Source organism: Anopheles moucheti, chromosome X (genome assembly GCF_943734755.1).
Source record: "Anopheles moucheti chromosome X, idAnoMoucSN_F20_07, whole genome shotgun sequence".
NCBI classification, from domain to species: domain Eukaryota; kingdom Metazoa; phylum Arthropoda; class Insecta; order Diptera; family Culicidae; genus Anopheles; species Anopheles moucheti.
Genome location: NC_069142.1, coordinates 13976680 through 14048768, shown reverse-complemented (window position 1 = coordinate 14048768; position 72089 = coordinate 13976680). Strand labels below are relative to the sequence as shown.

Genomic DNA, 72089 nt, shown 5'->3' with positions numbered 1-72089 from the left:
CGCTGACAACTGAGTACCTCCACTGGTTTCTTTTTCAGTAAAACTCGGAATCGTAACATACGCGCTTCAAAATAGATGTTCGATCTGTCGCACACTCTCATTCGTGCTGTGTGAATCCGTACTTCGCGCTCCTTCTTTGGCATTTGTCTTTCGGCTTTCTTCGTCTTATCCGCGATGGTGCCCTAAAGCTCGAAGACAATGTATGACCTCGTCACCGTCAGGGCGAGGTTAGACTTTTTGTCTTTCGTAACCATAATCAACCACCAAGAATACCTCCAGCGGGTTTTCAGAGATGTACGGTGATGTAGGCGAACACAAGGGAACGGGGAAGAGGGATGTAAGAAGGGCACACGATACCACGACATGGGGGCCAGGCAAGGAACCTCCCGAGCAAGGGCGAAACCCACGTCACCACACCCACACGCGGTACACAATCAGCTACACACATCGAAACTTCATCTCGCGGGTCCGATGTTGCACCGCCCGCTGGGTTGTATCAAACTCACCCTACCCTCCATCCGTTTCCATCCATAACTCTCCTGCTCTTCCGCTAGTTGACCCCACCAGAAACGAGGGCCCTGAAGCGTTGCTGGCTTTTCGGAGCAAAAGCGCGCGGTACGGATTGTTTACACGATGTTTCCGCGTGGTCCTAGAGCTTTTCCCAAACTCGGCATCGGATCTCTTTCACTCCACGGTTTGCAATCCGGCAATAAGCCCCCTTGTTTTTGTTGCAACTCTAACGCGATGCGACCTACCTGGATGTCGAGTGGCGGGAAGCAACACATCGGTACAGAGCGATCCAGTTCATCTATACCTTTGGCACACCGTCTCCCGCCCCAGCTGCTCGGGGGTCTCCTATTTCGGAGATCGGCCCCACCCTTCGATTGGAGCGCGGTCTTGCGTCCGGGCCTGGGAATTCAACAATCAAAATCAAATAATAATTTATAGTACATTGTTACGTACACACGGGCACACGTACCGCCACCATCGTCACCTTCTCCTCGCCGGGCGACAGGCGGCAAGCAACACATAAACACACCGGCCCACACTTCCCGCGCTCCGGGGCGGCCCCGGGTCATCGCGCTTACCGGATACAATGAGCCGTGGACGACATACCTCTCGGTTGTGACGGCGAAGGAGTCCGGATAGTGGGTAACCACCCGCGGGAAAGCTGAGCGCACTTTTCCGCGTACTGTCAGCGTGAGGTCGGCCCATTTGGGTGAACGAATTATGTCCGTACCGGGATTGGGCAGACACCAAGAAAACCGGAGTAAAAGAAGCATGGGTGCAAAGAAACAACAAACAGCAGCAAGAGAGAAAAAAAACGAACGGAACAGACTATAAGAAGGGATACGAGAAAATGCTCATTGAATTGTGTTGGGCTGGAACCGTCACATATTGGGTGAGTGTGTGTGTTTATATGTCTACTTATTCGCAAGTCGTCTAATAGGCTCCAAACTAAGGGGACAGTCAGAAGATTCGCACAAAAATCGCGCCTCGAATGGGTGGAGAAGGATTAGGGGTAGCTTGAGAACGAGAACCGCAATTGTGTTCCAGGTGGAGTTCACTGTCCCAATGATCGGACGAGTCCGCCGCCGTTTCAAATCGCACAAGAACCCGTAACCGACCTCATCAGGACTGGGATGAGTTCTTAGTTGCCTACGCTCCACACACATCCAGAGAATGTCGAATTCAACATTTCACTCTACAACCGTGCCACAGCTTTACTTCTTTGACGCCTTCGACCTCACGTATTCAGTAGTTTGACTACACAACGTTAAGGTTTCACTGCATCTGATTTAATACATTCCGCCGGGATGCTCAGAGAATTATGGGTTATCCAAGGACGGAACCCTGAATTTCGTACAATCCAGAGTTTAGCAGTTCTTCCTCAAACGGTTTGGGACATTTGCGGGATTTCTGGAAGATCAAATGGTCTATATTTCTGCATTCAACTTCTTGTTCCTTCACCATGAGTATGGCGTTATCTGGTTGAATGTCTGCTGGTGTATTGAGTTTAAGTAGAATACCTCTTCCCGTATGTCCAAACTTCTCGAACGCCAAACATTTCTTGATTCTAACAGGTTGGCTGATAAGTCCCCGGTCTGACACATAGAAGGCGTCGCTAGTATTAAATGCATATTATTTTTATATAGCACCAACCTTCAAATGATTCGTGTCAAAATTTGACGTCTGTGTGTCAATTAGTTTGTGAGACAGAGCGTCTTTTGTCAAGCAACTTTTGTTATTGTGAAAAAAATGAAAAAAAAGGAATTTCGTGCTTTGATAAAATACTGTTTTCTGAAGGGAAAAAATACAGTGGAAGCAAAAACTAGGCTTGATAATGAGTTTCCGGACTCTGCCCCAGGGAAATCAACAATAATTTATTGGTATGCAAAATTCAAGCGTGGTGAAATGAGCACGGAGGACGGTGAAGGTAGTGGACGCCCGAAAGAGGTGGTTACCGACGAAAACATCAAAAAAATCCACAAAATGATTATGAATGACCGTAAAATGAAGTTGATCGAGATAGCAGAGGCCTTAAAGATATCAAAGGAACGTGTTGGTCATATCATTCATCAATATTTGGATATGCGGAAGCTCTGTGCAAAATGGGTGCCGCGCGAGCTCACATTTGACCAAAAACACCAACGTGCTGATGATTCTGAGCGGTGTTTGCAGCTGTTAACTCGTAATACACCTGAGTTTTTGCGTCGATATGTGACAATGGATGAAACATGGCTCCATCACTACACTCCTGAGTCCAATCGACAGTCGGCTCAGTGGACAGCGACCGGTGAACCGGCTCCGAAGCGTGGAAAGACTCAAAAGTGCCGCTGGCAAAGTAATGGCCTCTGTTTTTTGGGATGCGCATGGAATAATTTTTATCGATTATCTTGAGAAGGGAAAAACCATCAACAGTGACTATTATATGGCGTTATTGGAGCATTTGAAGGTCGAAATCGCGGCAAAACGGCCCCATATGAAGAAGAAAAAAGTGTTGTTCCACCAAGACAACGCACCGTGCCACAAGTCATTGAGAACGATGGCAAAAATTCATGAATTGGGCTTCGAATTGCTTCCCCACCCACCGTATTCTCCAGATCTGGCCCCCGGCGACTTTTTCTTGTTCTCAGACCTCAAAAGGATGCTCGCAGGGAAAAAAATTGGCTGCAATGAAGAGGTGGTCGCCGAAACTGAGGCCTATTTTGTGGCAAAACCGAAGGAGTACTACCAAAATGGTATCAAAAAATTGGAAGGTCGTTATAATCGTTGTATCGCTCTTGAAGGGAACTATGTTGAATAATAAAAACGAATTTTGACAAAAAAATGTGTTTTTCTTTGTTAGACCGGGGACTTATCAGCCAACCTGTTATTTTCAGTCCCTTGTATTTCCACTGTGAGTCTTGGCGTTATGCCAAATATGTTAAACTTTCCTATAAGGGGGCAAATTTAAATTCCCGCTTGCAGTCTTCTAATAAAAGGAGAAACCACAAAAATACAGCTATAAGAATCATTCGTCATGCGCTGCTAAGCTGGCTTATTGACAGGAAGCGTTAGCCAGGAACTGATTGACTTGCCTCGTGCATCCGCTCTTATCATGCGCTCATATTCCTACACCAGAGCAAAAAAAATCATCTCACACCAACACGGTTACCAACGATGATCATTGTAATTGCTTTTCCCGCCATTAAAGCGTAAACCTTCCCCCTACGAGGACGGTCTGGTCGTGGGCGGTTAGAGTCAATCGAAACCGTACCGTTCGTTTTGGCTGGCGCGCCGCTCGCTTCTAACCGGCCAAGATGCATCCCAATTATTGCATGAAAGGGCTCATAGTTTCATCTCGAGAAAGCAAAAAACAAAAACCTTCGGAATGCCGCATTTTGTCGTCTTGCAGGGCTTGTGTCACGTTTTTTCGCGCTGCGCTTGTTGTTGCTTCTCATCAGCGGTGTCCCGCTCGTGACCCTTCGCCAATGGGTCCATTTCACGACAATTAACACCTCGCGCTTTATAGTGGCCCAAGCAACCGAGAAGGCAGCGATCTTCCCGCTGAATGCTGGTAATGGGATAAAATTAAAGAGCTAGTTCACCTTCAGCTTCCACCATCCGTGCATTACATCAGCGGCACAAACTCCTCTTTGGTGCATAGCGACAATCTGAGACAAAACCACAGCAAACCGAACAACCGAGAGGATTCCCTTTCGCAATAGCCGCACTAACCGGGGCTTTTTCCCATAATGTTGTTTTATTTTAATGCTTTTCGCCGTTGTTGTTGTTGCCATCCCTATCGCGCTTGTACGCTCCCGGCAATGGCGTTCAAACGCACCCATTTTGCATTAACGCTGGCAACAGGCTGCAAACCCCTTTTTCCACACCCCCACACCCACCCCGCAAGGTGAACGAATCTTTAGCAGCACAATTAAATTAACACTCAAACGATTTGTAGCGCGCACTGCCGGGGGAAAACGTGTGCAGGAGTGCAGGAGACCGCACGGAGTGCAGGGGAGGCATTGCATGCGATCGGGATGCATTGATGCATCAATTCTTGGGCGGGGGATGTTTTCCGTTTGCCGGCCTCTCGTGCATCGTGCCAAAACACTATCCCGGCCCGGGCCCGGCTCGTCCAAAAGCGTGGAGTCGAGTCCACGAATTAGCTTGGTGCAATGCAAAAAAAAAAAAACCATAGCACAGAAAAGCACAACACCACCCATGACCATGGAAGGTAATTTGGTGTTTTTAATTGAAACTCCTGCAAAGCGTTTCCAGGGGATTTTTTTTTCCTGTTCGGGAGCTTTCGAAACATAAAACAGGCACCGAAGGGTGGAAGAAAGGCAAGTAAAAAGGGAAATCGGGTACAAACATCATAAAAAAGGCAGAGTGGAATGGTTGGTGGAGTGAAGTGGGAGGGGGGGCGGGGTTGCGGGAGGAAGTTGAGGGTGAAAGATTTTAATGCACTCGTGTCCATGCACTCGTGCAACATGCATATGCACACTCTCACCCAAACCAAAAGGCAATGCAAGCGATAATGAGGAGTTGAGTGGGCGTTGGATGAGGTATCCCGGAGGAGGGGGAGGGGAGGGGGGGAGGGGCTGGGCGAGCTGGAAAAACGAGGTAAGCAAGTGTTGAGAAAAATTTAAATCTCGATAAGTACGGTGCAATTCATTTGCAACAACGCGCGACGCCCGCATACGGCCAGCAGCCAGCGTACGGGTACAATGGCCGCCGATATTGCTCGCCGTTTGTGATGTGAAACGGTTCTGCGTTCTTTCACATTTCTATGCTCGTTATGCAATTGTGATTTTTGCTGGTTTGGTTATTAAAACAATATACCTGTATATTTCAAAATTTAAAATATAATGTTAAAAAAATTTTACAAAAAAACAAAACAAAATGGCAATTGGTTCGGACTCCTAACCCGGCGGTCGGCTCCGACGCTGCTCGCACACGGCATGTACTTTTTCGCACCAAAAAATTGAAACAAAAAAACCCCACACTCACGAATCACACAACAGCAACGAATGCACATTTCGCGAACGTGCGGGTGAAGATCAAGATCGGCGGACACGATCGCGTACACCCCATCCAGCGGGGGAAGATTTCTTCGCGCAAACAAAATGCACTCAAATTTGTACATAATTAAAGCGAACCCGGGCGGACGGTAGGGACAGTGAGAAAGATTTAAATACGGCACATGGGAAACAGAGTGGTAGAAAAACACCCGCAAACGCTGCACATCGATAACCTTAAGCACCCGCACAAATCGGCAACCGTGCGTCTCCATTTGCTGCCCGAAACTGCGTTCGGTTCGCAGGCGGCGCATGGAAGCAGGAGGGTAAGAGCAAAGCAAATGGATGGCTATTAATCCAACAAAAGAAGAAATACAAAAGAGTAAACGCTACTCGTTTTGTAACTTCTCGCCCAAACCGTGAAGCTGGACCGGCAAGGTTAAGGTATTCCGCGGACGACACGCGACACTGTGCTGGGCACAAGCAAATCGATTGGCAACAGGTCGAGGGGGTGTGGCGCGGCAAGGTGAATTGTTCTGTGGCACTTAACGCCCTTTGCTGCCACCCTTTCGGTTTTGTTACTTAAAACCGCATTCAAATAAATATGGTCTACTAGGTGGATGTCTTGCCCCTTCTTTTTCGTATATTTTCGCGTGAATGGTACGCTTGCATGCGCTACCAACATTAATGACTGCGGATGGACGGCATGAGCGCACACGTTGTACACCGGCATCGAAAATCGCCACAAAAGCTGCCAACATACACACATACCCATATATTAGTTCGTTCCTGTTTGCGGGCGATGTTCTATCCCAAAACCATCATCAATCGTGGGTTCGTCGCTTATGTGCCCATTTCTTTGCTTGAGCTCTTCCTCGTTCCTCGAGCTCGTTGGGGATGTTGGAGGAGGGCATGGTGATCAGTTTGTTTGGGTATGTAAATTAATTCCGGGAAAGTGGTAAACTTTAGCACGATCAGTTAGCTCTTGTACACCAGCTAAAGGTGGCTTCCGTTGCATTTGAAGGTAAATGCTTTTATATAACTTACTACATTATTCTATTTTCCTAAGCAAATGAAGAATGAACTTTATTTTTTTTATATTCATAACAAATACAAATGAAATGTCTATTAGTAACACATCAGGAATCGATTTGATTTTGAAGTCTTTCAAGCTTTGTTAAAAAGAAATTTGAAGGGAAATTTGGACAGGGAGGGAAAAGAAGAAAGTTTGTGAATAATTTGAATAACAACATCTTGGGTAGATTTTTTCTTATGGAAGCATCAGATGGAACGATGAGATTCAATGCATCTTTGCAGAAGAGCCTTGAAGGCTTCAGTTTCTTAATGCCGGGAAAGTGTTGTTCTCATAGACCTCTGGAACTCTGGAAGATTGTGAGCCATTCGTCTATAAAAAATCTTATTTATTTATTTATTTTAATAGTTTGGAAGATATTCCTTCAATTGCCATACAGAAAGACATTTTATTTACAGTATGCTCGGGAACTTAAGATACGAGATAGTGAAGCTTTCTCCTTTTTTATTTATCAGTCTTCTTATAACTTTCCTTTGCGACGTTAATACTTGTATAAGACTATCTCTCCATACATTCAATGCACCGAGTATCTCTGGAATTTCGCATCTTCCATCTTGGGAGCTCCAACTTCACAGCATATTTGACGCTGGCTATCCACCAACCTTTACCATTACGTCGGAAAAAAAATCAGTTTGTAGACTCCCGGAAAGGGTTTTATTCTTTTAAAATTGCTGAATATTTTAACCGCTTCTTTAACCCAATCCCCAAGGTGAAAAGAAAACAGCAACACTTGCTAAATCATTTCGTTTCCCACGACCCTTCTGCGAACGAGTTAACACAGCAGCACAGACAAAAAAAACAAATCTGCATAGCAAATCACTTCAAGTGCCCAAAAGAATCGCACAAAAACCCATCGTCACTGTCAGCAACGGGAGACAGTGGCCCGCACCAAGTCCCGACCTAATTAAGCGGAAGTTTGCTTCCTTTGCCACATTAGAACGCCCTTCCGGGCTTTCGATTACTTCGGTTGGAGCATGGTCCATGTCCAAGTCCTGGCGGAATGGTTCGACATCCCTCTTGGTGCATTAAGTTGAAATTGAAGGAGGACAACAGCAACAACATTAAAAAACCCTTATCATAAACTAGTGCGGAGCTGACCGGTCCTCAAGCGACCGGCGAGCGAAGGTCAAGCTGTTTTTTTTTATTTGTGCTTTGTGGGTTTTATGCGATCCGAGGATTTTGGAGCAACTCATTTTTTTGTACACCTTTACCCAGGTCAGATTGCACATTCTTCCTATCAAGGACAATTCGCAAGAAGCGCAAAAACGTACAACTCTCCCAAATAGGATGAAATTCGCGACACCGAGCATAGTAGATTCCGGGAAGGAGTGGTGCCCGAATTCATGAAAAACAAGACTACAAACCAGACAAAGGAAGGATTAGAATGATTTACAAAAAAAAAGCTCAATCGCAATCCGAACCAATGATGAAGGACATTCAGCAGGCAGCGTTGGCGATGCGATGCGTTGCCAAGTCAACCTGCCGCCACAAGAAAAGGAAGCAAGCACGAAACGGTTTCTTTAAATAAATAATCCGTAAGGACAAAGTTGAGCATTACGGGTAAAAATAAACTGATGCTCTTCCTCGGTTTCGGTACTATTGGCTGACCCGCCGAGATTTCGTTCGTGACCTCGAGTCGCAGCTAATGATGGCCAACACTCAACACCCGACGCCATCCATCCATCATCCGTTTTTGCTCGGATCGGTCGTCCGCCAATGGGCCGGTCACGGAACATCGCTTACCGCGAAAATGGCTCGCGGTCACCATCGGCGGGCAACTATTCGACCACTAGGAAGCGAAACAATCGCCCCATCCATCGCTAATGAATCACGACCGAAGGCACGCAAATTGATCGAGGGTGGAAGCTTGGCGTGCGGTGAGCGTGCAGCGTGTAGCGGAGTCCACGAAGATACATTAGAAATTCAATGATTTTGTTTTTTTTTTTAAATGCAGCATATTTTGGGAGTATCGATCATTTGTCTTTTCGGCGCCGGATGGAAGAGCGGTGATGGATTGGGACAACGGTGCAGACGCCCAATCTATATTGTGACTCCATGTGTCTAGAATGCGTTACATATACAGCAAGAAGGGGAATGCTCATCAAAACTTACACAGACAAATTGATTCTGTTTTCTGGGTTGCGCTGTTTATAGTTGTGAAGTACAATACAGTTCTTCAAGATATACCTAGTGGACAACTTTATCTCTTGATTGTTACAACAATTCAATCAGTCATTAAAATCTGAGAAATTGTAATCTATAAAATCTGGGAAATTTTGAGAATATCTGGGCGAATTATCAGTAACACCTTCGTGTGTTTGATAAGTCTCCAATTTAAAATTCTTCTGAAATCACTGAAATTCTGCGTTTCCTTTCCGAAACCTTTCCGACAAGTGTGGTTCTCCAAAGTTCAAAGAAATTATAGCTCAATAAATTGATGGCATTTTTGCATAACATCAAGTAAACTACATCAACCTCAGTAAGAAATCTGTTAATTCTTGCGTATTCCAGCTATCCAGTTGCAATACGAAACGGTTTAATCGTACCCATGCTAAAGTCCTTCTCAATGAGACCACTATTCCAGAAGTGCTCAGTATCTCGTTCACTTCTCCGTCCGCTGTCAAAGCGATACCGTGCCGCGAGTTCACCGTAAAACCCGCACATCGATGCGGCTCCGCCTGTCTGCTGCCGAAAGGTGAACTCAACCCAAACCGGGCTGAGTACAAAAATGGGTAATCCCATGCCCGCTGCACGTCACTGGCAAAACCGTATCACCAGTAGCGAACACCCGGTCCGGCATTAGCTATGCTAATGTGCGGCACAGACCGAAATGGGATAAAGTTTCCCGGACGTCGGATATCCTGGCACTCCTGAACCCTTGGGGTGCCTTGGTGGTGTGCAACAAGATTAGGTTAGGTGTGATGAAAGAGAATATTTGATCACAAACGAAATCCCCGGAAAATGGCCCCGGATGTGTGCAGTTGAGACAGTACGGATGACTGTGCGTCAGCTACAGCATACACCGGCACGGTCGGTCAGGTTGTCTTTCGCTGTATTTCGAATTGCTGACCGACGGGGTGCATTAGCACATGTACGCCAGACCTTTGCGGGGCTGAACCATGTGGCATGGATACTGAACTGCAACTTGAAGCAAGTTGCCGCACGCTAGTTATGAGGTAGATGAGATTGCAATCAGCTAACTGGACCTATGTCTAGGCGAATGTGTACGAAATCTTGATATTCTAAGGCAACTCCTCACTTCTGTTTGTACATGCAAGATGCATTGGCAATAGCTTCAAACGCACTTTGAAAAAAAAAAGGGAAAAATAAGTGCACCATCCTTGCATGCGTCCAGCAGTGCATTTTAATGGTGAACTCTATCGAATTTACTCACCGTATGATGATGGTGTACAGATAGTTTCATCTTCCCCACCTCGGCCCGCGATGATGACGATGGTACTCGAATTTTGATAGCTACACCGAATTCGTGCCGATACCGAACGATAAGTTCGCTTATCCTCTAACAAAACACTGGTCGTACGGGTGGCCTCAAACTGGGTGTCTTTCGGTAAACCGTCTGCTATGCAACAAGCTCCACATTCCTACCATGGCTACATGTACGCCGATGCGCTTCGACCATTAATGGCCACCAGCAGGAAGCGACAATTCCACCCCAAAACCGCTAGCATCCCAACACCGTTTGCCATAGGTGAGCGTGAACATCCGCGAACGACCACACCACTTACCGGGCAACACACAGCAAAACCCACCCAACAACAAACAGCTTCCGAAGAATGTCTTCGCGTGGCTCCGAATCAGGGTGCGGTAGGGGTGAAGGGGAGGAATGGGAAACATGATTTCCGTCGCCATCTCAATTCCGTTCGGTGCATACCGTCGGGTTGCGCGAAGGTGCTCGAAACCCATGGAACGCAATCCACCGAAATGTTGAGAACACACACATACACACACACATATATAAACAGACAGTGAGCAAATGAGAAATTCCAGAATAAAATCTTTCTAATGCAAAACAACCGGTACCGATGAAGGTTCTGCGGAGACTTTTGTTTCTTCTACGCTCCGTGTACTGAGCTGTGGCAGTGGAAGGAAGCAGAATGAAGACTCGGTGCTAAGCGCGAGTTATAACAATGAAAGCTACTTATTGTTAATTAATTTCTTCTGTTCTTTACTCAGTCGTTTCCTTTGCCAATGGTAGCAACATCTTGCTGCTCTTTTATGTAGCCAATGGAATGTCTTCTAAGGAAGCTCAACACTTCAGTTGAATATATTTTAAAGGTGCATCATGTCTTGTTTCATATTTCTCCTACATTCATTGTGAAATATTTTAACAATTTGCTATTGGTACTGAATGTACATTTATCCAAATTTCACCAAAAATAGAAAAAAACTTTCAGTTTAAAATAAAAATGTATTCTATAAACATGTACCAAGAGACTCGAAGTTCTTTGTTAAATCATTTCATTTAACTATTTGTCCTCAATTTTGCATCAACTTTGCAACATGCAATGTAGCAATTTATTATTATGGCGCTGTTTTACAATGTACAAAGAAATTCGCTTAAAATAAATTCTTTCAGTCATTTTTCGAAAAACTACTAGCCAGTGTACAAAATATATTGGTTTATAGACGACATTTCTAATAAAACTTAGCAAGTCGCATAGAAATAGAAACATACGGATAATCCATTGCCCAGAACTTTAGAAACACATTCAATTAGTTCTAAGGATGTTGGTGGTAATTGGGATAAAATCTTTGCAGGAAAGCACAGAGTTTTTTTTTCATAAATAAGTTAATATATCACAACTTCTTGAAGTTAAGACAGGTCTTCTTGGAGCACCAAAGTAAGAAATGGACGAAAGACGTGAATTTGTGCTAATAAAACGCTTGTAATCATGTTGAAAGTCTCCAATGTATTCAGCATCTTCTTGCCATAATGCTCAAATTAATCTACAATCTGCAATCGAGCAGTTACTGCTCGAATGAGTTCCATACATTTCTTTCACCGCACTCCCTCTCTTTCTATGTTTCTCACTTTTGCAATTTTGTTCTCTTTCTCGCTAATCCGTTTTCGTTTAAAGAAATCGGAATAAAAGCGGAAAAGAAAATGAGACCCAACGAGCGCACGGAACGGGAGAGTGAGTGACGCCTATGAGAGTGAGTGGCGAAGCACGTGCGAGCGAAGCTCCGTATAGCATCGCGATCACTCGCTCTCCGTGCGCCGTGTGCAGCTGTAATCGGAGTCTGCATCCTTTTGCGGCCAGCAAAAATACACGGCAGAGCAAAAAACCCCATGGCCACCTCGAACCGAGCAAGCAAGAGCATTAAAAGCGCCCCTGCAGCATCCAACCCCGTTTCGCGCAGCAAACCAGATATTTGCATGCCTGTGTGGGAGCGTCATGCGTCGTCCAGAGCCGGAGCAATCCGATCTCGGCTGGTGAGTGTGTGCCCTGTTTGTTTTCTGTGCCGATGCTGTTCGACCACCTTCTTTGCTCCCTCCGTTTCGGTGGCGGGTCCTTCCGCTTTTCTTTTTCGGCATACTTGGAACATGCTCCACATAGAACGAGAGGAATAGGGGGGTAGGGGGATGGCGAGAGATTCGCACGGGGGTCAGAAGAGGAAACGGTGGGTGGCCGAAAAACAGAGCGAATAAAAAAAAACAGGTCGGGAGCAAAATCGCTCGCCGCACACACATCGAACGCCGGAAGGTGCGCTCAGTTCCGACCGAAAGGTTTGTTGCTCCGGACGCGTTTTCGTGAAACTCGTAAAAGGCCGCGTTGTTCCGGGCGAAAGGGGTGTGTGTATTTTTTTTAACTCCTCCGTCCGTGATCGTGAGGGTGAACGCGAGTGTTTTGCATGTATGGTGCTGTTCTGCTTCTTGTGCATCTATCGTTTAAGCTAAACAGTGTGAAATAAGTTTACAACTGTTTGTGAATTGTAAATTCAAGGTAAATTCCTTTTACGTCCACACTATTTTCCCCCAGAACCACAACAATGTACCTAGCAACCTACAACATTACAAACACGTACACACACACCCAAGCAAAAGCCTTCGAAAGGAGCATTGAGCTAAAGCTGTCGAATGTGTTTGTGAGTTTCACGTTTTGTTTGGCTTATTTTGGAGGATGTTTTGGGGGTTTAGGTTTTTGTTTTGGCCTCTACCATCTCACGGCTTCCATCAGACGAGATTAAGCTGTAGCACCAAAAGGAAGAGAGCGATAGAGAACGTACTCGATAGAGATAGACAGAACCACTACACAAGCGTTAGAAGGAGAATGGAAGCATGCTGCTTTAATTTTCTCTTCGCTTACTTTCCCATCTTCAAACACAAACGCACACAATCGGAAACTCTCACAAACTCTCTCTCTCTCTCTCGCTGTTGAATTCGTCACAATATGGGGTGGCTTTTGTTTTCGGGTTCAAAAAAAAAAAAGGAAAACTCACACACACTTACAAAATGCCAGAGATCCTTAAAAAGCTAAACCCATACGGGTGCGGTTAAGGATTTTTCGTGCGAGGATAACTTATCTAGAATTTCTAAAGTGAAGAAACCAGCATCAAAAATGTGTTTTCATATAGAAATCAAAAGCAAAATGTAAAAATGTAAACAAAACTAAAAGTAAACTAAAGTAAGATAATGCAAACAAAAATAACATGTAAAACATAGCATGTATTACATGTACCTAACAACAGCAAAAACGAATGAATAATTCACCTCATCAGTGGTTCTTCATTGCGATGTTTATCTCACTCTCTCATACAGCCACGCGCTTTTTTGTTTTTGCTAGTTGGGAAGGCAGTGAATCTGCACAGGCAAACCCAGACGCACACAGGGTTTTCCCGATAGCTGCGTTTTTACCTTCCCCGCATACCGGTGCAGCCCCGTTTGCGAGTTTCGATGAAAAATGATGCAATTAAATAATTAAGCAGCCTTTCAAAATATGTCTGCGCCTTCTTCGCTACGTTCATGTGTATTTTTTCCCAACTCCTTTGTGTGTTTCTGTGTGTTGCCGGTGGCAATTGTGTTTGCTGTTACCATGTGTTTGTGGTTTGTTTTTGTCGCATTACGGACATTCCAATCTGGAAGCTATCCGTTCGCTGTACGCTTGATCAGCAGAATTTTGGATGGTTTTTAAAGGTTTGTTTGTTTTCGTATTTGGCCATTGAGCTATGACAATTCAGGATAGTTAAAAAGTAGGGCAAATACCTTTTTCCATTTAATTCTATTTAAATCACATGAAATTATTCAATATTGGGTAACTTTATATTCTATCTTTATATCTCTCCATAGAACATTTTTCCAACATTTTTTCAAGGAGTTTGTGAAAGGCAAACCTATTGACAACTTACCAAGATTGGGAATGTTCTTCCATTCTTCCAGTGTAGTTCAAAACACTAAATATAAGGTAACGAAGACGTAGAGCCTAGAATTCAAGTGCTCTAGTCTATAAGTTCAGGACTTCTAGTCTGGAAGTCCCGCTACAGGAAGGCAACGGAAAAGAAATGGCGCCAGTACGTGACACGCGGTGGTTAGGGTTCGGGGTGACATTACTAACCCTGGCGGTACTGGTGGGTCTGGGGGTGGAAGCGACAGAGCCAACTGACAGCTACCGATTGACGGGGAGCGGTGGCAGCAGCAGCAGCAGCAGCGCATCGACAGCGTCCGCAATGGAGACGGTGTCAACATCAACTTCATCAACCTCAACCGCCGCTACTATCAACCGCTGTCGCGAAGCCTGCCTGACAAAGGTAATTATAATCTCATTAAATTATAGCCGAACTAGGCATTCGCGCCCTCCGAACGTTTTGCGGCCGTACCGCGCAGCCATGGGTGGGGGGTGGGGCCTGTTGCGCTGTCAACTCAGCGCAGCTCGATCGTACGTGATCTGTACCAGAGCGTACCGATACTTCCGTGGGACATCGGCCAGATCTCGGTAGCTATCATTAGATGCCGGCGAGGCATCCATCAAACCGGGGCAGTGATGTCGAGAATTGATGTCCCCGAAGTTTCCGCCACGTTAAAAGAAAGAAGAAACAAAAACTCCAACAAGAACCGCAATCGATTGGAAGCGAGATGCTGTTTAAGGATCTGTTGAGCTTGTTTTTTTTTTCCTTCGTTCGATCAGCTTGCTGCTTCCATCATTTCAACATCTTCCAGGGCTCTATGCATGGGTATGTGTGTTTGTTTGCTCAATTCCCAGCTGGGAGGGAGACCGTTTTGGAGTGGCCTTGCTGGAGACCAGAACTTGCCGGACATGATTCACCGTGATTAACTAGTTTTCTGATTCAATCAAGATGCTGTCTATCATTTCGATTGTTGTTTTATCTCGTGTGCCTTCTCCAGTGCCTTTTTTGTGGTTGTTGTTGGGTGTGTGCTCTTCATCTGCTGCCTCCCTACCCAAACTACTGGACAAAATCGTTGGCTGTCGACTTTCGTTCTTTCAACCACAGCGCGAAGGAGGGCTCTCGACTCGGGGACCGACTCACAGCGGTACGCCTCAAGCATTGTTTTGATGAGTTTTCTCCGTTTTGTTGTGCAGCGGAAAGAAAACAACAACAACAATCACAACAAAAAACCACCACTTCATTCCGGCCAGCAACTTCCGAAGTCGCGTCAGAACTGCCCGGAGTATTGGAGCTGGAGTGCCCTCGACTGCGCCATACACTTAGCAAACGACACGAAAAACGAGAGAGGGTCGGAGAGAAGAAAAAAGAAAACCAAACAAGAACCGCGCGACCGGTTCGGCCGGGCTAGGAGCGGCCCCCGAAACCGGCGAACGCCGAAGCGCAGAATAAAAGCGAAAAAGGCATCCCCGCTTGATCCCATTATTAAATTTTTCGTTTCAACCGGTACATCATTACGATCAGATAATCAATTAAATCGCGACACTAGAAGCAATTAAGAACGCGAAGAAGATTGACAAAGCGACCGTTGCCGCCCGGTCAGGGTTTAGGTGGAGGAGGAGGAGGGGGGGGGGGGGGGGGAGGGGAGATGGAGGAGCGCGGGAATTCTGGAGAGTTTCCACTTCTTGGCCTTCTGTTGTTTTGTTTGGTTTTTCTGGCCTTCCCGTGCAGAATGAACTACAAGAAGAAAACAGTCGCGCCTTAGCGGGGTTCAGACGGTGGTTCAGACATCGATGATGCTCCCTACCATTGCCTCAATGTCTAAATGCTAAGACGGGCCGTGGAAATGGCTGTACTTCCGTTTCTGCCGTTTTTTTTTTTTTCGGTGGCAACTGGGACATTTCCTTCGATTTTTTTGTATTCCCTGTTGATTGTTTGTTATTGTTGTTTGCGATAATTCTACCTTGGTGTGGTATTTTGTGCTACTTCTGGGGATTGCTACTTGACAGGTATTTTGCGGAAGAAAGAAAAATGGAGCGAGCAATTATAGTAGTTACATGGTCTAAAATGAAGGGAACGAGAAATCCCAAATACTCTGAAAGTTGTTCGATTGTTAACGGAGTAGCGGAATAGACAGAAGAAGTCATCAATAACTGCAATAATCTGAATAGGTGTTTCTAGCACATCAAACAAGTACATCCGATGAACTCTGTCGAATTCTGGGGAATTCTTGGAAAAAATAAAATTGCCCCGTTTGAGTTGCAATGATCGACTTTTGTTTGCAAATGTGAGATAATATAGCACACAAAATTACTCACATCTGATGTCATTTTCTATTTCGAGATATGAGCGTACACATGTAATCTGCTCTGGACACACACATCTGTACATCTTGTCATATGTTTGCATTGATTGTGCTGCAAAGCGGAAGCTAATTATACTTGAAAGACTCACTCTACACGCTGCGCATTTTATCGCTTCACAGTATGGCTTCCAAAACAATCGGCGTCTAATCGCTTTGTCGCGCCGGATCCACGACAGGACCATATTTTATCGCTTCAGCTGGCCTACCAGAGCTATCTGCACGGTTTTCCGCTGATGACTCAGTGGTCTGCCGAATCGATACCCGCGCAGCATTGGCGACTGATGAGGCGATGTGTTATTTTTTTTTTGCTTTGCCACGCACGTCTAGCCATACGCTCGTTAAGCTGACCCTTTCTGTGCCACGAAACAATGGCATCCACTGTGTGTGCATATGTTTCGTGGTACCGGTCGCGACACGTCCAGTGTCCGCGCCGGCTGCGCGCTGCTACGCACGATGAGTTGTGTCTCGTCGCGTTGTGACGCGCCCATTCAAAGGGTGATGCATTCATAGGTTCATCGGCCCCGATGTACTGGGGGCCGTTTTCCGACCGCTCCGGTTCGGAGATCGAGTAGATCATCAGCGCAGAAGCAACAGCAACAAAAACTGTAAAGAAATACTGATCCTCCATTTGGGAAATAGCTTATCAACCACCAGAGCCATACCCGGGGTTAATGCTGGGAAGATCGGTATGCACGAACGGAGAGGAAAGGGAAGGTAATTACAGGCTAGCGGCTAGTGGCGTCCGTGCATGTTTGTTGGTCGTCGCCCATCGACACGCGGCGGAAGGTGCGAATTAGATATTGTTGCAGTAATTACAATGATTAGCCCATGAGACGTGCCGGAATGTGGTCGGACTGGTGGACGAGCGTACGAATGACGTCACGGAATGGGCAAGAAATGGAGCAGCTGGACGCACATTTCGGTGGCTGCGACGGTATCACATGCGCACAGTTGGTCCAAAGTAGGTTGGTGCCCTGCATTACAACTATTTGTAAATTATAATATTTTAAAGTAAAAAAAAACAACTCAATTCAAGAATAATTTGTGACGAACTTTTGGATTGATTTTTATTTTATGAACCACATAAATAATTGTTTTATTCTTTATATGAGTAATGATGTTATTCATGCAAGTTATGTAAAATACCATGACAACTTATTCCAGCCGCTAGAACACCTTAAGGAATAGTTTCTGCAAGAGTTAAAATAAAATAACCGCATGCAATGAAGCCAATGTCCAGTATTTATCCCACCGTTTGATGTTACCCGGTCCGGTAGCTGTACAAAAGCGTCCTCCTTTTGAGCCTAATGGCAGACGACACTGCGATGCGCATCCTTGAGTATAGCCCCGGCTGCACTCGATGCGCGTCCAGCCAGAATCACTAGCACTGGATTAATGTTACCTCTTGCCTGATGGATGGATGGTTGGATGGATGGATGGATGCCGCACTAATGTTTCCACTCGGAATGTGGACCTGGACAATCGAACGCGCTCCACTGTAGTCTATAATTCTCCTTCCCCCTTTTCTTTTGTATACTCCTCGCCTCCCTCCTCTTCCTTGTTCCCTTCACCTCGCGACAGTGTTCAAGATCAGCTGAAGGCTCACGTTTCGCACTTCAAGTTTACCGCATGTAAGTAACTTGACATCTTCCGGACGCGCGTCGTTAACGTTTGCGGTGCCAGGTTGTGGCACCCGGGGAAAATTCTTCTCCCAACACTACCACTGGTATTGGGTTTGTTTGGACTGCAAAAAAAAATCACCTCCTAACACACACATACCTTTCAAAACCATTTGCCAAAGAAACCTCCAGGCGGGCGAAGGGCCGTCGAAGGGACAGAAACAAAACACAAAAACGCTATATATTAATAACGCGCTCCGGCACTGGCTCATAAATCACTGTGGCCAGTGTGGCGTTGCCTCTCTGTGCGGCTTGGTTGCAGATCCAAGCAGAACTTATGGCACGGTGCACTTGCGCGAAACGGTAGTAATCCGACCGGACACGCCTAAGTCCGTGCGCAGTGGCTCGACAGGCTGAGAGCGGGGAAAAACGATTAGGAAAAGAGTTTTCAACAGCAAGCTGAACGTTACGATAGAATAACTGCGTGACACTCTCTGCTTGCGGCACGGTTAAGATGTGTGTGATGTTTATTTTGTTTCAATTTGCAATTATCTTCCTGATATGAAGTACTTTTCTTACTAATAAATTTAAAAAAGCTATTATTTAAATCTCATTTCATACTCCACAGTGTTGATCTTCGGCGATATTTGAAACTAAATGTCAAATAAATTACTCTAAAGCTATGTTATGAAGATGCACAAACCATTCATTATTATGCATTGGGGATCAATTTCTCCAAGGATTTGTTCAAACATAAAACAATTCAAACATCACAAATCGATTAACAATTCCAGCTCTCGTATTCTTCGGGATGTCTTGAATGTTTTGTTTAACTCGACTCTTAGAAAATCTCGACGAATCTCAAAAAATAAATCGTGTCTTCAAAAAATAAAGTAAAAGATTTATGAATCTTCCAAGAGTTGATTCATGATTGGAATAACTCTGCACTGAAGCTGAACGCGAATGATTCTTCTGAAATGAATACTAACACAACCTTCCACAACAAAGTGTTTGATGAGTGGCGCGTGCAGCCGTTCGACCGTAACTAAGTCGGATCGTTTGTCGGTGCTTTGCAAGATGCATTTTCCGGTGCATCCGATGCGTCTTGGTGTTGCACGCGCAAGCCACACGCAGCCGAAAGCGATTAAGTTGCCGCCTCGCTGTGACCGGAGGCGTATCGGGTCACCATTCGCATGGCTGTCGTTCCAACCGGGCAGATCCAACGCCGGCCTAAACCGCCATCCGAATCCGATCTGATTAAAACCTAGGGCAATAGACATTACAAAGACACACGCGTACCGAGAAGTTTAAAAAAAAACATCAATAAAAGCAACTACTAAAACGAACCAACAAGACGCAGACAAAGTGACATTGCGTTGGGTTGCCTCAGTTTAGCGTGCCTACGGTAAAGTACGACGACCCGTTTGACGGTGGTTGATGATGAAGTGTCTCCACCCACTGGGCCCTAACATCCTTCGCTCCGCGTCTGGAACCCGCGTGGAAAATCAGGAAAAGATGTCTCCGCACAAAAGCCGCCATTGCCTACGATTGCCGCATTGTGGGTGCGCGATGACACTGATTAGATTATGCGAGGAAAATATTGCACAAACGATCCGGATGGTCTTCGCAAAAGTAAAAAGAAAACGAAGCAAACCTCCCGCCCTTATGTCGCTACATGAAAGCGCAGAAGTCATTCGGTCGGAAGTTCGGTCGCGTTCCCGAGCGCCCCGGGGCCCGTTGCGCTGTGGTGCGGCCATCTTTCCTTGGCGCGGTACACACAATTTCATGCCTCGGTACGGTTCAATGGTGCGGCTTAAGTCAAAGAAACGGTTCCAGCCTCACCCAGCTCCGATACGGACTGGGAGGTGATGAGAAAAATCAAAGAAAAGCAACGAAATCGAACAAAGCCCGCCGGAAGAGGTGATTGAAATTGGGTTTTTTTTTTCGTTTCGTAGCGCATCGTAGTAAGCTTCTAGGAAGAGGCAGCTCGTAAAAGGGTTTGAGAACCCGGGTGATGTTTGAAGTGGGTTTCGCCATTCGCCACTGTTACACCCCCCCCCCCCCCCCCCCCCCCCCCCTCCTGCTTTGTCCCGTAAGCGAGCGTGAAGCAATAAAATTATGATTTCAAATGAAATTAATTTTGAACTCGTTCCGCTTCCGGTTTCTTCTGTGATCTGGTTCATATTTTTATCGAAAATATTACCTACAAAAAGCAGCAAAAAGTGCACGGAAGGGAGAGAAAGCACCACCATCTGGAAAAGTGCGGCAAAATTCCGATACACGCTTGTGCGGTCCTAGTGAAAAAAAAAACACATCATGGCTTCATTTTCCACGAAAAGTGTACGTCAGAAGGTGGTTTGTTTCATGGGATGGGTGGTCGATGTTTGTTTCCGTGCATTTATTTGTTTGTTTGGTTAGGGCCGTTTCCGTCTTACTTCCTCTTTCTCTCTCTCCCTCTCTCTCTCTCTCTCTCTCTTTCTCTCTCTCTCTCTCTCTCTCTCTCTCTCTCTTCAACACACATCACACGCACAATCGCTCCTACTCGCCCAAGTACCGATTTATTTCCCACAAATTTTCCCGCTACCAACACGGCCGACCACTGTTTTTGGGAAAATGGTGTGTGGAAAACTGTTTTCTACCGGCAGCCAGACACTGAGTTGCTATCGCTGAAATTGATGAATGAAATTTAGTCGGGGTTTTTGTTTGTTCGATTCTCTTTCATCTCCTTCTGGAAGAGGGAAACATCACAATGTGTTAAGGATGGATAATGTTTATATTTTCTACTATTTATGACCTAGTCGCGGAAGCTGCAAGACCTCCTGTGTAAACCACTCGCTAAACGAAAAGTCACAGTTTTCCGCACAAGACTGTCATCGGATGTTGATATATGGTGCGCTAAAGATTAAAGAACAAGAAAAGTCACGTGCATTTTTCAACAACAAAAAATAGCGCAAAAGTAGAAAATTGAAAAAAATGTACCGAAAATGAGGGCAGCCTGGTTTTCTGACTAGCTGGTTCGCTTCAAAACACGGTAAAAAATAAATTATCGAATGAGGTCATCTATTGGTGGGAATTGCATTAAGTTATGGACTGGTAATAGCTGTGAAAATCTCCATTTTGTTTTTCATTCAGATGCATGAATAGTTAAGTAAAAGATTGGGTTAAAATACTTAACTGAACTTAACAGCAGTTAGTAAAAAATGAACAAAACTGTTCATTCTTGCAAATGTACATTCGAAATGAAACAAAAAATAAAGTAATCAATAGCTTCCAGGCATTAAGCAAATATAGCAACGAATTGCTTTTTAGTTGACATGATGCGTACATCGCAACTCGATTCCATCACTCGTAAATAAATGATGCTGTCCAATAAACATGCATCAATTTATTGATCGATTTCAGGGACGTTTCTTTTGAAAGGCAATCGCCAGTTTGTTACATTATTGTTTCTCTGTAATGCTGCTGTTTTAATTGCGTGCTCGGTTTCAAACGCCATTACACGGAAGCGTCGGATGCAATTGCAATCAAATCATTTCCCCTACTTTCATGCGGTGCATTATCATGTTGCTTGCCATTTACTTTATTGTGGCATATTTTTTTCGAATTATTATAAAATTGACGTTCAATAAAATTGACGCCGGGTGCAGTTAAACGCTTAACGGTTAAAGTATGAAAGTTGACTTAAAAAACCTACCAAAGCTACCATGTGACGTGTTTAAAGTAACATAAATACATTTAAAATCTTTAACACTCACCGAACGCTAGCGGAACAAATCGCGGTGTAAGGATGTGTTGGCGGGTTAGGAAGCACAAGCGCGTCCAAAACCACACAGCAGGAGGTCGACCGGCATTAAGATCTCAACCCCCGTTTTGGACCGTGGCATGGTTCTCCATTTCCTGCGCTCGTCATGCATGCCGATTTCTCACGCGATTAGCCCGAGCGCGATACATTCATTAACACTCCGCTCCAAAAAAAAAAAAAAAACCCCGATGACTGAAGCGGTACGTCATGTATTTTTGTCTGTGGCTCCGCTGTCTTCTTTTTTTGTGTGCCCTTTTTGACGACAAAACAAAGCAAAGCATTTTACTGGTCGCGAACATGTGCCACCCGAGACGGCGCTTTGCGGGTTCAAACATAATTGGAACATGTTGGGCAACTAGGCGAAAAAGGCGCCAAGGGGCAAAAACGAAACGAACGTGTCACATAGAGATGGTGTAGGAGAAAGACGAGAAAACCCGGGAGCATAGGGTCGCCTCACAAGCGACTAACAGACAGGCACGGTTGGAGCATTTCGAGCCGCTCCAGAAAGTATTCTCGTACAGCCCGGGACTGGGGGCACACCGATCCCGCTACCGATCGGTTACGCTCGCTCGAGAATCGCGCGCGCAGAAGGCGAGTTTTATGATCAATTATAATTATCTGATTAAACCTACTTACTCTGGGCGTGATCTACGTGGCTCCGTGCTCCGCGGGATGTACATCCAGGGGTTGGCAACCGAATGAAAAGGGATTTAGTTAATTTATTTATTTATTTTTATTTTATTTTAGGGATTTATTTTTTAAAGAATCCTCTTTTGTGAACAAGCTTAACGTGTATTGTAGCTTATTAACATTAAAAACATAAAAAAATCATGCTAAGAAAAAAAAACAGACTGTTTGATTTAATTGTAAAAAAGTGTCAGCAATTAAGGCAAACGAAGCAGATGATGATACAAAACTATATTTTTGGTTAACAGTTTGTTGCGAAGGGGACAAGTCACGGTCTTAAAAAAAATATTACAACGTGTACCAACAGGGTAAATATCTTTTCTTTCTCTCTCTCTCTCTCTGTGTTATCTTATCATCTGGCACAATTCTCTTATCATATGCCGCACTAGCTCTGGCAACTTCAAGCGTAAATATTGTAGAAAATTTTATAGCACAAAGGGCAATGCTTGGTCCAACGAAAAAGTACAGCTACCCATCCCTGACGCTAGCACGATCCATCCAGACACAACATGACGATGACAATGGGCATTCGAATTTGTTACGCTATCGCGGGCACGACCGCCAAACGCTCGTTGCGCTTTCTCCTATGCGCACGATAATCCGGCTACCGGCACGGCCGACTTCTTCATTACTCAAACAGCGTGAAGTTGTTAAGCTTCCCTCCCGCACCACCCGCTCTTATCGCTCTGTACTCCACTCTACTTTCATCGGGGAAATTCTGGTGCGGCTGGACTGCTAACAGCAGCTGGAGAAGGTTTAGAACGAATGCCGTACCGGGGGATTTTTGCTCTTCTTTGTGTGTGTTTATTTTACATGTTCCCGATTAAGTGTGAAAGCATGCTCACGACTATCTATTCGACCCTTCCGAGGCAAGTTGCGGTTGTTGAAATAAAAACCCTTAATAGTGAGAAAACGTTATGTTGATTCATTTCCGGTACTTCTTTAGAAACCTTTCAATTAGTTATACTGATGTATTCTCACAACTTTATAGGCATGCTTACACACAAAATATAAGCTATCCTCAACGTGTTAAAAATGACTTTGCGCTTAGAAAGCGAACAAAATAAAAACGCCTGATGCAAAACTGCTCCACATGCAATGGAAAAGTGTAACTCCGATTTCCATCTCCCAAGCAATGTGAAGAGCTTCCAGCGCGAACAAAACCATCACTCCATCAGCAAGGCGAACATTCTCAATTCCCTCCATCGCCTACGGTCCCTCCGCTATCTACGGAAGCAGTCGGAAGTTTTGCGCCAACTGTCAGGTTAGCTGTCTGTCGGTGCCGTTTAGAAACGTGGACGTGTTTGGAAATTGATTTCGAAAACGCTTGTCCAAATGTTCTTCCGGTGCCAAACGGCTGGAGCTTGCACTCCGTGTGGGCACACCTTGAGGTGAGAATGATGAGCGCCTAAAACATGACTAGAAATGTTTGTTATCTTTGTGACTGCCCATGTTTGCACGAATGAACGCTCCATACGGAATTTGTTCCCAAAAGCCTACCAACAATATGTCTAGGATGGAACGCTGAAGGTGCGTCAGTTGCTTTTTCTTCTTATTCCACCATTGCACGTGCTTGATGACTTGGTGGTCTAATGTCTAAGACTAATGTTTCAGTGCTCTGAGGGTCTTTGCAATCAGCTCTCTTTGTGTAGTTTGGAGTATTTTGAAGACTCTTTCTCTAGGACATCCTCAAGGATTTTAGTAGAATATTCTGAAATTCTTACAAACTTGGTAACTACCTGTTCTTAAGGTAGAAGGAAAACTAACTTTATTTCATACTTCAATTCCAATTCTTCATCGCATAAACATTTAAAGTTTATGAATACTCTTCTTCAAACCTTTGCCATTCTCCCAAAAACAGCAACCATCCCTTCGAAATGTCATCATAAATTCAACGTTAATGTCAACCAACCAAACCGATTTGCAATGGTTCACCAGATAAAACCAGACGAACGCTAGTTGAGGATTTATTTTAAGCACGTACCCGCGCTTGCTTCGACGCAAATAAACGCACTTCGCAGTTATTTCAGTCAAGTCTTCGTGTCATGCGCAACGGTACCCAGCACGACATGTTCGCACCGGTGCGAATGTGAAATTGGTGTGTACGAATGGTAAACACCCACCTGGGACGCACTTAAAACCGTTCAACCACGCCCTCTAGCAGTTGGCCACAACATGAAATTAAAACGCAAACAAAACAGATGTAACCCGGCACGGGACAAAACCAATAGGCGAACTGCGATCTGCGAATCAATTTAGAAGTGGGGAGGCTGAACAAAATGCTAATTGCACACCGAGCAAGGTGGCTAGCTAAGGTCGGAATGGTGGTTCTACCATACTTCATTTACATTCGTAACTACAATGTATCATTAGCTTTCCGGAGAATTGTTTAATTTTGAAGATTTGATGTCTTATGTCTTTGGCAAACTTAAGTCGTAATATGCTTCCGATATCTGGAAATTGTCGAGTTATTACTGGATATTTATAAATATGATTCGCTTTCATGCTGCAATCAGAAGCATCCATCACAACAAACGAAAGTAACGCAAGATCTTAATAGACCACCATCGGCGATCATCAGAACCGGTGATGCGTGCAGGCAATAATGTTCTGGCGTTTGTTTCTCCAATTAGCATCCAACGCTCCGCATCGGAGTCGCTCGTGGCCCGGGGTGTTAAAGTCACGCAAGATCTGCCGGACCATGGCGTATTTCAAACAACCTGCTCTGTTGACTCTTCTCACCTCGGGCCAGCCACTGGGTTCAATGTTTTTGTTTTTACTCCTTTCCCCCTGTTTTTTACACGACTCACCGAGGTCACAACAACACGCAGGTCTCTCGATCACACTGTGGAATATGTTACACCAGCTGCCAAAAAAAAAAAAACACAACCCGAGAAGAAAAACAAGCGATCTCGGGAGCGGTGCGTGGGCACCAAACCAGAACACGGACCAATTCGTTCGAGCAAGCGTTGGAGAAACTATTTTCTAATTTCGCTGTCACCTCATCCACCGATCAGACATCCGGAAACAGCGCTCAGAACCCATTTGTTTCGGGTGGGCCGCAATGTGTTGGCTGGAAAATGTCAATTGAGGGAAAAGTGGCTCTCACTCGAATTGGGGATGATTAGCTGCAACAGTACCATACGATTAAGATGCGTGTACGTGATGGTATGTGGCGGATGTGGCCTCTGGACAGATAGGTGGGTGGCTTCCGCATCCCAACGCGCCAGTTATCGAATGATCGTGTTCGCCTTTGGAGCGAAGATATTACACATGCTGCGATCTGGTATGCTCTATTGCTTGGCAGTGCCGAAAACTGCCTAAATTCACGACGTGGCGATGACGATGATGACTTTCACTTGGCTGCCATTAATCTTTATTCTCTGGCCGCGATCTGAGAAGGAGGGAAACGATCCGCGCCCCTTGGCCGTACAGCGTTACACGGTCGGTTGCTCCCGGTGAGTAATTGCCGGGTCAGAGGAACGTAGGCTTAACCTTCCGTATGGGGAAGACTTATTTGACAGTTGGCTATCGTGTGGAGCGACCCGCCGTATGCGATCGTTCCTGACATATGGTACGCTGGGGAAGGTTCGCGTGAGGTTGTTGATCTGTCCCCAATACGGGACATAATTCTTTCTGCTAGCAGTGAAATTCCTACCCCATCTTGGGTGACTTGCATTCTACGACGCTTCGTACTAGCAGTTAGTGTCTCGGTGATACATTCACCATTCCGAGACGAATAGCTATTTATCCGCGACCCTCAGTCTCATCTGTCAGGTATGTGTATATGCGTGTGTGTGTGTGTGTGCGAAAGAGGGGTTCCATCAACTAGCAAACGATCGTTTATTTTGTAGCTGCCGTGCAATATTATCCTCCATCAGCTATCGGGCGAACGTTTCCAAATTGCATAATTATACAGCGATGAATGTTTATGGATGGATTTAACGACATCTTTTAACGACTCACGATTGCCCGCCGTGTTTCGGCGATGGAGGTGGTGGTCCCCGGTTTTATTGAGCTGTGGAGTAAATCGTTGCTCACTACCGAACGCGTCCACTATGATGATGGTCGACTATGGAAAACAAAGGAAAAGAGATATAGAGAGAGGGTAAAGAGAGAGAGAGAGAATCAAAGAGATGGTTATGGTATACAAGAGACATTTGATGACAGCAACGCGCAATTTTTCGGTTTGCTTCGAATTCGAATTTTATTCCACATTTTTTCCTTCTCTCACTCGGTCTCTCTTCATCTGCTACGTTTTTTGACGTTTGAAAATGGCTCTTTCCTTTCCTGATTGCCCGATTGCCCAACCCAGGGGACAACATATTTTTTGGGGGAGGGAGAAATAGTAGCAGAATTTATTACGTATTCAATTGAGCTAATGGGAAGCGATAGCTTCATTATAGAAATGAGCGTAATAATTTAGCGGCTAAACTGCCAGCGCCTAAAACCATGCCATGCTGCCAAAAAGAAGACAAAAAGCACCCTCCCCCCCCACACACACACACACACACACATACAAACGAAAAATAAAGCAGGAAGAAATCTACACCCAAGCGAAGTTACCCGGGGCCATGGCATTGGTGGAGGCGTAAAAATGCTCAATCGCTACGCTACGCCAGCGCAACGAATTCAATGAAGGAATCAGAACAGCAGCAAGAGCGGGATGACGAAAAAAAAAAAACAAAAAATTACACCGAGACGAAACACAACCCCCGAATGAGAAAATGTCTCATTCAAAACGAACACTAGACGCTTCGAAATAGGCGCTTCAGTTTCGTTTTGTGATTAGTCTCCGCTTACAGAGAGACCTCGGGCACTGTGAAGTAACCACCCGGACCATAACCGTGGAGCGGTAGGTGGATGGGGAAGGCCGGTAATGGGTAAGGGGCAAGCCGGGCACAGTGGAATAATACATTTTCCGGTCGCTTCGTATATCTTGTTCTTTATTTTTATTTCCTCGCTTTGAGCTGTCAAACTGCCGACGCCATTTTTCTTTCGTATGGCGCGAGACATGCCGTCAGCTTAAGTTACTGGCTGGCGGAACGCTTCTATCATTCAGTGTGTGTGTGTGTGTGCATGTGATGGACGACCGGCAGCGGTTGATCGTTTGAGAGGCGTTTGACGTGCAATTGGAGTTGGTGCTGCTGGGCCGCGTTGATCCCGAGCCTGAATAGTGCGGGAATAGTCGAAGAATGGAGTGTAGCATAATTGGAGAAATTGGTGCTGTTTGCTTTGTTTCTCTCCCCCCAAATATCGCCAACCGACAAATTGGAACATTTTCTTTCGCTAATTTAGTGAAACCTTTGTTTGCGGGAACGTGTGACGTAGGTGAGAACGTATTCCAGATCCAGTTGTCGTTCAGAACTCTATCTTTCCCCCGGGAGAAAGTGTAACCCATTAAAAAAGAACATCATATGTCGCCTACCTTCCACTAGCAACAATATTCCGTGAAAGTGAAAGTATTTCTGGCGCTTCTGGCGAATGTGAAGCAAACCGGATGACCTCCATCAGATGAAGGTGGTGATTAACCTTCGACTTCCGGTCATGCTTCCGATCAATCGATTCCAGTTTCCTTCATTTCTTACTGCAGCGCGGATATTCTTTCTGTTTGCTCACTTCTACGCCACGTCACGATTCTAGACCTGATCTCCGATGGCCTTTCGTATGTCACGGTAGACTTTCCGAAGTGAGGAATAGTTGATTTTAGATAGCATTTTCGTTGTGATGTGCTACTTTAGCTTATGAGGGCTACAAGATATCCATTATGTACGGGTTAGAGAATCGGAATTTATAAGATTCTGAAGCAATTTTCAATATTTCTTCAATTATTGATCACATACCAAAGTGATCCAAGCTCAAAGTAGTTAATTTAGGATTATTAAGTATATCAGATTCAGATTTAACAACTCAGTCGTCATAGTTACCTGTTCAGACCTGAGTTCTGGTAATGGACATTGAGCAAACACAAGAATTATTTGTGAACAAACATTCAAGTGCATGAATTCTTTTCATTTGGCTCTAAGAACTCTACGTCTGCTAAAGTCCAGCAACTCCCTCACGAAATGCGGAGTACTACAGGTTTCCATCCCCAGTATGGCAACAGCTTGAAAGTTGTTTTAATTTATTGGTGTATATGAATAGCAATCGGCATGCCACTGCGAGACTCCATTACCAAATGTCCAACCTGCCTGTACGCTCCACCTTAAGCATCAATTAGCCCCTTTCGAAACGTTACATGCACGGTATTTGGCATTGCTTAAGGTTTTGGCTTAAATTCCTTGCTGGCCTTCCGAACGAAGTGGCAAACCGTGTGACGTGCATTCCACACTGACCGGCCGGTAGGCAACTGGCATTAGATTCGACACTACTCAGGTGTTTCACCCCTGTTGTCTCGCTCGCTCCCGGAACAACTACTCATGATGGTGGGATGCCTTAAACTCAACCTTGAATGCGGTGTAGGCAGCATGCAGAGTGGGTGTGATATTTCATCGTCCAGTCCAGGAGGTGATGGTTTACTAAGCTAGCCCTTATACCACGGTAACGTTACAGTGCCGATCGTCCGAACGAGATAGGAGGTGAGATAAGTTCGTACGCTTTATCGAGATTTTTGCTCACTTAACAGCGTTGCAACTGTGACTGTTGCGAGGGTGCGGGTTGCGATATTACCGTTCCGCCAGCTACTCTCTCTCCCCTTTTTCCCACTAACCTGGTAAAGCTTTCCCCCAAATAGAGCTCCGCGCCGTCATAAATAACTTGAAGCTGCATTGCGCGCCACAAAAGGATCGGCAGGATAATGGAACACACAGTGAAAGGGCTCACATAAACACGTACATCTGCACGCACAGCTAAAACGAGATGAAGGTAAAGGTTCACAATAGGCAACATAATTAAATTACACCTCGCGTACCCTTTCGCAACCCTTACCAGTTACCGCTCTGGGGAACTCCAACGCGTCGTGAAAGGATACAACGGAATCCGAACACATAGCATGCGGGGTGCGCACTGATAATGTTGCTGCACCGCTGTATTGGTGCCGTAACACCGTGCATGGAGCTATGCCTAGCTCCACCTCGGGAGCGGTGAGGCGTAAATCGAACAAATTTTACACCGATTTCATGGGTGTTGTGTTTACAGAAGTGAATAATTAATCTAATTAATTAGCAAACCCTTCCTATACGCAACCATAGGAATGGAAGAGAAGCTGCGGGTGGAGTGGGAAGCGTGGATAAAACCAACAATCCGATCGAAGATAGCAGTGAAGGATTTTTGGAATGTCTGTACAATTGGAATGCTACGAAGAGCCCAACCCGAGCTCCCGAGAATAATTTCCGTAAAGTGGAGCGAGAAACAGCAAGGAGCACCGAGGCAAAAGGACACACGTTTCCGGTCAGATTTATGAGCAGAAACACACCAGCATCTTGTGAAAACCGAGCACCAACTCGGGTTGTCTAATGTGTGTGGTTTTTAAGGGAAAGTTTTTGCTCGCCCAATCCCAACTACATGCGAACCAGATCCGCTTGGCGGGGGGAGAAAACTCACAACTCACATTGGAAAATTTTGCCTCCACTTTTCAGCATGTGGGACGCAATTTTGGGAAACCATCCACGACCGAGTTTGATAGATGTTCCAAATCAAAATTCGCTCTTTCCCGACCCTTCATAGCATGGCGTTTGGTCCACATTTCGGGGTAAGCCTCCTACCCTTACTATCGCATTAGGGTTATCTGGTATCTTCTACTGAGAAACGTCACCCAATTCTTCCAAAGCATTTTGCTCCTGCTCCGTGCGTGCGTTACTGTCACCGTTATCCTGGTCACGGCACCAGTCACGCTACTGCACCGTTTGGGTTAGCGTATACTGTCCGGGGTGTTCTTACGGTATTTCCGATCCCGGAATCCATAATCTAATTTATATGCATATTAACCCCCGAAGAAGAACGACTGAATGTGGTCGGAATATATCATCGGAGAATGTGATTACGACCGGATCTCTTTAGCACTAATCATGTCTATCTTTTAGCAGTGGGGAATACTTCAACACCCTCTTTCGAATAGGCGATTATATTGGAGGTTTTTTGTTGTTTTTATACAAAACGGTAGTTATTCTATAGGTTGTTTTTTGATTGCTCATTGCTTCAAGCGAGACACAACAGAATTCCCAGTCAACACCTAAAAGTTGGTGTAATATTGTGAGTATTAAGAGTTTTCCTGGAAGAATGAACGTAGTTGAGAGTGGTAGGAAAAAAAACCATCATCTTTTGCGTGCCAACAACACACCATTTTGTCTGGCTTCTGATGTTCGGCACCAAACATTCAACCCTGATTTCGTATTCCGTTTGTGTCTGGGTGCCGAACTCCTTGATTGACATGGTACCCATCCCGTCCCCAGCTTTTCCGTTACGGAATCTGCAACGAAGGCATTTTCGGCATCGAAGCTAATTTCCAGAACGAATAAAACCGCAACGGACGGTACGCAACCTGGGCCGGTGCACGTACGGATGTACTTTCGATTATTCATCCGATTTTTTTCATTTTGTTTTCCCGTCCCATAGTGTGTGGAGAGTTTTCCGCTCGACGTAGCACCATCGGTAAGTTTGGCCGACGGCCATTCGGTACCGGGCCAAACAACGTCCCAAAGCCGGTTCAAGTCCGGCATTGCAAGAGATACATTCTTACGCAGCAGGAACCGCCTGTTAGCGTCCTTGTTTTTCACCGGGTACGGCTCGGTTGGGCTAAAAGAATTTTGGCACGTTTCGCCACCCGAAAATAATGCGTTCTTTGTTGTTTTTGTTGCTGTGCTGTTGCTGTGTGCCTTACCTCCGCAAAAACTTCTCCAACAACAGGCAAAAACCATGGCTTTATGTGTGTTGCAAGGAGGGGATAAAGGAAACAAACAACGAAAAGCGGCCAGCCAACTTTAGCACTCATTTTCATCCGATGCGCTCCAATACGCATTCATACCCATCGTTGGAACAATGAAACGGTCGGCAGAAACTTCTTATCAGGCGTGTTTTTTTTCCCCCTGATGAAGGGAAGGGGCAGTTTTTCTTAAGGTTTTGCCTCCCAGTTTGTGCGCTTTGTTCTGAGCAAACTGATGTCGGTTTTCCTTCCCGGGAGTTTCTTTTGCTTGTGGAAAATGCGCGAAAAATGATTACGGCAGCACTGCGTTGTGCATGATAAATTGGTGCGGAATAGGAACGCGAAGGTACGTGAGATGTTAGACAGAAGATTTTTCGTTTTATTTCACGGGGAGGAATAACAAAAAAAAAAGCTTGAGCACAAATAAAATTGGAACACGAACCATAATGGTCCAGAAGCGACCGGAGGTGATGGTGTTGAAAGTGTAATTAACCGTTCTGTTGAGGACAGGATGTGGTGCAGGAGTTTTGGGGAAAAGACTTGTAAGAAAGTAACGAGTTTATAAGATCTTTGTTTTTTATATGAAACCCGCTTAGATGTTAGAAATGGAGGAAATATCTGTCAAGTGTTTAGGAGTATCTTCAATATTCTAAGTCTCTTCAGTTACTTGAAAAAACCTCAATATCTTAATGGCGCGTACGTGTAAAGCTGACAAGAACGTCAAGTATTCTTGCTTTTTTTAGCACCTTCTAATACGCATCCTTCCCTTCGACCGGAAAGTCCACTTGGGCGACCATCATCACCATTGCGGCACCGTTACAAGTACCCGTGGGCGTCGACTCCCCTCTCGGCAGGTACTTCAAAATTACCAGAAAGACGTCGTTTTTTATATTGCCTTGCACGGAATGGAACTGTGCTTTGATGTAAACAATCCTCTTGCACAACTTAGTCGGACACTTTCCGAAAAAGCGATTTTCTTTTACATCCCTTTTCCCTCCCCCCCCCCCCCTTACCGTGCTCCCTCTCCTTTCCGCTGGTGGCACACCTGTCCAGACGTCATCGTTCTCGGTAACGCGCAAGAAAAAATACCTCCACCCGGAAGACCCGCTCGAAAATGAAACTGTTTTTCAGCAACACATCAACATGAATAAAATATAAGCTTCTTTTCTTCGCCACACACCTCTCCGCGTTGTACGCTCTTACCTTCGGGTGTACATCGCCACCCCGCCGATGCAAAACCAATTTTTCTACGTGTCCTTCGGCTCGGTTGGTTTTGGTTTTGGAAGCCTTTTTTGTTTTGTTTGTTTATTTATGGCAGAGTTGGCCGTTTGCGTGTTGTGTGCAACAGTGGAATTCGGTTGAGTGGCAAGCAGCGGAAACAGTAGAATGCGTGGGGTGAGGTGGGGTCAGAAGAAAATCAAAGCCGGAAGAGGCAATGAAACAAGTAGGGAAAGTACGCCGCCCGGCCAACGACGGGACGGCACGATGATGAGGATAATATTCCTTTCTACACTTTGTAGTTGGTCAGTGAACAAACAAACACGTCTTTCGGGTCTGGAGGTGAAACCCAAATCTTCGACGAATTGATGAAACGGGGATGAAAGATTTCCTTGAACGACGTAACTTCTAGGTAAAGAAATTATCCAACTATTCATCAATGTTTTAATGTTTCATTTAATAACAAAATTAATACCTGCCTTCTGCCTGATCATGCCTCCAATGTACACATTTTGTCCGCAATTAAACACTTTAGCATTTGAAATTAATAAAACATTTGCACGATGAATTAAATACACAAACTGTAGTAAGTGCACACTATTTTTCAAATCCTCCACCGCACAACGGTGGTACAAATTAAAGCAATTTATTATTGTTGCACGGTTCAACATATAAATGAATAAATTTATAATCCCTCCGTGACACAGCATTGCCATCGCCACCGCCACTACGCCCCCACTTTCGTTGCAATCCTTTCAATGTGTCCCGGTCTTTTTTCGCTCTATCTTACATTTCCATTTCCTTTCACTTGCACAAACCGACCTCTGTAGGTCGGTGGTAAACAATGGGCACAAGTGCACAACTTACACTTGGCCCTATCCAATTGATCCCAGTTTGCTTGCTTGTACATTTGCATAAGCTCACGTTGCGTGGGAAAAGGAGGATGGGAGAAAGAGAGAGAGAAAGAGGGGGAAAAGGGAAATAAATACAGACAAAAAAACACCGACCACCCATTCGTTGTACATCTGGAATGGAAATCATCATTCATTTTTTTTTTTCTCGCGCATTGTACTGACCTGTGCCAGCGGATGGGACCTGGGACACGGATAGTGCACGGATCATTTGGCCCGAACCTGCTTTGCTTGGTGCAGGAGCTAACTTTTCTTTCGTAGGATTTACTACCGTGCGAAGCGGCAACAATGACCGGCCATGATGATGATGATGATGATGATGGTGGTGGACTGCGTTGCATGAAAAAGCTAAAACCGTTTACACATTCCGCGGTTTTCATTGTTTTTTTTTCGTTCAGCACCGTTAAAAGGAGAGTGCATAGGGTGATTCATCCCTTAGCAGGGGGTCGGTGTGCGTGTGTACGGTTTTTTTGGGGTTGGAAACCCTTTTTACCATTTCCTAGGCAGAAAAATTCCAATGGTTGGTACCTTCAACAACGTGAACAGCTGAGCCGTTCGATCCGGCAAACGCGAGAAAGCGTTTGTTACACTTTTGCCATCACGTTTGGTACCTTTCATTGCATTTTTTTCCAGCTCATTGTGATTTTCCTCGTACACGCACCAGACCGTACCAGTGCACAAGCAAAACGAGGCACATTTTACATGGTCGTTTAGTAGAGGAAGAGAAAAACTAGCCCGTTTTAGAAAGATGAACGATTTTTCCCGCATCTTCCTTTCTTTTCTTTGCCTTTTTTTGTCAATTTTTTCATTTACTATCAACGTTTTGTGCGGTACGCCTTGGTTCGTTCACCATGGTTTTTCCCTATTTGGTATTCCATTCTGTGTTACGCTTCACTTTAAATGTGTGTTCATACGTGTAGCTTTTCTGGAACATTTCTTTCTTGTTTTTTAGCTCAACAGTAAAAAAAAGAAACAAAAATTTGAATTTTATCCATATCCCTTTTCGCAGCGGAAGCTATGCAAACCGATTGCCACACCGTATCAAGTTGAGTGCCCTTCCGCACCACCATCGTAAAGTCCTTCCATGGCCGGTGGCACTTTTTGTCTATTTGTTTCGCCACCCTTTTTTTTGTTGCACACTGTTTCCCTAAACGCTTAAACGCTGCGGCATTTAACCGTCCGGTAGCCGATTTTCATTTCACCGTTTTGTGCATTTTCTTGCAGTTTTTTTTTTACCCTTCTCCACCATCCTATTGTTTCCTAGGGGCCGCAGTTTTGGGCATGAGTTATCGACACGACACATTTCACCACGAAGGATTGCGGTATCGGCTTAAAAGGGAGCGAATGTACCGCGGTCAGGTTTGTGCCTACTGCACTGTTGCAGTGGCATTGCAAGTGTCGGTGGATTAGTGTGCAGCACGTATGTAAGCTCTTCCTTACGCTCTGTACGGTGCAACAGTTTCCATAAAGTGTGTGTTTTCTGCTTCGTTTTTTTTTCATTTATCTGCACGTCCTGTAGAAAGCGAATTTTAAATGAAATTATGCAATCCCAATTTTAATTTAAATGTTTTGTGAAATAAAATTATTAAAAGTGCGATGGAGACGCCTGGTACATGGTGAAATTATGGCGACGCCTAGTACTTGGTAGTTTACACGGTACTGGGCGCCTCCATTTGTTCACCAACATCACCATGCCGGACGGCTTTGTCATGTCATTATTTGCAGCTTGAGTGGTGTATTAACAGTTCCATTCATATGCTTACGTTGACGATATTGGGCTGCTTCCATTCGTTTCGGAACGAATCGATAATTCGTCTCGCGCAGCTCCCATGTTTGCTCCCGTGCGAAACGTGCCACCCAGTGTGAGGTAAAACTAAGAAAAGAGAGTGCGGCACAGGCAAAAACGGGGGATAAAAATCGAAAAGTTTGCTCAACTACACCAACCCTGCGGGTTAAGATCCCGGATGGACGGAAAACAACCGATGCGTCTTGGTGTGGCAGCTTGTACGAAAATTTATTTTCACCCGCCTGCAGGATGCTCACTTCGCAGCTTCTCATGCTTCTCCGCAAACCTCGCCCGCTGACACGTCGCCAAGCGTGTCCCACGTTCACACAACGGATTGTCATTCCTCCTTGCCCAGACCGGAGCGCTATCGGTGCGCTGTGGAAAATGGAAATGAACCCGAGTGAAAGAAACCAAGCACAAAGCACAAAGAGAAAAGCAAGAAACCGAAAGCCAGATTGGGATTTAAGATGCAAAAGAGAGAAAAAAAAGTACGGCAAATAGAAAGAGTTCGAGAGGAGAGTGACGTGATGTGGCAGAGAAGGGGTGATGAAATTTCGGAAATTCTTGCTTCGAGAGTTGGGAGCTTGCCTTAACTCCCCGGTCAGTCAACTTTGCCATCGGCTAAACGAGTTTCTCTCGACTGATTTTTCACCATTTTCCCGTTGCTCCTTCCCGACCACCTACCGAGCGTTCGCCAATTCGCCGTGGCAACCATACCGGCACACTTGAGTTAAACGCTCCAACAGTTGCAGCTGCTGCTCCGAAAACCCGCTGGAACACACAAGATGTAGCCACCATCATCATCATCATCATCATCGCCCATCATCAGCCACCCTTTGAGAATTACCCTCGTTAGCCGTGGTGTGGCACCCGAAAGGCCAAGGACCTTGGGAGTCAAGCTTTCATCGTACCGGCGGCCCACCTGCCGACCCACGGCAGCCATAATCCCATGCGCTACCATCGAGGCTTATCGATTGCGAGTGTTGCGAAGTGTTGTATTTCGGCGGAGGCGATACTGGTGCTGGCAGTCTTCGTCGAAGATGGTTGGAGAGATCGATTAAAATAAAGTGCTACGCTAATGCACCCTTGAACGGGGTAAAGGTAGCATTAATGTTGCTGAGCGGGAACTTTTCTTAGCAGGACGAGATTTTTAAATCACATCAAATCTGAGTTCCAACCTGATGAATGCAGTGTTTAGAAGCAAGATTGCAAGCATTAATCAGGAAAAAAAAACAAATTTGCACCGAGTAAAGTTTTGAAACCCCCAACTATTCTACCCACCTGAGCTCCATTAGCGAAGGGTTCCAACTCGTACCAAACTCGTCACCCTCAGTCACCCACACGTATGACAGATGACGTCGAGGGAAGGTTAAGCAATGGGCCACGATTCAAGCCGATTTGGATTGAGGCTGGAAAACTTTTCCCTTCAATTAATGGCCAACGCTTGATTGGGATCGTTGAGCTGCTAATTGACGGCAAACATTGGACTTTTCTTGTCGCGCATGGGATTTAATGGGCTTTTGTTCAGGCCTAAAAGCTTCATTTGTTGGTTGTTAAACTAACTTACAACTCATTCTGTTCAATAAAATTCGCTCATTATTTTTTATTATCATCGAAACTCAGGCACCCAACAAGTTAAGTACTCACAAATCAAGTACAACAGTACAGGGGTTTTTAGGCTAACTACGCTTATTTAAAACCATTATTGAACTCTGTTTAAGTTGAACTGGAGTGAGGGGAAATAAATTATGAATTTTTCAATCCTGGTGCTTTGCAATCTAATGTTAATTTCTGTTCAACGCTTACTCGAAAGACAAACTGAAAGCATTTCATATTCAAGAAAGCATTAAACAAAATCGGTCTCTTCTTGACAACTGATCCAATTATCAAAAGGGATTACAGAAACTACGTCGACACATTCCAATTCAACTTGAAAAGGCTTCTGGATTTAGGTCAACTTTGTCACTTGGAGTGGAAAACCCTGTAGTTGCAGTTTAATGTAATTTCTTAAGTTATTTCTGAGTTAAGAACACATCAACCTGAAGCCCAGTGAAGTGTTTGCTAACGGCTTAGAAACAGTGTTACCTACATAAATTTATCAAAACAAAATAATTTACTAACACAAAATCAAACTTAATACAGCAAAAGCTGTAATGCTGGTATTTAAATTAAAAATGTTGCAATATTTTCTTCAACAGGATTAAAAATATTTGAAAACATAATATATGCGTGTCTTTTTCGTACCAGTTGAAAAAAGATCCGAATTGCGGTATTACGAATCAAATCTCTCACCAACGGCAATGGTTAAAAGAAATCGATTCCGCAAGAAATGTCTATTGCCTGAAGTGTAAATTAGTTTTCGCCACCCGTTACGCCACCGAGCGCACTTCGCAACGGAAGGGAATCAAACGAAACCCGCAAGATAAACATCATCAACAGCAGCAACATTCGACGGTTTTCTTTATTTTTTTGCTTTTTGAAAATTGAAATCGCTCCATCGTGCACTGGCGAGGAAGCCGCAATTTTATTTACATTTTTCCACCGTTTCCGTACGGAGCAGTGGCGTGAGATGGAAATCGGGTTACTTTGAGATGATTACGAAGAGGCGTACGACGAGCTGTAATTTTGTGCTTCATTTTTTAAAGTGTGCTTTCGAGGTTATACATTTCAATGCTTTACAATTCATCCGGTTGTAGCCGAATCAAGCTAAGGTATTTCGTTTTATTTTGTTCAAATTGAATTAAAATGAATAAAGTGAAGATAGCGATCAGCGCAAGCATCCTTTCCACGTGCCATCGTTTTCGCACATTGATTGTGTAAGTGTGTGCTTTTTTTTTTGCTACTCCAGAACCGTGTGCTAACAACGATTGGCACATTAAACGAAAATTAACATTTCTCACCTCGCAAACACGGCCACCTTACGCTACATTACACGGTTTCCGGTTTGATTTTCTACAGCCCCTCCGACTCACCGCTCGCTTCTCTGTTTTCTACTTCCAGCATGCCGTACCCGACATGGCGTGCAGCCAAACGCGAGCCTGCTCTACGGTAAGTACCGGCCCGGCACAGCATCTCGCCACGACCTTACAGCAACAGCAACAACGGTTACGGCAGCAGCAACAACAAAAATCCCCACGCTCGATAAAATGCTAGGCGTTGATGAGCTAACCGGCACAGCGAAAGCACAAACATTGAGAACGCACCCCAAACGTATACAAAACACGCCCAAGAGGTGTGATGGTGCGAATGAGCTGCGCAAACATTCGCTGCCCGATCACCGCTTAAAAGCATTCCAAACCTCCTGCAAGGCTGTGGGATAGGCGCGCGGGATGGGATGGGATGGGGTGTCAGGAAGTGTATGTTGGGGTGGCGTTCAATGCGGCCTATGTGTGCAGGTGGGCTTATGATGGAATGGTTGTTTGGCCGTTTTTTTTGTTTTGGTGCACACTCCAATTCGATACAAACAACAACGAATTCTGGGTATTGTCGTTCAAAAAGGGGATGCTGGTTTTCCGACGAATGTATATTGGATGAAAAATAACATTTTCTTTTTATTGCAACTAACAACGATCCGATCGTTCCTGCCTATAAAAACGAAATACAATTCAAAAATTAATTTATTCAGAAGCATGGGTGTGGATGCTTTTTTAGTAATTTTAACGACGATCGAACGTTGTGTGATTGGAAATAACTGTTTTGTTCGTTGGGGAAGAATGTTTTGCTGTATGAATATTGCTTTCCCAACTATTGAAATTCTCTCGTAAGCAAATCATATCGTATGTTTTGGTACACGAGATCATCAAAGTTTATGTAATAATAAGTTTTAAAAAATTATCAAATTTAACTTATATTATTTACCAATAACTTACATATTTTATATGACTTATGTCATATTAACTAATATAGCTTCATACTTATTTTACACTAATTTAACTTCACGGATCTCGGTTAATTGATGTCCTTTTTTATATAAACTAGTTACTACAAAGAAATTATATTACATTACCTTTAAATTACTGGTAATTTGAAGAATTACCTTTTCCTCCATTTGTAGTCCTTTGTGGTGTAAGTAAATCTTTTATAACAACTTATAGAAAATCGACGGAATTTCACTGGGTCAGTGTCTCAGTGCCTCGTTAGACACCTCAACAACCAAGATTGTTCCATGAGACTATACATGAAGCGATACAACGAGCCTCTGTGATTAAAACCTGGGCAATTGGACTTTTAGGAATGGGATCATTGATGATTGGACGTGGTAATAAAAAATACAAACAGCATGGAACTCTTGTAAAGTTAATCTCGAAGTTCATGAGAGGGGTTAACTAACTGATCACACAAATATGTTAATCCTTAAGTCCTTAAGAAACTTAATCTCTCTGCATCTCAATAACCATTTAAAATGCCCTTTTTTAAGCTGTTGTACCAACAGCGTTAAGCTACTGTTCCGCTATTACCAGAAACGCATTCGAAACCGCCTAACAACAGAACACTGCTCCATCCAACATCGAGCGGACCATTGCCATATTCACCATTGACCGAAAGGCGGACGGGACCCGCAGAAGGTGCAAACGGCAAAGATATCAATTACTAGCGCAAACAGTATTTACGGCTTTCATTATTTAATTTGAATCTTGTCCCTTTTCCCCCCTCACATGGACCATGAAGCACATCCCTCCTTCGCCATGAAACGTGTCATCTCTTTATACTTAAGCATCTCCCAAGCCGCTGCAAACTCCCTGTGTTTTTTTTTCCACGTTGACCTCGCCCCATAGCCTCGGCTGCTGCGGACGCACGTACCGGGCCCTCGCAAATGCACGTAGTAATATCTTAATGGAAACGGAGCCGAAGGAAAAGAAGGCTTCCTATCTACCTTACTAACGGTCCCTTCAGCCATGGCACGGCAACGGCAGCACACTCTGTTTGCACTTGAGCACACACGCAACTCCCATACGTACGGACTGCACCGTTGCTACGTTTGTTCTGGCCCAACGTCCGTGTCTGGTTCTTGGCCGTTTCGTACCACGATCGTGCCCGTCGGAGATCGTTTCGCTTGGTTTTGCACGGCAAATGGCGACGATCGCAAAACCAACACGCCGATGCTATTTAACGCCCTTTTTGCGTTTGTTTTCTTTATTAATTTCTGTCAATCGCTTTTTAACACTTACTAACTTTCTTTATTTTACTAGTCTTTTTTTTTGTTATCGTAAATAATGTGACGATTTTATTTCTATTTCTTATGTGCTTCTTTGCACTGTGAAACATATCTTTTATTACGTTTGTTTACCTTTTCTTTTGCTTTTGCTTTTTCACAAACACCTCCATTTACACAGATGTACGTTTTAAAGTTGTCGGTTAGGATGTCTTCTCTACTCTGGCTCCTTCTCCTCACCTCCTCAGTGATTGTTTTTCTCAGCTTTGTTGCTAATATTTGTCAGACTGACTTGTTTTCTATTTACCATTCTCGCACCTAAACCATTACACCACAGTTTTTCTTTTTGTCGTTGACGGTGTTTGTACATATTTTAACCTGTCGGCCATACGCGGCTCTCACCATGGGGACACACATTGGTCCCTACGTTTTTAGTCTACGTCCATGCACATGTTCAAACTTGAACCTCAAAAAAGGTGAACAAAGTAGAAAAAAAAACACAACAAAAACATCCCAAAGTAAATAACGAAGGTAAGAGCGGCTGGGCGCTTAACCAATCACAACGGGTCGAGTCAAGTTGTTTCCACTGTTTGTCGGACTGTTTCGGTAATTATTGAAACTGATCGTTATGCACGTACCGGTACCGATCGGGCAGCACACAATGGCGGCCGTGGGTTCGGTTTACGTTTGTGCACGCAAACAAAGCACTACACCAAATGAGTACCTTTCCGCTTTTTCGTTTAGGATATTTTAATGTTTTTCAATATATCCTCACAGTAAAATACCCTTAAAGAAATGTATGCATTTGAACCATTCTAGTTGGTTCAACTTATGTCAGGTAGAATTCAACTTCAAACATAGTTAAAAGGACTCGTGACACTTTAGATCGAGGCGAGTCTTAAAGTTTTGGGACGATTTTGCCAAAATAATGCAGTTTAACTGACGCTATCCCAAACCACCACAAGTCCTGGAGGATAGAACATCTTGATGTTGGAGAACTCTCAAAGTCTTTGATACGGTTTTAACATGTTGCAACTCAGACTTGGAAGAATTCTACGGAATTCTCTCAATAATTAACTAAAAAGGCGTACTAAACCAGCGTGATCAATTGCCTACTCCATCTCCCGTAGACCACAGCTCTTGGCGAATCGCAGGCCGCCACCAGCTACTTACTAACTGTTCACGCATTGTTTGCCATCGTGATCCAAGAGCCTTTCAAGTGTTTTGTCAGCTTTATGACATTAAAGGGCAGCATTAGCTTTGCTTTGCTTTCACTGCCAGGCCGTCCGTACTACATTAGCATAAATGATGCTCGTTACGATGCTTAGCTAATTCTCAAAAACCTCCATCACGGGGGACGCAAAAAAACATCCTTCCCAAAACACCAATGGTCACCTGGGAATGATTGGCTTGGCAAGTAACCGCCAACCCCCGTACCGTACCAGAAGTAAGTGGTTTGGTTCGGCTTCTAACGCTGCTGCTGCTCTACTCCAATCAGGCCGCGCCAGCTTCAACTGGTACGTTAAATTACAGTTCGCACAACACTCGAGAGGGGTGTGTTTTTCTGTCCCGCCACGCTGAATGGGCGGTGAAAAACAAGTGGCTCAAACTCTGCCTGTTCTCTGTTAGAAATACGATTCTTTTCATCGTTTTTTTTTTGTTGCCATCTACTTGACTTCACGAGTGCCGTCACTTGGGACCTCTTCGGTATCGGACGCAATGTGCCGAATGCCTACGAACCTGCGTAACGCAGGGCACTGTCTAGCGGGGCTAGTTGCCGGGGACGCAATTAAATGGTGTGTACAAGAATGGGGCAGGGCAGGTGATGGTGGAATTTGCAGTTTTGCGAACACTTTGCCGGTAAGTTCAACGCCTTGAGGGATATTTTCTGAAACGAGCTGCCCCAGAAGCAACAGCTATCAGACCGGAGTGGAGCAGACCAACATGCCTTTGCTTGCGTTGTCGCCGACTAGTGGCGTTTGTGTGTGTGTGTGTGTGTGTGTGTCTCCCGCCCTCCCTACCGTTGATCCCTGTTGCTGACCGGTATCGATACGAGGAGAAAGAATAACAAGCAACAAAACCAAAAAAGCGATACAAAACACTCACAGCAATCTATAGCGTAAGAAAAACAAACAACTTCATCCATAAAATGAGCATTCACTTCTGCACCGTTCAAGTACGAGCAACGGTTGCTACCATGACCTCCACCAGTGTGTGTGTGTGTGTGTATGTGTGCACTCGATGGTGTCCGATCCGATTGAAGGTGGAGCAGATATTGCGCCGGGGTACAGGTAGTGTCGAGACCTGGCGACGACTTTGCTACAATGGCCGGTGTGCACACTTGCATCTGCAGCGCGTTGTTTTAACCACGTCCACCGCGTTGCCCTGAACTTTCCAACATGCACCGACGCGACCCGAGACCCGGCCCGGAGGATGTCCCCCGAATTGGGCGCAATGTGTGCACCGCACAGGGAAGGCAGCGTGCAAACAGAAAACCTAGAAATAACATTGCCGCAGCTGGCGGCCGTACGGTACACTCCCCAGCAAACGCACATGTGTGGACCACCCCTGCTGCTGCATATACCATCCCCCCGGTGCAGTGGAGTCGTCGGCGTTAGCTCCGGTCGTTCGCTGTTTATGGAATGTAATATATCTTATTTGTTTACATCCTAACCGAACGGGCGAACGTGTTTTAGGAGCCGCAGCAACCGACAACCGGGTACCACACGGTTGGAGCCGCTGTCCGTCTGACTACGTGACAGTTGCACCCGGTGTCGTCTGTCTTTCAATTGGTCTGGAATTGTGTACTTTACTGCTGCGGGTCACTCCTCCAGGATCTCTGGTCACTCAGGAAGAATTTATCTCAATGTAACCACCGGAAAGTAAATGACTTTGAGTGACACACGTTTCTAGGGTGGCTGCGTGAGGCATATCAGTAGACTTGGCATATAGTTTACATAGCGATCCAATAACTGGAATCATCTGGAACCGAATAGCTGCAGGTGACAATTTTCTCTCCAAGTTTTCTTTGAACATGGACCACATTGTACCGGGTGTGTAAAACTGACCTCTGTTTTTGGGTGTATTTTTTACCACTCATTGACATCCGGACCGCATGTGGAGTGTACTCTCTCCCTAACCTCTAAGAGTTCGTTGGACATTTCTGGAAGGGCGCTCCCAGGAGATTACCTCTCGGCAAATCCTCTCGTCACCTTGGGCGAGAATATATTGGTTCACAGCACCGAACGTGGGCCGGAAATGGAACCAAGGCGCGCAACAAAAACACCGACAGTCAACTCGGAAGACACCGAGGTACAATAAAAAGGTCTACATGCACCTGAAATACCTGATAGCTGAAATAGAGCGAACACCAAATGCTTAACACAAAAAAAAAAGCGTTTAGCCGATGCAAAGAATTTACCGAGAGGAACTGCACCGAGAATGGTAACACAGAAAGAAGAAACGTTTCCGCCATCCGGTACAATAAATCACGTTCTATTGGGATACCATCCTGCCCGGCGAACGGGAAGTTCACCGATGGCACGGAAAGGTGTCCTAACCAAACGAAAGGCTGAAAAAAAAAATACCGAACCATTCCGGCCGACCTCCTCGCAAGGTGAGGAAATCAAACATTTGCCTTTAACGCTTCTTGTAGCGTGTTCGGTGCCGCGGCCTGCGCTCTTTCTCCTAGAACGCAGAATACCTTCAGCACACAGCACAGACAGCACTCCGGTACGGAAGGACCAGCAGAAAAGGGAAAGTGGCGATAATTTACGATCTTTTATTGGTTTTGTTTTGCATTCTTCTTTGAAGCATTGCCAGAGGACCCAGTTGCCCGAATGGTGGATCTTTATTTTTATGAAACACTCTTCCGGCAACTCTATTGTCCGACCGGGTAGGATGTTGGTGCAGGGCCCTGAGTTGCCTAGTTTTGCCTTACCCGCAGCACGATTGCAATTTATGCTAAATGGTTCCTAAATAGCATTCACCAAACCGTCAACTTCCGTCCTGCGTCGGCTGCACATTTGTGTCGTTTGACCTCATCGGGGGTGTTGCCGTTTTGCCAGGGATCTTCCTGCACACAGCTGGTCCCGGGCTGGCGGACCCTAAGCATGCTGCTGGTAAGACGTCCCCTGCGGACGTCGTGTCACTGGCTGATGTCGTCATTGACGTGACCTCCGTGCGGAGGAAAGAAAAACCGGAAGAGGGCTGTAAATATTTACGAGACCTATTGCGGGCCGGATGTTTGAGGCAGTTGTCAGAGATATCTTGTCCCGTTGGTAGGGTGCTTAGACCGGCACTGATGTTTCCTTTATTGTTTTCGGATCTTTCCACTCCCGTTGCGCGTTCCAGGGACATCACTTAATGTACCGAGGATCCTTCAAACTTTGTCGACCGGAGAGTCTAATGAACAATTTCGGCTCTAATGATGCAGCTACACTTTTAACACTCAAGGCTCTTACCAGTCCATGACACAGAGGGAGAGGGAGAAACTTCGAGAAAGAGAATGGGGAAGCGCTCTATTTGGGCGAGCGTGTTTTAGAGGCACTCTAGGGATATGCCGATGCTTTCGGGGACGGAAACAAATCCTCACATCGTGCCTGAAATGCAACACCGACGCATGTAAACAGTGTCCTATTACGCCGGCTAGAACATGTGTGTCCTCTTGAGATCACATACTGCCCTACTCAGGCAGTACCATTAAGAACCGGAGCCTAAGTAGCTAATGACAGAGGAGGCGTTTTTTTCAGACGAGAATTACGCACAAAAAAGCTCAGATGAAATAACAAGGTAATGGTGTCAACTTACCCAATGAAGTACTGTCAATTTGTAGTGAAGATGCGCTTGATTCATTCGGGATTAAATGTGGAACTCCACCCTACTTCGGCTAAGTTAATGGTAAAGTTGCCTGTTTCTGTCTCAGTATCTCTATCCACCGGCACGATAGACCCGCGCAATGGGCCGAATTTCTGGTGGAATTTTTGTTGTTTTTTTTTTAATCCAAATGGGTCTTTTGCCGGTCGATTATTAATGCTAATTTTAACCTCCCCTTTGCTTGGAAAGTTTGGAAGAATTAAAAAGAGGTTGTAGCTCAACCATGATTTATTGCTGGTGCGAATGTGGAGAATGAAAATGAACAGTAGGAGGAGGGTTGTGCCGTGCTACTGCAGTCATAATTTTTGCGATATCAACATTTGCTGAGTAGGAGAGAAAGAGAAGACACACGGTGCGACACAAGTACCTGCAAAACTTGGAACCCCAACGACTAGCTCTGGCACGCTCTAGGTGCTGTGTTGGAACGGTTGTAAAATAAAAGTTATATTAATAGCTAGTGCAGCTAACCTCCTGCGAGAGACTGTGTGCAAATGACAGCTACATGAGGTTTGGGTAGCTGTCGGGTGGAACTGACTGTTGGAATGAATGAAGACCTGGTAGAGATCTATGAATTTTGAAGTGCATGCATACATTTATTTCACGCTCACACTTTTCAGTACTCTTCAAGTGAAGCAAACTTCTATTTTGTGCAAGTAATAAAATTGTACACCTATTTCTGGTTGGTGCCTTTCATGGTGTAAAACAGCACACTTCATGTTAAATAAGTTTAAAGTCCATTGAAGAGCTCTTGAAAAATTCTTCACAAGATCCAATTGCGTACATCCGTCATAGCTTTAACTGGCTATGTTTTTGAACATTAGGACGAGAAGTCCCAGAAGATAATCGTACTCTTCGAATGCCTATAATAGAGTGCACCAACCGTCACTGCCTTCTTCTAGTCCAGAACACATATCTCGTGAGGAGTTTTATAATTGTGGGTCAAACCCGTAGGCATTTCCAATATAAATTCTCCTTCTCCTTCAACAATTCTCCTTCGTATCTTTGAAGATCCTGATATCCTAACGTAAGAATTACATTTTCCAAGATGCCCCGCATGCCCCAATAATACGTGCTCTATCAATTCAGGAAACAAATAACAGCAGTGTTTATCAACACCTGTCATCGCTTCGTGTCAGCCTTAGCTCGGATAATCCGGTACCGCTCATTGGCGCACGATTGACATTTGATTTGTATTTATGTTTTGTCAGTCAAACGACACAAGTCTCAACCATTCGTCTGTGTGCCACATTTCCATTTCCCACCTGCGCTATTTGAGGGTTCAAACATCAGCATGCCTGATGATGAGTGACCCTATTTTCCCGCTGGAGCTGCCGGATGTCGGCCGGCAGATTAGCGTTCGCATTCCAATTGGTGGAACACCGCACAACAAACGGAAACAAGAGAAATGAGCGTGTCAACAAAAGGCTAATCTTTCCCGCTTCCGGTACACCCTGGAAGGTACCGATTTTGGGAAAAATTCACCAGGATGGAGTCGATTTTTTTTAGTTTACATCACAGAAACAGGGCCAAATCGGTTTAATTTATTTATTCTAGCTTCCTGCTTAAGCTCCAGCCTTACGAAGAGAAGTTGGAAAAAATACACACACACACACAACCATAAAAGAAAAACCATCCGAAGCGGATCTCTTTATGGTAATAATATTTTGCCCAACTAATCCCCAATCATACTTCTAGCGAGGGGTTCGAACACCAGACAAAACAAAATGAATGGGAGGATCATGGTAGGCATGTAACAAGGCATAAACCCTTACTCTGCTCCTCCACCAGCTATCAAGCCCCCCATCCAACCTGCTTACTAAAGAAAGAAAATGGAAAGGACTTCAGGATCCCTTTTCTGGTGACGATAGCTTCCTGCCATCACTTCCCGTTTCTACGACACCGAACGCGAAAGGAAAGGGGAGAAAAAGAATTTAACAATCCGTGTGGCTACACGTGTGGCACGTTACGCGATACAATGTGTTTGTATAGGAGCGAGCCCAAATAGAGCGAGGCAACCCAACATGCCGAAAACCAAAAAAAAAACAACAAAAAAAACGATACAAAACAGCTGGAAAAACCACGGCGAATCCTTAAGCAATTGTCTTCCATAAATCGTCTTCCATTATCGTAAAACCGTCCGCACCTGGGCACCGCATTGGCCGGTGCGGGTCTTTGTCTTTCGGATTTCTTCCCCAACAAACCCCTCACTTCTCCCTCTCCACCAAAATCGTCTTCATCCCCCAAGCCCTCAAAGGGAGTTGTGTTTGCGCTCTCGTCTTTTAGCAAAACCACACTTTCGTGAGGTTGTGTTTGCGTGTGCGTACCACTGTTTCGTTTTGGTGTTTGTTTGTGGGGAGTTTGTGTCTACTTCTTCTTTATAAATCTCGTTACCGCTCCCCTTTCGTAAGGGTGGGTTTCACCTTTCAACCCCCTTACCCCCTCGGCGAGGCCATTTAATAGATTGGGTTTGGATTTCTTTCGAGCTTTTCTGCTGCCATCACGCGGGCCCATATCCTTACGGGATGTGCCTTCACGCGTCCCACTTTCTCCCACTCCCCTCCCCTCCCCTCCACCCTCGCAAGCTCCTTCCGCTTAAAATCCTACCACCCTTCCACACCGTCCCTATTTGCAATCCCTTACTCGGTTCAAAAAGCTCTCACAAACGGACTCTGGCGCTGATATCCTGGCTGTTTTTGTTTCTTTTTTTTTTTTGTTTTGCAAAACGGGACTCTTGGGGACGAGACCATCCTGCCCAACAATCCAGCACGGCACAAAATAAACCCCCAGGAGTCCTTTATTGCTTGTACTGGATTGCGTTGCGTTCGGGCAGGGGAGGGCGAAATAGCAAACAAAAGCAAAACACAACTCCCCAATGAAAATAAAAGCAAACAATCGTTTCGCCGTGGCGCAATGGCGAGATCAGACGGATGATAAAGATGAGCATCGGTTCGGGGTGAAGGGGCGTTGGTAGAAGTGGGGGCAAAAGCTGATAGCTGGTAGATTCCGCTATACCTTCCCGGTATCCGGAACGAGCGGAATTTTCGAGTTTATTTATTTATGTTTATGCTCTAGCGGTTGTTTTTCTCTTTTTTGTGCGCATTTCAGCATCCCTTTTAACCGAGACACACGTTAGATACGCGTTGTTTTCAACGTTTTATTGTTCGGTTGGTGTTCGTTGTTTTTTTTTTATTTTGCTTTTGTTTTGGTCGATGTTAATGCCTTCCTTTCTTGTACCTATGCACACATACACTCACGCGCATACATACGTTAGTGTGCAAAGGGTGGTATAAAACTCATCGCAAAGCATCCCCCCACCCCAGCCGAAGCACATTTCATCTGTCGGCTTAATATTGTTTCATGTATTATTCTACCCTCACCCACCAGTTATTTCCACCCATCTCATCACCTTTTTACACATAAAAAAACACACACACACATACATATACTGGGATTGTTGCTTCTTCCCGCAACGAGAAGGACCTTTGCCGGGATATCTCCAAAACTCCTAAACTCCATCCACCCCTCCCCAACACGGAGCAAGTGTTTTACGAATGAATGCACAGCCCACATTCCATCCCTTAAAAAGATTTGCTGTAGGGGGGAGGAATGGGGAGGGGTTGACGATGGGAGTAGAGTGGGTGATAACCAAACTCGTGGGTATGTCAAATCCCCATGAACATCCGCAACAAACATACAGTTCCTCCGAACAGGAACAAAAAAACAAAAACCATTCGGACCGTGCGTGGCACACACGTGGCACTGGGCCATCCTTCCACCCGGATGCGTTGCTTTCTGGTGGCAACAAAGCAAAGCAAAGCGCTGCTAAAGCCCGGCACGGTACGCCGCTGTGGTTGGTTTGAATTCTCACGCCACCTGAGCATCCATGATGGTGCGTTTGTTTCATCCACCGTTTTCGTGCTTGATTTGGGCGATTGGCATACCGCAGCAAAGGGGAAAACATTTTCATCTCAACTCATCCCGTTTGCGGACCTCCCCTCTTTTTATCAGCCTGTCAAAAAAGGGGGTGAAGGATATTAGGAGAGTCGGTTATTTTTTCTTGCATTACTATATTTAAAAATGACGAAAACTTTCTTTTCCTCATCGTCACAGGCAGCTTACGCGGGGAAGCATTTGGTGCCGATACATGAGAGCAGTTTTTATTATTCTTCAAAAAATATTCTAAATATTATTTTAATTATGATACATTGTTTTAGAGCTTTTGGGTGTTCATAAATTAAGCGTTACGTAAATAATGTTAAAGTTTATCTTTAAATTTTCGCAAAACAAAAACAGGATATATTGTTAATGTTTTTTTTATGAGAGTTTCCTCAAAACATAAATTTATTTAAAAAAAACTCCTTGATTTGCGTTACTCACTTCCTATTACTGTTTGATAGCTTGACCCTTATCATACCACGAAACACCACAGACATTTGATTAATCGTTAGCGTTTATAAACGCTTGACAGTTGACATTGCACCGTACCGTCCTATCGTCGATGGGTATCTTAAGGAAAAACGGGTGTCCAAACAAACAAATAAAAAATCCTCCACACGCCACACTTTAAGATCACGAAAAAGAAGCAACACTTTCAACATCTTTTACGCTCCCGCCTTCATCGGACAGAAAAGAATGAAGTGTACCGTTGGGACTTAATCTTATCGCCGAATCGAAAGGTTTTTCCAACCGCTTTTGCCAAACAGAGAATGGAAACCCCTTCCCGAAGGGTTTTCTTTCACTGCTGTTGTTGCTGTTGTGGCCTGTTTTTCTTTTGTGCACCAACGGCACAAGCGTCCAGGAGCGCTACTCTACGGCATTTTTCCGTCGATGTGGAAACTGCACTGGTGCTGGGAAAATTGTGTATTCATGACCGAAAGAAAGTGGAGAGAAGACCGAAAAAAAAACACGTCGACGAACAAAAAAAAAAAACATACCCCACGAAACAAACTCATTGGAAAGCAGCTTTTCCCATCCCACCACCCCCTAAAATAAGCCGAGCGCCGAGCAAAAGCGGGACGAAAAAAAAAACAGTTATGAAATCATTTCCCAAAGCAGCTAGGATGTGTTCATGTATCCGTACGATCGTTGCCTCTGCCTCGGTGAAACGGTTGGCGAAGGAGTTTTGAATGCATTAACCGGAAGGTATGCCCACGTGCGGGCAGTAAATGAGAGAAAGATAACAGTAGAAATAATATGATACCAGCGACCAAGACTCGGAATCGACCCATTTGCATTGTCTTCAAATGCAAAAAAAACATGTTCATGATTGTTTTCCAAAATGCTATTCCGCCGCATTGAGCGTTTGCCAGGTGGATGCGGTCAATTGGGTTGCTTCCGGCATGGGGATCCGTGTGGAGCATGTGGTCATACTCTTTCTCTCAAAAAGTTTCCAATAAGAATCCACCCCCTGCCCCCTTTATTGTGTGGAGCTCAGCCACCCCCGGGGGAGTGACTGCGTGTCTGCAACAATGTTGCAACTTATATGTTCCACCAGCACTGCATACCGACACGCAAGACCGACCTTCATGTTTTACCTGCTTTCCGGTTGTCCATTAGGGAGGATTTTAAGCAGTCTTTTGAGTAGCTGTTTACAAAGTTATTCCCAGTGACCGGTGGAACTCCCGCTGCGAGGTAACAAGTTGTTGGACGCTTGAAGAACGTCCCAAGAGCTACGCTACTAGCGTGCAGATGAAGTAGTCAGCTCGTTTTTGGGTGTACAATGTTTCAACCACACTGGGACCCTGCTTCCACGGAAAACGTAGGTGTGATGTCCGGTTCGGCAAAAAAGTCATGTTTTACAACGGAACAAATGCTCCGTGGGTTCCAGGGACATACCGCTGCGATGTCTAAAACGTGCGTCCGTATAATGACCCAAGGTACATGTGGATGTCGCAGCAGGTTCCGATGTTAGTGCTATGAAGATGCGGTTGCTCCAAGGCAACTTCACTGACGAATCAATTAAAACGAGACGAAGAGAGTTTTATTCTGCACCGGAACAGGTGCAGTAGACGACACGAGACAACTCCTGGTTTTTAAACTCCATTTTCCATCTTGTATGTAGACATCCTAGAAGATGACATCCTAGAATATTTTCCTCCATAGCGTTTTGCGAACATCATAAATCATCTGTCAATACGTTTGGCCAAAAAAATGGTCAGGCAAGCAATCATCAGCCACCGCGCACCCGAACAACTTCGCCCAAACCAAACAGAGCACAATCAAACCGCGCAATACCTTCGGACAGTTCGGGATCCTATTAAAAAATGATTGATAACTTGATAGCCCGCCCGGGAGTTCTTTGCCGGAAGTTGGTCTATTCACTGGCAAAACGATAAAATGGCGCTCCTCCTTCACGGGAGGGAACTCTTCAGTTCGGTGGCATATGATCCCAGAGCAGATCAAGATGCCACCTGAACTGCCCCACGGGTCACCCCCCAAAACTCTGGGACAGCTGGTCGAAATTGTCGCCCTCCGTACCGGACCGGTTGATTGATAGCAAAACGCACGTCCCTTCCAGTGACTGAGATGTTGCGACGAACCCAAAAACACAGCGGAAAAGGAATCTCACCCAGACAGAACGAACCGAACGGATCCTTCCCGTGAAAAAAAGCCTGTACACAAACCCCCACCGGACACGCGATAGCAATTTATCAGCCACTCCATTAATCACTAGTCGCGCACTCGTACGCGCTGTTATCGTCGAAAAATTTGCCATCCAGTCACCCAGTTCCAGTGCGCGCTGGTGAGACAAACAAAACAAAAACAAACTTTGCATCGCATGCTAGTTTCATTATCAGCTGCGGTTGTGGTTTCGTGGTATTGCGTTTTTGATTTAGTTGTGGGTATTCGTCTTTGTGCGGTGAACTTTATCTTCCTTTTGCACAGGATGCAGTTTCAAGTTCAAGGTTTTTTTGTTCCGAGGCACCATACCGGGGACTCTGTGCTCATCTGTCATCTGCCTATCGGTGGGAGTAGTTGACAAATTGCCCGCAGATAGTGATCGGCGCTGTGTGAAGAACACATTCAAGTTCACCCAATACCCGATGTCTGCACAGGATGAAATAGCTTTTCCCTGAGGTGATAATAGGACGATACTTGGGAGGGCTAATTTATAGAACGAATACGCCTTGGGACGTATTGGTGTGATCTAGTCACTTCTAGGACGTTATTCAGGTGGACATAGATGCATCTTCACCACCTTTCTTCTTTTTCAACCAGCAATAACGATCACACTTGTTGATTAAAAACTTCCCAGCTGATGAGTTCAGGAGAGACGCCAGTAGTGATCATTCTACGAGATTACTACTTCATGTCATACTTTGATACAAACCTTCTACTCTCGCTCGGACATTAAGAGAGTCACCAGAAACCAATCAGGAACTACCTTTTTGGACCTGAGCTTCCTAGTATTTAGATGCTTTGTAAATTCGAATTAGTTAAGATAGTGGATGAAGATTGTCGTCTACTTCAAGCGAAGATATTAACTCAATCAACCATCAGATGGGTATCTTCATTTGATGGCCTTCGATGAAGTTTGAAGACAATAAACAGAGCAACTCAATGTATAGAGTCTCTTTATGGCATTCTTCATACTGGAGTCTGACATCTCCCTAAACAGCTATCTCTCTGTGACCTCAAATAATTTTAGATAAATTGCGGATATTGGAGCGCCCGTAATTTCACTATGAGATTTCAAACCCAGACATGATTGAAGAATGCTATTTCGTCTGACCTGATGCACCGAAACACCATCAACACAAATCAAAACACACCCCAAGCATGTTGATCACTGTTTAGTAATGCCACCATGTAAAGTCCGCATGTACGGTCCCGCTGTTCGACTACAAAAAAAAAGCTCTCCACAAAGTCTATGGAACAATGAAACCCGCACGTCCGTGTCGGTGACATAGTCGGGGCACCGGAACAGTTCGGAGATCCTGGCCAATTTCATGCATCAAGACCTTCGGCAATTTGTCATCGTCCAGCCTGGCCGCTGTGGGCTTTGGTTTCGAGTCTTTATCACTCTCTTGCTCGCATATTTCGCATCGCAACTCCGGGACTCCCTGGTTCACGTCCCGAGACTCCTGCACCTCCTTTATTAAACGGGTGATGAGCGCTGCTCCTGCCAACCATACCCAACCTCACCACCGAACTGTCCCAACAAAAGAAACGCAACATCCCGTCAGGCATCTCTTTCAATTCTTCTTACAAATCTCGTTTTTTTTTTGCGTGTGTTTTGGTTGGGTTTTGCTTTATTTTGAAAATGGATGTTAGTACCGGCGGTACGGATGGCCTTCGGATGGTTTACCTTCGGGCTGATGCCGGTTTCGGTGCACACGTTCCAAAGATTTCATTTCAGTTTGCTGGCGCTGGCACCCTCACCGTTGCGTCTCGCATCCATTGCAGACGGTTCAAATCCATTTCGCAAAGCATAAATTTGTCAAAGTGACTTTATCGTTCTCTTTTCGCTGTGCTTTCGAAGCAGCACGCTTTGCGCTATTGCGCATACGTGTTGCGTGTGTATGGGTGAGTGGTTGGGGTTGTTTTTTGTTCTGTTCTGCCCAATTTTAAATTTTGCCCCACGCTCCTTCCCTCCCAACCACGTGCAGGAACCGTATCCGGATGAAAACAGGCTCACAGACCGGCAAAGAAGGAAGAAAGAAAAAAAAACAATACCATCGCTCATACGTATATGTGTATTCTTGGGAGATTGTTTTTTGTCATGTTCCGACCGCTCCCTTCATCCCCTGGTGCAAGGGCGATTTGCTTCCCGTTGCGCCTGCAATTCCGGATCACATCTTGTGCGATCTTGTGCCTCCCTGGCGCACTTGATGTCTCTCTTGCAAACGGGACCGTCTGCTGGATGGTCTGTGGGTTTCATGTTTTCTTGCAAACATTCTGCATACACCAGGCTCGCGTGCTGTCCTTCGCCGAGTCCTTCATTTCCATGTCACTCGCATCGTATGCCTTAACCGTATGTCACGGGGAAGATTTCGCTGAGGTAACTATGGTCCGCATCCGCAAAAAGCATTTAAGACGCGCACCGTAAGAACGAACAGCAGAAAACGCAAAGACAAACGGAGGGGAGTGAAAGAAATCTCCGAAAATAATACACACACTCACACACACACACAAAATTCCAACCCACCGAGCCGAGTATACAATTTCATCCCTTTTTTTTTGCGCTCCATAAAGCAGACGAACAATGGGTTTTTTCGCCCAGACAGCGGCCAGCGGCCATTCTTCCCATGGGCACACGGAAGGAAGCTGCACCGTCTTAAGCTCGAATGGTGGAGCAACTACCTTTTTCCGTATTCAGTTTCTTTTTCATGTCGTTGGCGAATCGTTTTGTTCTGTTTGTTCGAATTTTTTGGGATGAGCCGGCACCCCGAGCCGAACCGTTGGGTTGATTTTTTTTTTGTGTGCGCAAACCTTGGTGCTTTTGTGTCCCTGTCTCACCGATCCGGTATCGCATTGTCGTCTAGGTCGTCGCTGTGTGGTCCCGATCCGTTTGGTAGGCGCAGGGCCGTACCGGAGTCATTCCCTCGTGAAGGATGCGATTGAGAATATGTTGAGAACATTTTTCGAGGTGCATTAAAGATCCGGACCGTGTGAGATAAGCATATCTGTGCTGCTCAAATATGTTGGGGAATGAGAAATTGAGAATCTGCAAGCATTTGTTAGCCTGAAGGGAAGAATCTTCATGGGTTCTCAGAACTATAGAAGATTTTTTTATGTTTAGTGAATATGGTAGTAAAGCAATAAACAAGTAATTAACACCGCTTCTTTCTACGCATTACCACAACTATCTTAATCCTTAAGCTCTTCAGCTCTAGCACAACCCGAATCATTGTTGCACGCGCTTGCGATTGTAACAAACTGTCACTTCTTGACGTTGCCTCCATGAAAAGCAAACCCCCCCCCCGCAACGCGTGCCCCAACCGCGCCCCCTCATAGGTGACAATGCCCTTAGCACCGTGCCGAAAAGAAAGCAACCCGCTAATAAATCAATTATACCGCAGCCTAATGCACGCACGCCCGGTTCTAAATGGTAATCCGATTGGCTTTGGCGTATCGGTTTTCAGCACCCGGGGCGCGTTCCCACTCGACCGCTAATGGTATTTATCGGTGGCCAAAGGCGGTCGGTTGGCCGTCTGTTAGACAACGGCTTAGTCGCGCACGGTTGGACGTGGTGAAAAGTTCTCGACACACAACAGCAGCCGAACATAGCTTAACGTGGCAGATCTGATTAGAAGTGACAATCCGAGCGAGACAAACAGCGGTGAGTTTCGGTGTTGGTTTCGGTTGACCTTTTTCGGTCCAAAATGAAGGCATGTGTCGCGAGTCTGACTACCAGATTATTATTCAAAAAATAACATTTTCACCAGTATTTTGTCAGATTTTTCGGGGTTTGCACGTACCTTCAAGTCTGATTGATTTAAATTCTGTAAAAGAGTACTTAAATTCAAACTCATTACGGCAACTCCTAATAAATGATTTTTGTATGGTCCCACCAAGTATACAATTATTGTTACTTTTTGCTAGATTACTGAAGATTTATCAATAGATATTAATCAATTCAACTCTATCCACTTTAAAAACTCATGGTATAAATATTCTGTCTGGTCCCAACAAGTGCAATATAAATTATTCCTTTGTTGGGAACATCTTTACGAGCTCAACTGTAATTACTAAGTCTACTCATAATACACAATTTCTATCTAGACCCACCACAAAAATATTTTCATAAAAACGCAATCTTTTACATTGGAAATTGCAACTCATCTTAAAATATAAACAAGTACAACTTTGTTCGCTTGGCAATTCATAGCACAGGATTTCTACCATCTGGTGTAACATTAATTCTTCTTTTACTGAGTAGTTGGGTTCTTTGTAATATTTACAAACTCAACTGTACTCACTTAGCTAGCTCCTAAACTAGAATTTCTATTAGCTTCCACAGGTCTATCAGTTCGGATTTATTCAAAGAATGTGTTAAAAAATTAGTTATTTGTTACAAAAGCGTTTTTTTTTTCATTTCTCAAACTATTAACCAACACCGCATCGTGTCATTCCACGTGGCGTTGAACACCTGAACGGGAAGCTCTAACGGAAGCTGTGCAAGTAATTAGCCGTTTCGCGTAATGATTTTGTGGCCGAAGGGACCGTAACCTTCCGCACACAATGTATGGATAATCGCGATACTTACTTCTTACATTCTTTTCTTTCACCTTCCCACCTCCAACCCTGCCACCCTGGTACCATCTCATTTTTTGTTTCGCTTTCATATCTGTTCAAACAAACAACCGCACTTAAAAAAAAACACACGGACGAAAAATCAATCCATTTTTCCGGCGAATTGCAATCAGCGCGCACTAATCAGAAGGAATTTTGCTAATTTTCGCTAGTTCCCTTATGTTCCGTTCCAGGGCGTTCCTTTCCGGTTTTGTTCCGTTCCCCCTTCTCCACCCTTATTCCTTCGCTGCGAAGATGCAATGAAGATTATTACCCCCCAAAAACGAACGAAACGGAACGGGTGCGTGTCCGTATAACGCTGCGGTACCTTAAAGCGAAGTGAAGCAGCAAAGGATGCTGCTGGGCTACGGGCACCGGAGTCGTCCTTAGTGGCAGTGCATTATATTTGTTGCCTCCGTTTTAAAACTAAAGCCCATTTAACGCAACGCGCTCTACGCCGCGTGCGTGAGCACATTTTCTATGTGTTCTGGGGCCCTTTAGGCGCTTGGCGCAGATAAATGACGCAATCGTAAAAATTATGCGTTTGCCCACTGACGTTACGTACGTTACGCCATTAGGCGACATGCAGCGATTTTGTCTCAAACAAAAAAAAGAGAGAGAAAGAAAGAGAGAGAAAGAAAGAGAGAGAGAGAGAAAGAGAGAGAGAGAGAGTAAAGTAAAATAACGACAGCACAAAATCGAACAGAACATGGCAATTGCAGAGTGTTGTCGTCGTTATTTTGTTTATAACTTGTTACACCAACTTCCATTCGCTCCCCACATACGTTTGTTTGTTGCCGCACGAACGACCCCATCCGGGGGTGCTCCCAACGGCAGGCAGGAATCATTATCAGCTCCGCACCAAACATCCTTGGAACACATACACACTTGTGCGCGCATTAAAGACGTCTGCTGCGTGCTGGTTCAGTTGCAGCAGTCGACCGCTAATGAATTCACGATTACATGCTCATGCGATCGTTTATTAGCCTAAAATGTATGCTTAAATTTAAATAATTAATTAAATTGCTTTTCTCCTCACTGCATCTGAGCGGTTCGTACTGTTTTTCTTTTTTTCATTCGCTCTCGAGGTGAACCATGCGCACTTCACTTCCACAAAATGGCACTGCACACTATGGGTTGCCGAGACTTTGTCACATTACACAAGATATGATGGTTATTCTTTTTTTTTTTGGGTCTATAATTGTAAATTTACTGAATTGATTTTTGGAACATATTCGGGAAAATCTCTTTCGAATAAGTAAAAATAATTAATTAAATTAAGTAAGTTTAATACAATAATAATAAGAACAACACTAGTGTCCAACTAAACCTCTGACAAAACTCTGAACCAAACTCAGAATGCCAATAGAGTTCGCTTTACTCAAGAACTGCCCAAAATGATCTCAGAATGTTTATAAATGAAACGCGGCGCATGAGTTCCATGCACTAGACGAGGTTTATCCGGTGTCACTCTAGTGACATGAATACTTGGACATCTTTTCTAGATGCTAAAAAATGATGCGGATCACTTTTAGTCCACCAAACACTCCATAGTGTTAGCATTTCCCATTACTCCCCTACTACTTCTCAGGAGAAATACATCGCAAGCGCAGAATGAAGAAAAAAAAACTCCCATGCAACGGGAACATTTTGCGTTGTTTGCTACCGAAAAAAGTCCGTGCAGTCGGTGGTAGCGTCAGTTATCAAGACTCCGACATGATCTCGGTCCCCGTGTCAAGCACCACACGTTTGTGGTTTCAGCTCACCGTTTCGCGTTGCTTGTAAGCTCGTCCGGGTGCTTGTCCAGCACTTTTGCACGTTTGCCTTGCTGTTTTTCCACCCCTGCTTTGCAATTACCTTCGGCCCTCGGAAGTCCTCCGAAGGCGATCGACTGATCGTGACAGTGTTGCGACGACTGCCTATTGCTGCGTTAGCTAGCGCAGAACAGCAAGAAGCGGAGAACACAGAACACAAGACGGAACGATTTATACGCTTTATAGCTCCAGTTTACCTGCAGTATTGCAGTCTCCCTCTCCACCTGACGGTGGCAGAAAAGAGACCGTTGGGAGGTAAGAGGTAAAGGATGTGTCACCGCAGCACAACAGCGTCCCGTGTGCGAAGATTTGGTGGACCTTTGTCCATGGGGTTTACGTTTTGCTTGCTTATCTTGTCGATTTACGCATTCGATTATCGCACGTCGAGATCTTCCCGGTACGTGCGAGGATCTGAGCGGTGGACGTAGTGCAACTGCATCCCGTGCGCTGGTAGTATTTGTCACTCGCTGCACTCAAAACCCCCAACCAGAGCAACCAAACACCGGGTAGAACGAAAAGCCTTCCCATCATCCATCATCGGCTCGATTCGATCGCAGTGCTCGATATGTAAATCTTTGCGCTCGTCACCACCGCCAGAGGCTGGCACTTCTTCGCTCCATTCGGTCCAGCACAACACACACACACATACACATCTGCATGCATCGGTGTACCTTTTAAGCCGATGCGTAAAATGTTTCGCATGCATAATAATACTCCGGCTCGACCAGTCACGCTATCGCCGCACGGCCGTGCATCTCTATTAGCTGCGGCGACTTCGAAACCGCGCACCGTGCTCGTGTTCGGGTGGTAGATTGCAGTTCCGTTTGGTGGTGTCCACTTTTTTTGTATTTTTCCCCTACCCCCCCCCCCCCTCCCACCTTCGAGACCTCCGGCAACGATGCTGCCGGTGCGTTTATCTCGTGGCCATGTTTGCAGATACTTTGCCGTGTAATGGTGGATGATAATTTTATTATTGCATGCGGTGTGGGTTTGTTTTTTTTTTCCTTTTAGCCTTCCAACCTTGGTGGTGGCGGTCGATCCCGCGACCCGATCCCAGGTATTATGGCTTCCCATCCGAAACCCCGCAAGATATACCCGTGCATGCTCGTGCATGGGGTTGAGGTTAGTCGCAGCGACAAGTTATCGTAGAAGCTCTCCGCTACTCTATCATCAGCGGTAGATCCTGGGAGTTCCTGGAAGTTCCCGGGCACGGTGCGGGACACATGTTCCCATACATCGTTTCACTTCGCCTCGGGAGCACGACCCTACCGTGATAAGTGATGGCTTGGCCTGGAGGGTATGTGTGGCAACTGATGTGCTGGTATCCGTAGGAGGTACTAGTACGTTTCAATATGAAGCATTAGACACATGTGATGAATGACAAAAAATTAGATGTTTAATCGTGTAGCTAGTTGATTATTCATATCGGTAGTTATTGCTATTTAGAAGATCCTTTCTTCAGTGCATAATGGTACATATTCGGACCAACTGTACTTGAAAGACATCAATAGGAGTTCCTGGAATATTTTATCAAACCTCATCATGGCTGAGATGACTTCCAGCGTATAACTTTTATGACTTCCATAACTTTAATAATATTACCATAATTTAACTACCATAAATTGAAATGAAAATAAGTTTGATGAGCCATTATTGAGGCGTTGATCGGGAAGCTGTAGTAGAGTTGTAATCACAAGTCTAACTTGGATCGCCTTGTATTTCCAGCTTCTTGACGCCTGCTATGACCGATACTATCATTAAGTCATTATTACAAGAAGAAGATTTGAAGAAAAAGAAGAAGAAGAAGAAAAGGAAGCATAAAAGCTTTAAATGGGTTATATTATATAAAAACTCCATAACAAAGCCTGATCCTTGGGTTTTGATGAAACTACTTCCACATTCGTGATATTCTTCAACAAAATCTTGATACGTCTTTAAAATTTAAAATAAATAGCGTTTGCCTACAGTAGCCTTGAGAGTGATCTAGTAAATCGTATGCAGTCGTGCACACCTTTTAATTAATCATTCCCAAATGTTTTGCCACGTGAAGACAGGTTCCGGAAAGGGTAGGCAGCGCTAGCCGGTCAGCTTCTTCGGTCCAAGCCGAAAGAGCCATGGAACAAATAAAAAAAAAAACCAAATGAGATGAGATGGCGGGAAAAAATCAAAGGAATAGTTTAGATACATCCTATCTAAATTGACTTAAATTATAATGCATGGGCAATGGGTGAGGAGCGTTTCATTTTAATAATCTATTCCCGCCGCGCCCTCATTTTCACATCAACACCCGTCTGCCGCTTCTCCGGCTGATGCTACGCCATTGGCCGGGATCGGGCCGTGGAAATGGAAGCGCATGGAAGCTAAAACAAACGAACCTTTTGCCGGCTTAACTTATCGCCAACGTTCCGATGACAGCAAGAGTGTGTATGTAGGGGAGGTTTGTGTATGTGTGTATGTTTTTTTTATTTCCTTTCTTGATTCATCTTACAATTCGGTCTTTGGCGCGTTTCTTCCCATTTACCTCTCGCTCTCTCCTTTTTTTTCGTTCTTCGTTTTGTCAGCCCTTTTCATTCCTTGTCCTGCTTTGTACTTGCGTATATTAAGCATATTTAGAGCACATTCCACAACCCGAAAAGCCACTTGGAAAAATACTAGTGCTCTTCAATGCGTCTCATCGGTCGCCTGGTGGCGGCATTTCGGCATCGGAAAGTGGATCAAACGTACCGATTTCTACCGCAAAGGATTGCATTGCATCGGTGGGATCAACAGTTTCCGCTTCTTTTTTCTTTCCATTCTCATTTTCCGCACGCCGGTGAATGTCGGTTCGACTCCACGCGGTCCGTCGGAGTTCAACAAAGCCTTATCTCTCAGCTTCGGTAGCGCATCGGAAGCAAAACAACGCACGAAATACAGAAAAAAAACAGGGAAACGGAGTCGAAAATTCGTTCCTTCTCTGCATAAGTATTAAGGTACGGGAGCGAAAAATAAAAACCCTCTGTAAGATATTCTCCACTCTGTTCGAAAGCTGCTACTCATGCGAGCTTCATCTCATCAGCTTATCCGACCAAACAACAAGTGGAATGGTATGTTGCGATGGTTCGTCACAGGGAATGAATGAAGCCGGTTCATCTCTCGTCACCCTTTGCTGCCATTATTCATCCCTCAAAACATGCTACAACACTTAACACTTACAACATGCCGCAATTGAAGATTTATTTACTTTTCCACCCGATACTCCATAGACCTTCGACCGTGCATGATGATAAATGTTGCGAACCAATCAATTCGGGTCGAAGGTCGAAGCGAACGTGACCCAAAAAAATTGTTTCTGTTTTCATTTGTTTGCCTTATCTAGCAGCAAATTATAAGCTAATGTTAGAAAAAGGATTGACAAGTATCAATAAATAATTTACAACAACATTTTGAAAAGACAAGCATAAAAAAACCTTAAAATAAATAGAATTTTATGAAAATATTAAGGCAGTGAAAAAAAAAAATAAAAATAGAGTAACAAATTTAAGAAAAAACTAAAAAGCAACAACAGTGATAGCTGTACTGAAAATCATTTTAACACAAACTTATAAATTAAATCAATGAAATAAGAAATATAAACAAATACCTGATTTACAATTAAATTATTTAAATAATTGAAGCAAAAAAATACAGAATGTTGTAGAAATTACATAATGAAAAAAACCTCAGTTAACAACACCAAGCTGCAAAAGCAAAACAGGAAACAGGCAAATTAGAAAAGAAAACTTCAACTTTAATATCCCATTAGCACAAATACCACCTTAAATGACGGATATTTAGCTCGTGTTTTCCCATCCCTCGGCTCGACGCTGCTCATAAATGTCATTCGTTCGAAAACGTTTTGGGGCTTGAACCTTTCAAAACCGATCCATCCATCCACCTGAGGCCGCCCAGGTCGTGGAGATCTTTCAACTCGCGTCAAAGATCACATGCCCACCTGGCCATGTGTAAACCATGCAAAGAAGCCAGAAACGCCGGCAGCGCTTTGGGGAGAACCAGGTCGAACAGGTTCTTTCCCGCGAGCTTCTGGGGTCCGCGCACGCCCGACAACGATTACTGCTGCTGCTGCTGATGATGATGATGGCTGCCGGTCACTTTGAGCCTAACCGACACATTAGCCTGAGGCTTCTTCCGTTCGTCCACACCCGCGATACCGCGCCTGGGTGGATTTTCGGACGACACATCTGACGAATTCGCTGAACTTTCCGGCGGCACCTGGCTTAGATCTCGGCCACTTCTCGAGAGAGTTTAATGTTTGCTTCGCTCCCAAAATAGCCCAACAGCCTCCAAAGGTTGGATGAGGTTGTCCTGAATAGGCAGGGAACGGGAGTGGAAAAAGTGATTATTTATTGGCACCGCTTCTGCTCACCTGCTGGTGAGGATTTTAGGATACCTCACGAATTAGAAGAAAAAAAATCACAACAACAGCCAGAAACATCGCTGTCAATATTAATCGTTTCCGGAGCATGATTATAATCTGCATCTAATCAACTCCGTATTGGATTAGACACGCAGATGAAGGAGTTACTGAGAGCATCCAGCATTTTTTTTTTCGTGGATCGCTGTTCCGGTACGATGGTGATGAGTTAATAAGAAGTCAATTCCACCACTTAAACGATTTGGATTGGAGGTAGCTGAGGCCCCTTTGCATAGCGTTAAGCTAATCATTCCGCCATTATGGCCAACCATGAAAACTTAATCGATTTGCAATTCACACAACAACAACAACAACGATCTAACTGGTTCGTCTTATGTTACATCGATCGAGCTTCACAAAAAAAGCTAATCTTCAGCGCTGTGTGTATTTCTTCTTTCTATAAAAAATTCATCTTTCTTCGCCGTTCTTCCAGACCTGTCCCGCTCAATCGTTCGTTAGGGGCAGCACATAATCGAACGGATTCGCTTATCAGTGGCCACAGATCGGAAGAAAAATTTAATCATTATTCATAATTATAACGCACCCTTCACTTCACCACGTATCTACCGCGTTGGCTTCACAAACCTCGCTTCTCGATTTATTACTTACGCCGTTACGCCACTCATTTATCATCGTTGTATTTTTTTATGCATTGGTTGCTTTGTCTCCTTTCTCATGTGTGCGAGTGTCTTTTTTATAGTAAGTTTTACGGGTCGGAAAACTTAGTGTCCTTTTGATATGGAATATGTGTCTTGAGAGATACATTCTTCCCACGTTACCAACATTGTATATTCGTGGATTGGTTTTTGTGTTTTGTTTACTCCTCGCATTATTAATATTTTGTACAGGGTTGTCCATTGTAAAGATGTAATATTGTGTGCAATGTTGTTTGCATTAATTAGGAAAGAACAATTAGGACACTTAACTCAAAAATACTAAAATGATGAGAGGAAATTTTCATTCTATGTGTTGTAAAATTAAAATAATACAAAAACAATTATTCATTATTCCTTTGATTATTCGACAAAAAAAACAAGACTAAACATACTTTTAACTTAATTCAATAATTGCCTTGCGTGGAAGCCCCATCAATTTTACGTAAAAGATTCAAGCGTAATCTCGTGCTACAAACTACGACGAAAATATTCAGCAAACCCTGCATTGCACACTTCTGTTTGAAAGCCTCACTTCCTACCACCATTGTAAAAATGTGCTGAATGTAAAAAAGTGATTAAACGATGGAATGCCGTGCAGCATCATCCCTAAGCAAACTTTTCGCTTTTTGTTTTTCCTTACCACTTGACCCAGCTTGCTTTCCGCGAATGTTGACTTTCTTATTGCAAGCGTTTTGCCGCTCTAAGCTCTTCATTTCTTGGTTTGGGGTTGGTGCCGAGAGAACGACCAAACGATGGCAAATGCTCGAACAAAACCATCATATCGATTACGAAGTGCATCTCGGGCGGTAATAAACATTCCGTGCACCAACCGTGCACCGAGCGAAACGGGTCAACCGTTCACCACCGTGTGCGTTTACTCCCTGCGTCCATCTGACCATCTTCATCATCGCTATGTTTTAGCTTGCCGATTCTTTCCTTCGCGCTAGTGAGGCAAAGAGGGTTCATATTCTATCGCAGCAACGCAAACCGCAAACAATTCACAATACCCAAAATCTTTTCCGCCCTGTTCCTGCTCGCCGGTAAGCTGGCTGCGACGCATTGTGTTTAGTTCGTTTCGTTTTTTTTTGTGTTTTGGCGATGTTTCAAAAAATGCTAATTTATTACGTACGTATGTACACTGTCGAAGAATGGAAGAAAAAAAACCGGCCTGCTAACGTATAACCCACCGGGAAAAGGGAGCTCACCTCTCGAGGAAATGAAAAACAATTCATGAAAGCAGGCGCACTCATACATTACTTCACCTGCTAGATAGCACTGCTCGAAAGGTGTATTGTGCAGGTTTCTTAAAGAACAGAATTCCACATGACGCCGCAAGGTTTCACCGTTTCGTAGCAATGGCTTTGGTACGAAGCGAATAATAAATTAAATTTCTTTCCTTTGCTGTTCGTTCCAAAGTTCTTGCTTTTTTGTTACTGTTCCAACCGCAGCTTAAGCGAATTGTAATGACCACAAAAAAGGTAATAAAACAGTTTGCTTTTGATGAATGCATACTTAGAGAAGTGTTAAATATTCACGGTATTTTAATTTAGCAGCAAATTTTTGACATACCAAGAATAACGTGATTTGAAAAATTAAAATACTTTCAAAACGTTTCTCAAAACAATAAAGTATTAGTGGGTGAAATTTTTTTGAATGGAATCTTTCAATACAAACACAAACGAGGTTCGTCGCTTTTATTGAAGTCTTTTGTTTGGAAGATCGTTAATCGTTTAATCAGTTCAGTTTTGTTTCTTTAATTTAAGGAACATATTATGAACTTCTGTTTTACTGTTTTTACACATTTATGTTACAAAATACCAATTGATATTTGGCATACAATAACTATGACAAATTTTAATCAAAAAAGAAACAAAATAACAAATAATTTGAAGCTCGTTGCTTATAATAAAGTCTGTTGTTTGGATGATCGACTAATAATTCCTTTAGAGTTTTTTAATTTTATAGAAGTTGTTTTTTATAGTTGTAAACCATAGACAGGGTTTAACCAGAACAAAGTTTCTAACGTACTCGAATCATTTCATTGTTTCACATCACTACCTTTTGGAGAGTCACTTCTTGTCGCACACTAACCATAAAACCGAAAGTCATTTACCACCGCCTAAAACGTTAAACCATGTACCTAAAGTCGTTGGAGGCAAATCAAAACCCGCTGTGTAAACCTTTTACCCGCTCACCTAGAGCGAAACAGGGAAGGTCGAACCGTCGTGCAAAATAAACGGAAAACGATAAACGCACGCTCATGGCAGGCAAAACAGCAGTAGGCATGGTAAGAAAACCGTCTCTCCGAGTGCCAATTCCATCTTGGTTTGGCTTCGTGCTCCCCCCGTGTGTGGGTTTCCAGTTGCGATGTGGCTTTCGATTTCGTACCGTACGGCTGGGACGAACCTTCACCCCAAACGGTATCGGTTGCGCAACAGTGCATATGTGCAACTGACTTATGCACATGTGCCATTGCATAATGATGTCCGCACGTTTTGAGAAATGGATGAAATTTGTCATTCGCGGCAGAGCGGCGTACCCGTTGCCCGTTTGAAACATCGTCCCCGCGCTATTCGATGGGCAAACGGTGCTCACAGTTTCGTGCACTGTTGCCATAATTCATAATGTTTATTTGGTCTAATTACGTGGGCTATTATTTACCGCGCATCATTTACCGTGGCGTCCTTCTTCGTGGCTAAAATCCTGCGCTGGTGTTTCATGTTGAACGTTGGCAGCATTAAGGTTTTATTCCATTTAATGCATGCTGGGTGCAAAGAAAAAGGTTCAAATATAATCAAACGAAGGGGTGGGCCACGCTTTCGATTCGGCGATTAAGTGGGAGGCGAATGTGAATGAATCTTTTGGTATGGATAAATGTCGCATGAGTTATTTACTTTTTTGTTAACGTTTTCGTTCCGCTCTGAATATTTGTTGGATTTTTTATTGATTCTATATGGTTAACAAATTGAGAATAATTGTTAAATGCTTCAATTGAAAAAGGTTTGATTAAAACAAAAAAATTAAAAATCAAAAGACTACAACTCAATTTTTAAGCGACGAACCCGATTTAAGCAAAAATTCCGTATTTCGCATGAGTTATTTGCTTTTTTGTTAACGTTTTCGTTCCGCTCTGAATAGTTGTTGGATTTTTATTGATTCTATATGATTAACAAATTGAGAATAATTGTTGAATGCTTCAATTGAAAAAGGTTTGAATAAAACAAAAACAATTAAAAATCAAAAGACTACAACACAATTTTTAAGCGACGAACCCGATTTAAGCAAAAATTCCGTATTTCGCAAGAGTTATTTGTTTTTTTGTTAACGTTTTCGTTCCGCTCTGAATAGTTGTTGGATTTTTTTATTTATTCTATATGAATAACAAATTGAGAATAATTGTTGAATGCTTCAATTGAAAAAGGTTTGAATAAAACAAGTATTTTAAAAAACAAAAGACTACAACACAATTTTTAGGCGACGAACCCGATTTAAGCAAAAATTCCGTAGAAAACAAAGTTTTTTTAGCTTTAGGTACATTACCGAAAATATTGTTTCATGCCACTCCACTGTTGACATTCACAAATTTTGATAATAATTATTTACGTCAATTATTATATCGTTCGTATTTTGAACCTTTCATAACACAATTGCTGTTGACGGTTTATGTCGCTGCTTGCAGACAGTACTAATTGCTCCCATTTCCCACTTACACCGAGCATTGTGATTCGTGATGATCTCGTTCGATTACACTAAAGTGTAAGAAAGACACCGGTACCGTACGGGAAGGTTCATTGTGCTCGCGAAGTACCATTCCACCATCCGGTGCAATCAAAGGGGTTCGGACGCGAAACCACTGCACATCGATTCTGCAAAACCGCTCTGTAAACAATCACGATGACCCCGATAATAACAACGATGATGATGATGATGATGATGATGATAATGATTACGATAATAACAGTAATAAAGGGCAGGCTCCATGATAATGAGGATGACTCTTTATCTGAAACAATGGTCACATAAATTGCTCCAGCAGAGTGTAGTGATCCTGCGCCTACTCGATGGTTCGATCATGTTTTGCAATGATTATTCCCGCAGCAGACATCGTTTCTTTGGTGAAGGTTGAAATAACATTCCGATTGCTTCAACATTGTCATGATGGGTGCAGATGCTCTGAAGATGATTTCACGATTTTCCTTTCCTTATGAGCGACGGCGAATGAGTTTCTGACAGGGTTGTATACCCTGATGAGTATTAATGCCCGACAACTAAGCGGTATTCTGGAGTTGGGGAACGATTAAAGGGGGACTCTTTTAATGACTACTCTCAGGCTCTCAATGAAAGAAATCGAGCTATTACCGCGTCTTGAGATACACACCAAAAACCTTGACGTCATCGAAAGATATTCTAAAGAGATTTTTGTTAAACCATACCAAACATTCTCTTGTGGTTCATCTATACAGTGTTGGAGCAGCTGTACAAATCCGGGCGTTCTACCACCAACACCGCCATCCGGTAGAACCACTCTGCCCCGATGTCAGTTACTGCTCACCGTGCAACGGATGGTACGCAACGAGTCTCTCGTCACGGCGGATGTCAGCTGGTCGGCAACCCAGTCCGACATCTGCAGTGGTACCAGCTTCGGACTTCCCGGTTCCAACCAATGTCTCGTCACGTGGGAAGTGTCCGGCGGTGGGCTGATGGGTAACCTGCTGACTGAGTCCACCAGCGTGCAGCTATCGCTCTGGTCCGACACAAACTACCGCGTGCAGGTTACATGCCGCAGTAAGGTAAGCTATCATTTAGAATGGAGCCTTCCTCCAACTGTGATGCCTCATATATGCCCTATTTCTTTCACTTAACCATTCCACAGCATTCGAGCTCCCTGATCCGGTCGGCACCGCTTGTTCTGAGTACCGCCGGTGCCAGCACCACGCAGGAGGCACATCGGAAGACGCCGCTGCCGGATGTGACGGCTTCCACGGTACAGCTGCTAAGCGAAATTGCCGAAGGTGATGACGATGAGGCACTGGCGCGCGAACTCGACTCCTCCGAAGACCTCGACCGGGATGGGCACCGTAGGCGACCACCGGGTCGTCTCCATCCCTGGCCAATCGCACGTGAAAGCGAGAGTGAGATCGCTATCCTGGCATTGTTTGTCGCGATGCTGCTCTTTCTGCTCGTCCTGCTAACGATCGTGATACTGGTCAAGTGGCGGCCCGCCCCCGGTGAGCCCGACCGGCACGAGAAAGCTGTACTGGTGGAGAACGACGTTATGGTTGAGATCCTGCACGTCTAGAAGCACAGCGGGTGAGTGTAAATATTCAACGATCGCAACCTAACCTGCTGCCCTTGGTGCGGGCGATCGGATTAGCTAAATGAAACACATGCAGCAAACACACTTTGGTCAAGTCTCCCTTCGCTAGTGAATGGGGTGAGCAAACAAAAACCAACGAATTAATCTAGCTAGAATTGTTGTCTAAGGCTGCCGTAACAAAGCGGACGAAAAAAAAACAACAAAAACTAATCTCACACGCCATGAAACAAACGAACAGCAAAACTCCCGTTTATTTTCCGTTGGCGTTTGCTTCTATTCTTAGCACAAACAAATGACGCTGAAATTTCAACTCTACACTCCACGACTCCAATCCTTCGCTTTGCCTCCATTGATTGCATCATTTGTAGATAAATGCCTCTCATTAGATTTTTAAAATGCAAAACACCACTGTTCTTTAGGGATGTCGTTTCGCAAACACCCAATACAAAACAAACAAACAAAAAAACACCGACGCACTATGAATTAAATCTGTGTGTATATGTCTGTTCTACAACTTCTTCCTCGCCTACGCTTAATTGGACCGTTAACGGACTCCTAGTAGACGACCAGAACCGATGAGCGCGAACGAAAGCTAATTGGAAATAATTGTCTCGCAAACCAGTGTGTGCCCAAGTTTCGGGAGTGGATAATACGAAACATTATCAGGAAAATTACTCAAATTATAGCGCTCGACGGTGGTGTGAATTGGCTGTAAGCATAAAGGCATAATACTTGCTTCGTAAATGTTTCACACAACGTATCCGTTCAGTACAAAACATTATCAACGAAGATGAATTAGTGAAAATTTCAATGCCAAAAAGCGCAGAAAGGAAACGGGCCTATTTTAGCGAAGGTGGTAATACATTTTGGCGTAGCATTAAAAATGGCTGTAGAAAGACGACAACAAACAAACATCATTTTTAAATATCGAGAAGCATTTTTTTCCATCCTTAACGCTTGCTGCGCGATTATGTAAATATGTGCATTAAAAATTGTTGCCAAGCTAAGATTATTCGTAAGATTTTACGTAAGATAAAGAAAGAGATCTATATATTAGAATAGGGCAATGAAGATTTTTTTCTAAAGCTTTGTTTCTAAAGTTACAACAAAAAGCTAGAATATTGTGCCAACTATAATATACAGATGACGTATCGTAATGCCGATGAGAGTGTATCCCCTTTTCCGTCTTATTAGATTTTAACAAAAAGCAACTCTCAACATAGCGAAATATAAAAAAAATAAAATAGCATTAAAAAAACACACACACAAAGAAACATAAATTAACCTCCTCTTGTGCAGGAAAGGCAAAATAAAAAGAAAAGCCACAAACACAGGGCCGGAAAACCTAATCAGTTCCTTATGCAAGCAAAAGAGAGTCTCCGGCCATTTGCCTGCCAGCAGTAGCAGTAATCAACCGATTGATAGTTCAGCATATCGTTGCCGTGTTAGTCCCAGCAACAGCTAAATTAAAACAGCAACGAATAAAGACAACAGCAAAAAACCACAGCAAACGAAAGATAAACCTGCTGAGCTGACCGAGCACGAGCGAACGAGAGAAATGGAAAGATAATTGTAGCAAAAGCATTAGTAGCAGTTTCTTGCTTTGCTATTATTTGTTTTGCTTTGGAAGCGAGAAGGATTGACGAGGGAACGAACGGAATGGGGTAAGAGAGAGAGAGAGAGAGAGAGTGAAGAAGTAACCAGGGGAAATAGTGGTAAACAGCAGGCAGGAGGAAAACAATCAAATAATAATTGAATAAAATTGTAATAAATTATGTAAATGATTGAATCTCGATAAGTTTTCAACTTGTTTTGTGTAGCTCGCGCCTGACTTTTTGGTTCTCGTGGTGTTCTAGCTCCCACAGAGTGTTTTATTTCATCCTTTCCCTTCCTCTCGCTCCCTTTTACCCCTTTTTCCTCACATTCGTTTCAATTTCAACTAAAATTGGCGTAGTGGCCGTGTTGTTGGGTGATTTTTTTTATGCTTGACGGGGACGGCCGAACGACCTTGCCGAAGATTTTCGGCTAGATTTGCATGAGGATAGTGAATATCACAAAGATATACAAAATAAAAAGACGACCCAAACTGCAAAAACGCAGTCACGAAAACACAAACACGACTGTTCGAAGCAGAACTGATTGCTCTAATCCATTCGATAACGTTACGTTGGTTATAATTAATCGAATTTAACTCAATAATAGCAGCAAATTCGAAACACCAACCAAGAGGATGAAGACACAACATAAAAAAAAAAAACAAAACACAAATACACACTCACTAAGCTAAACAAACAAATCACAACCACGGTTTGGTTCGATCGAGTGCAGTCAAAATTTCGGGAGCTTAAATAAGAACACCAAAGGAAAGGCACACAAACACATCGCTTCACCAGCAATGGGACGCTCACCGCTCCCACGGTGAAAGTGATGATGTTGAACGAAATTACCGGAGCAGCTTTTAGAAGCAAATTACTCCAATTACGTTCGATTTATCGACGCAGAACCCGAACCTGCAGTGTTGTTCGTGTTTCGTATGTTTCGTTTAAACCAGTTTGTAATTGGTTGAAGAACGTGAACAGCACAGAAAAGTGTTCGCATGCAATGCTCACAAAACGCCACACAAGTCGTTACACGGCATTGCTTCGGCTGTACATCTTGCTACTAATAGAAAAATTAGGCAAACTTGACTATTCTGTTAAATGAAGATTCTCCGGAGTTCTCCAAGTCAGTGTCCTCAATCCAAATCGTTTTATTCTTTTTATAAATTTTGCGTCCCAATATTCTTCCTACTTATGGGCCTATTTTATATGCCTGTCATAAGGTCATAAGGTCTAGTTTGAAGGTATTCAACCGTTTGGACGCCCGGATTTCTGACCGTCACAAAAGCGTCAAATTTAACTAGCAAACAGTGCGCTAAAATATTGAAGGCGAATGCAACTTGCGCGTGCCTTTGCCTTTGCACAGTACGAAGCAATAATTACTGCTAATTGACACGCTGCCCACCCGGTTGCTTGACTTAATAGACTTGTACCTTTGGTTTGCTTTGCAAAAACTGCAAAAGAAAGAAACTTTTGCAGCAGTGCGCATCTCTGATAATGTGCGTGAAACGGTGTTTGGAAGCTGCCCTGCTAGTCGATCAATCAGCACACTCTAGCTGCACCTCCTATTTGCAGCATACAAAACCATCTAGTGTGCCCGATTCCCAGTGTTATACCCGACTCCGCTGTTTTACGGATGAGTCGATGGAGGAGGTGACAACGGAATGGAACAGGTCGGGCACAAATGTAAGAACCCAACCAGCAAAGTACCGCGGAGTCTTCTACCTTCTTGCTTTAGTTTACAAATGGCACCATCATTAGCGTTTACAAATGGCTCCACCA

The 72089-nt window shown here is 44.4% G+C and overlaps 1 protein-coding gene across 1 annotated transcript; it reads left to right on the top strand.

Annotated features, from left to right (window-relative positions):
* Nucleotides 1-14121: 14121 nt before the first annotated feature.
* LOC128307083 (transmembrane protein fend-like) lies at nt 14122-70387 on the top strand. The gene is made up of 4 exons (XM_053044804.1): nt 14122-14367; nt 38211-38258; nt 67856-68182; nt 68266-70387. Exons 1-4 carry the CDS (start codon nt 14122-14124, stop codon nt 68689-68691), a joined length of 1047 nt encoding a protein of 348 aa, XP_052900764.1. The 3' UTR covers nt 68692-70387.
* Nucleotides 70388-72089: the final 1702 nt, after the last annotated feature.

Bases quoted from the DNA above. Each gene is read 5' to 3' on its own strand.
- LOC128307083 (XM_053044804.1), top strand. From the start codon at position 14,122: ATGGCGCCAGTACGTGACACGCGGTGGTTAGGGTTCGGGGTGACATTA. The intron at 14,368-38,210 runs GTAATTATAATC...TTCTACTTCCAG, and splicing joins GCGAAGCCTGCCTGACAAAG to CATGCCGTACCCGACATGGC. The intron at 38,259-67,855 runs GTAAGTACCGGC...TCATCTATACAG, and splicing joins AAACGCGAGCCTGCTCTACG to TGTTGGAGCAGCTGTACAAA.